This window comes from Vipera berus (assembly GCF_964194415.1).
Source record: "Vipera berus genome assembly, chromosome: 7".
NCBI classification, from domain to species: Eukaryota; Metazoa; Chordata; class Lepidosauria; order Squamata; family Viperidae; genus Vipera; species Vipera berus.
Window position 1 is genome coordinate 45,007,730 of NC_138209.1, and position 72,089 is coordinate 45,079,818.

General features: G+C 37.9%; 1 protein-coding gene across 1 annotated transcript; it reads right to left on the reverse strand.

Annotated features, from left to right (window-relative positions):
• Positions 1–30,442: 30,442 nt before the first annotated feature.
• On the reverse strand, positions 30,443–55,019 carry LOC308671069 (uncharacterized protein). Its single transcript, XM_081333035.1, has 2 exons — positions 54,521–55,019; positions 30,443–30,591 (listed from the first exon to the last, which is right to left on the reverse strand). The coding sequence occupies exons 1-2, from the start codon at positions 54,943–54,945 to the stop codon at positions 30,573–30,575; spliced, it is 444 nt and encodes a 147-aa protein (XP_081189161.1). The 5' UTR covers positions 54,946–55,019; the 3' UTR covers positions 30,443–30,572.
• Positions 55,020–72,089: the final 17,070 nt, after the last annotated feature.

Here is a 72,089-nt window from a genome sequence, read left to right on the forward strand (position 1 = left end):
GGCTCTTTTCTTGTCTGCCTGTGTCTTGTGTGCTAATCTAGCCTCTGTTAATGCTTTTCTGACAATAGGCCAGGTGTATTGTGACTGAGCAATCCATTCCTTTAGTTCTGGAATTACCGGTTCTTTTGGAGTTAGATCAGGTATGGGGTTGAAGCTCTGGCCTGTGGCTACTTGAAAAGGAGTGTAACCTGTGCTGGAGTGAATTGCGTTGTTATATGCCACTTCTGCAAAAGGCAGCAGGTCTGTCCAATTGTTCTGCTGAAAATGTACATAACATCTTAAATATTGCTCAAGTACAGAGTTAGCCCTTTCCGCTTGCCCGTTACCCTGAGGATGATGACTAGATGTCAGTCCTTGGGTAGTTCCTAACAGAGATAAAAATTCCTTCCAGAATGCTGAGGTAAATTGCACACCCCTGTCAGATATGATGTGTTGTGGTGCCCCATGCAATCTGTAAATATGTTGTACAAAAAGTTTTGCTAATGCTTTTGCAGTTGGAATTTTTGGGCAAGGTATGAAATGGACTTGCTTAGAGAACAGATCAGTAACAGTCCAGATAACGGTGTTTCCGTTGCTTTCTGGTAGTTCCACAATAAAATCCATGGCTATTTCTTTCCATGGGGCTGAGGGATTCGCCACTGGTTGTAACAGTCCTGGCGATTTCCCTTGTAACCTCTTGGCCATTGCGCAAATTTGACAACTATCCACATAGCTTTCTATGTCCTTTTTCATAGATGGCCACCAAAATTGCCTTTTAGTTAAGTGTAAGGTTTTTACAAAGCCAAAGTGTCCTGCTGATTTTGTATCATGGCACAGTTGCATGAAATTGATTCTCTGTGTGGCCGGTATATATAGCTTCTCCCCCACCCATGGCAGTCCATCTTTAATTGTGCACACATGTTTATTTTTCTGGAACCATTCATCACTTTCCAAAGATTTCCTGAATTCTATTCCAGTTTGGCTATATACCTTCGGCTTCATTTTTTCTTGTGCCCTGGTGGTGACTGGTGCTGCCAGTTGTTGTTCCAGTACAAGTGGTTTAAAGTCAGTAACTCTTGTGCTGTTATATTGGGGCATGCGGGATAATGCATCTGCCAGGAAGTTCTTTCCCCCCGGTAAGTGTTTGAGAGTGAAATTGAATCGGTGAAAGTGTTGGGACCAGCGGGCTTGCTTAGGAGTGAGCTTCCTGGGCGTTTTTAGTGCTTCTAAATTTTTGTGGTCAGTCCAGACCTGGAAAGGTATTTTATTTCCTTCCAAAAATTGACGCCAAGTTAATAATGACCACCTTAATGAGAATGCTTCCTTCTCCCATATTGGCCATCGTTGTTCAGTTTCTGTAAGTTTCCTGGATGTATATGCGCATGGTTGCAACGCCCCCTCATCATTTTCCTGTAGTAATACGGCTCCGACTGCTACGTCACTCGCATCTGCCTGTATTACAAAAGGTTTGTTGGGATCTGGGTGTTTAAGTACAGGTTCCGCAGAAGAGTCTCTTTAGCCTCTCAAATGCTGCTTGGCATTCCATTGACCATTTTAGAGGCTGGCTGGGTTTCACGGGTGACCCCCCCTTCGTTTTCAACAAATTTGTGAGGGGCATGGCTATTTGGCCAAATGCGGGGATGAATTGGCGGTAGAAATTTGCAAACCCCAGGAAACTTTGCAATTGCTTCCGTGTGTGTGGGGGGGTGCCCACTCTAGTACTGCCCTGACCTTCTCTGGGTCCATTTCGATGCCCTCTGGGGATATGCGATATCCCAGGTAGTCGATTTTTTCCTGATGGAATTCACACTTCGATAATTTAGCATATAAATGGGCAGCTCGCAATTTCTTCAGGACTGCTCTGACTAGTTTGATATGTTCCTCTTTGGTTTCTGTGAAGATAAGGATGTCATCGAGGTAAACCAGGACCCCCTTATATAGGTGCTCTCTCAGTACGTCATTAATTAATTGCATAAAGACTGCGGGGGCCCCTTGCAGTCCGAATGGCAAAACTTTGAATTGATAGCACCCCATTGGGCAGTTGAATGCAGTTTTCCATTCGTCTCCTTCCTTAATCCTAATACGGTAGTATGCTTCCCTCAGGTCTAGTTTGGTAAAAATCTTTCCTTTTGATAGGTGGGATAGCATATCCTTCATTAGGGGAAGGGGGTACAGATTACATTCACTAATTGTATTTAGGTTCGGTAATCTACGCACAAGCGAAAAGACCCATCCTTCTTCTCCCTGAACAGAACCAGGGCGGCTACTTTGGGTTTGGCGGGCTCAATAAATCCTCTTTCTAAGTTTTTCTTTATGAATCTTTCCATTTCTGCCATTTCCCTTGGGCTCATGGCATACATCCTGGGTTTTGGGAGTTTTGCCCCAGGTTTGAATTCTATGGTGCAGTCTGTGGGGCGGTGGGGGGGAAGCTCATCTGCTCTTTCCTCACTGAAAACCTCAGCCAGGTCCCTGTGTTCCTCCGGTATCTCTGTTAGCCCCTTCTCTTCCCCCACTGCTGCTGTTTCCTCCCTCTGGGTTGGGGGGGTGTTTGGGGGTTTTACGTTTTCCTGTTCCCCTTTTAGGAAGTTGAGTTCTGCAGTCCTCCAGTTTATCCCGGGGTTCCATTTCTTCAGCCATTCCAGTCCTAAAATCATTGGGCATTCCATGCCTGGGGCCACTATAAACGTTATGTCTTCCTCATGGGACCCCAGGGACATGTGGAGTGGTAGAGTGGCTAGGGTAGCTGGTCCCCCCCTGCTATAGACCCGTCTAATTGACTGAAGGAGATTGGTTGTTTTAGCCTCCTCACTGGGATGCTCAGTTCCTCCACCAGCATTGGGCTGATGAGGTAGCAGATGCAGCCAGAGTCTATCAGAGCTTTTATTTCATTGGCTTTTGGTGCAGAGGAAGCTAATATAGTCACTGTCTTAAGTATGGGTGGAAGAGGTCCACTTACCAAAGGTTCTCCCTCTGAGCTATCTTCCGAGGTGTCCACTGCCCCTGCAGTGTAGGCCGGAGTCCAATCCCAGGTTTTGGCAGGAATTGTGGACTCTACAGCCTCTGTCCCCTTCATGGAAGATTCTTTTGGGTTGCCTTGAGACTTCCCCAGCTTTTTGGAAGATGGTGCCTCTGTTTTGCGTGGAGGGGCTTTCGAACGACATTCTGCAGCACAGTGGCCCTCTCTCCCGCAATTGAAACATCCCTTTGATTTTTTAGCCGTGGCCGGTGGGTTTTCCCCTCACGTGTTTGCTTGAGTGGCGGGCGGCCCCATGGTTTTCCTCTGCGTTGTCTCTTCAATAGGTCTATTTCCACTTCCTCTGCCAGGACATACCAGTCATCGAGATGGTAGGGGTCTCCCCGAGGCAGGCAAGCGTCATACAGGTCGTAGTTTAGACCGTCTTTGAAATGGCTGAGGAGGATGTCTTCTGGCCAGTTCAACTTGCTGGCGATGGCTCGGAATTCCTGGGTATATTCGGCCACTGTTCTCCTGCCCTGCCCCACCATCTTGATTCTCTCCCGGGCCTTCCGGTCAGCCAAAGGGTCCTCGAATCGTCGCCTCAAGGATGACATGAATCGGTTGAAGTCGTTGAGTTCTGGGGCGTTGGAGTCATGCAGGTTCACCACCCAGTCTGCAGCCGTCCCGTTCAGGGCAGATTGCACAATTCGGATGCGTGTTTTGTCACTGGGGATGTCCCGTCCGTACTCTTCCATGTAGCTGAGTTCTTGGGTTAAGAAAAATCCCAGTCGTGATGGCTCCCCCTTGAATTTTGCTTCCAGGGGTGGGAATCTTTGGCTGGATCGTTGTCTGCGCCGCAGAGTGTATCGCTCCTCATCTCGATCCCCGTCTGTGGGTCTGGGGGGTGTGTGTACCGCTGAGTCAGCGGCTCCTGTTCCATTGGACGGCCCTGGGGTTTCAGGTGTTGGATCCCTTCCGTTACCCCTCCAGTTGCGACCCCAGGTGTTGTGGTTTCCAGCTCTCTCCTCCCTTAGTGAGCTCAGGGTTGTTTTCATCAAGTCAATAGCTTTTTCCAGAATCCGCTCTTCCTCACTGGCATGCAGGGAGTTCTCCATCTCTTGTTTCCATTCCGGTTGGTGGTCGCTCCGTCTCAGGGTCACTTCTCTCGAAGCCTTTTCCCACTCACTTTTCCTTCCAATGCCCATCGACCACTGGGGTTTTCGTTCGTGCTGCTCCGCCGTTTCCTCCCAGGAGGAATATGATGCTTCAGCTTCCCAATGTTTCTGGGACTTCGGCTGGGAGGAAGGCTCCTTCTCCGTGGGGCTTCCTTCCCTTCTTGCTTCATCGTCAGACAACATATTTATTTGCAAAGTCCCCCGGTAAGGTTCTTCTTCCCGGGTTGACTTTCAGTGCAAGTCCTGTCTAATGTCAGGACCCACCCCAAACCACGTCTTAGGAAGACAAAACTCTTGGAGCCAAATCTTAGTCCAAAAGGAATCTTTACTATGACATGCTTGGTTGTAGGAGGCGAGACAGGACTTAATATTTCCACGAAGTAAACCCTTATAAAGAGTTCCTGGTTTAACCCCCCTTAATCCCCATTTGGTCAGTCCCCCATCCTTCCTCTCATATCATCCATCTCGTGGGAAAAAGGAAGTTAGGACCCTTTTGTTTATTGCTGTCTTCCGTGACAAAAGCCAGATGCTAGCCCCCCCCCTTTTGTTTCCCCAGTTCAAAAGGCTTCTCCTTTCCTTTGAAATGCCTATTGCCGGTTCAATACACATCTATCCTCTTCTCTTCAGGAGATGGCAGAATCCATGGGATAATGTTTGAAACATTCCATTTATGAATATGATATAAATGGATTCTGACAATATACCATATATAATGTCCTATATATAAGACTGACTTGAAGGAAGAAGGAATGAGGAGCAAAAGAGAACAAATGCCAGCAGAACCCCTTCTTAAAAAGAAAGGAATTTGGAATTTGGAAAGGAATTGAAATGTAAATAAAACTGGATGTCTCATTTCACTTCTGAAAGCCTATAATACCCTCTCTCCAAAAAAATGCCTTCACAGACTTTTACAACATGATCCTTAACATGCTGTTCAAACTTTGAACCTCCCTTCAGCCAACAGAAGTTGGCTGCACCAGATGCAAACAAAATATTGAATTAAGGAAGTTTTAATCAATCTACATATGTGTGTATGTGTGTGCATAAGAGACAAACAATAAGTATAATGGAGTATTAAAATAATAAGACCATAGTTTCTAAAATAAATCCTAATAAAATACCATTATAAGAAGTTCCATTCCTAAATAATGGTATGAAATATTGTATAAATGGTAGTCTACAACTGGACAAGTTGAGAGGTTACTTTGAGTGCCTGTCTTCAAGTAATAGCATTAAATAGAAATCACACTCTGTACTTGGAAATTTCTTCAAAATAGGATATATAAGGGGAACTATTTCAGTTCTCCCTTTTCTGAGACTCTGCAAATACCTATTCAGAGGTTATTGTACATAGTCATATACAATTTATAGGTAACCAATTATAGGGTCTTTTTAGTTTTGATGAGAAAAAATTGAGAAGGTGATAAGTTTCATCCTGCTTCTCCCTAACTTTGCACAACATCCTTGGCAGAGGACCAACATCCAATGCTTCTTACCTGCAGATACAGGCTATTCAAGTGCTGAAGATGCTTGAACTTGAGCCAGGTGAAATAATGAATCCACAGAACAAAAGAGGGACTGTGCTGCCAAAACAAACCCTTTTACCCTTTTAATGTCTTTTCTTTTCATACACATTCATCACTTTGGATGAGATTAACTGGAAAGCTTCACCTGATCATTCTTAAAAGAAACTTTTTTTTTACACATTGCTCAGTTGGCACGCTAGTGTGTTATATTAGTAGCTTATAGTTTACAGCACTGGAACACAAAAACCAGGCTGCAGGAACTGACAGCAAGATCTTTATATTTTTCTGTGTCTCGAAAGATAAGGGATGGCAAGGGTTTCTCAAATGGTGTTTAGAAAACAAATATTTATTTAATTTTATTTGCCAAATTTATATAGTCTCCTAATTTTTTAATTTTTTAAAATATTAAATAATACAGAGATATGATATACAGAGGAACAAAACTTATAATAAAAATTGAGTTAAAAATCTTATAGGAAACTATTTGTGGATGCATAGAGAGATGTCAAAAGAAAATGGAATATGGATGTAATCACCAAGAAGGTGCAATGTGCAGAAATGTTCATGGCAGGCAGGCAAAGATTCCATTTCAAAAATGGCAATGTGGAATGAATTTATCTGAGAATTGGAAGCCATTGCTTTGGGGCATTTCAGCATGGAGGTTTTGCTACATTTACTATATTTCTAGAACAAACACCTTGGAGCCAGACTATACTATCAATCCAAAGACGGTTGGAATTTTCATTATCCCTTCTGGGGAAAAATATTTTGCTGGATACATTTGGTCAATTTACTTTCCAACATTTTTCAAGTATTGCACTTTTGCACACTTATTGCCATTCAGTCCTCTATGACTTATTTCTAAGTAGTATTTCTGATTGCTGTACTGTGCTCTGCATTGGTTTGAATGGCAGCATATAGATACAACATTGAATGAATGGCTTTGAGATAAAATACATGAATCAAAGTCTGATAAAAAGAAAACGAGATGAAAGGAATGTTAAATCATGATCTGGATTCATGGAACTGTAGCAAATTATTATGTATAGTTAGGAGCAGGTGGCATGGAAGAGGCTTAGTAACCTAATTATAACTCTTCAGGCCAAGCAAAATGTATATGAGCTTTCAGTTTGTATTAAATTGGTATATTTGATGGGTGACAACTACCTGCTTGTACAAACAGCAAATGACATGCAAATCAAACTTACTTCTTAGGTTTTCACTTAGGTCCAAGCTACTAATCAAAAGAATTTGAGTCAAATCTTTTGAGAACTGTTTATTTGTATGTCAGGGAACAGATCTGTGCAATCACTGAGGTTGAGTAACTCAACTTGCATAGACGTTATCCAAATATTTCTGTGAATGTTTCTGGACTGGACTGGGCCTTTGTGAGCTAGATGTGGAAGTTTTACTAATTACATTGCTGTGAGAAAAACCAAAAGGAAGATACTACAAGTATTCAGAGTTCTTAACAAGAAATGCCTTGAACTAAATATTATATTCACACATAATGCTTAGCATGGATTTTTAAAACCAAAGTTAAATGAAAATCCGTAATAGCTTGGTTCAAAGATAATGCAAAGAAGCCATATTATGGTTCAGTGCAATGCATGAACACAATAATTTAAATACCTACTGACCATACTATTTCCTGACCCCACATTCCTTCAAAAATAATTCTTTATATTTTTTTGAATATCCTTTATGGGCATGTAAGATCAGTTTAGAAATAGTAAATTTTTCAAAGCGACCTTTCCCAAATATTATAGAATGGAAAGTAAAATTCAGATACAAAATATTAATTTGGTTGTCTACTTCTAGAGAAAGATCCTGGGGCACTGGGGAACTACCAGAGGACTGTAAAAGAGTTGGTATAGTTCCCATCTTCAAAAAAGGGGGAAAAATGGATTTAGGACACTACAGACCTATCAGCCTGACCTCAATACCTGGGGAGATTCTGGAAAAGATAATCAAACAATGAATCAGTGAACATCTAGAGACAAACAAAGTCATTACCAAACGTCAACATGGGTTTGTCAAAAATATATCACGCCAGACAAATCTTATTGCATTCTTTGACCAAATGACAAAATTAGTGGACCAGAGGAATGCTGTAGATATAATTTACTTGGACTTCAGTAAGGCCTTTAATAAAGTAGACCACAACCTACTACTTGATAAGATAGAAAAATGTAGGTTAGACAACATCATCACAAGTTGGATTCATAGCTGGCTGAACAGCCATACTCAGTATGTGGTCCTCAATGGAACTGCATCTACATGGAGGGAAGTGGGTAGTGGGGTGCCCAAGGGCTCTGTTATGGGCCCAGTGCTCTTCAACATCATCAATGATTTGGATGAGGGGATATATGGGGAATTCATCAAATTTATAGATGACACCAAGCTGGCAGGAATAGCCAGCACTCCAGAAGATAGGCTTAAGATACAGAAGGATCTTGACAGACTTGAACATTTGGTGCTATCTTACAAAATGAAATTCAATGGTGAAAAAAGTAAGGTTCTACATTTAGGCAAGAAAAATCAAATGCACATGTATAGTATAGGTGGTACCTGGCTCAATAGTAGTAACTGTGAGAGGGATCTTGCAGTTCTAATGGACAATCACTTAAATATGAGCCAGCAATGTGCTGCAACTGCCAAAAAAGACAACACAGTGCTAGGCTACAATTATAGAGGGATAGGATCAAGATCACATGAAGTGTTAATACCACTTTACAATGCCTTAGTAAGACCACATTTGGAATACTGCATCCAGTTTTGGTTACCACAATGTAAAAACGATGTTGAGACTCTAGAGAGAATACAGAGAAGAGCAACAAATATGATTAGGCTAAGGTAAAGGTAAAGGTAAATGTTCCCCCGCACATATGTGCTAGTTGTTTCCAACGCTAGGGGCCAGTGCTCATCTCCGTTTCAAAGCCGAAGTGCCAGCGCTTGTTCGAGGACATCTCCGTGGTCATGTGGCCAGCATGACTAGATGCCAATGGAGCACAGAACGCTGTTACCTTCCCACCGTAGTGGTCCCTATTTTTCTACTTGAATTTTTACGTGCTTTTGAACTGCTAGGTTGGCAGAAGCTGGGACGAGTAACAGGTGCTCACTCTGTTACATGGCACTCAGGATTCGACCCGCCAAACTGCCGACCTTCTGATCGACGATCTCAGCATCCTAACCCACTGAGCCACTGCATCCCTTCATGATTAGGCTACTGGAGGCTAAAACATACAACAAATGGTTGCTGGAATTGGGTATGTCTAGAATTCGGTATGTCTACTTTAATGAAGAGAAGGACAAGGGTTGACATGATAGCAGTGTTCCAATTATTCAGGGGTTGCCACAAGGAAGAGGGTGTCAAGCTATTCTCCAAAGCACCTGAAGGCAGGACAAGAAGCAATGGATGGAAACTAAACAAAGAGAGAAGCAACCTAGAACTAAGGAGAAATTTCCTGACAGTTAGAACAAGTAATCAGTGGAACAACCTGCCTCCAGAAGCTGTGAATGCTGCAACATTGGAATTTTTTAAGAAGAGACTGAATAACCATTTATCTGAAATGGTATATGGTTTCCTGCCTGAGCAGGGGGTTGGACTAGATGTCTCCCAAGGTCCCTTCCAACTTTTATTTTTATTTTATTTTTATTTATTATTATTATTATTATTATTATTATTATTATTATTATTGTTGTTGTTGTTGTTGTTGTTGTTGTTGTTGTTGTTGTTGTTATTATTATTATTATTATTGTTATTGTTATTATTATATATGAACTGGGAGCTGACAACTTATGTTTTTTGGGGGAAAGGCAAGCATGTTTACTTTGTATTTATTTATGAAGTAGAAAACCTGAATTATGAATCAATGTATATATTTGTATGGAGAACTGAACCAGGAATTTTGTTTGAGAAATATAATTTTGTTCTGATGTGATTGTGTCCATGTGTGTGGAAGGCACAGAGATTTGCAGAACATTACTTCTTTTAATTGTAGCAAAAAAAAATAAGCAAATAAACCAAAAAGAAAATAAATAAAACCCAGAAGTGGTATTCTTCACAATATAAAGAAAGAGATCTTTGATTAAAGGTGAAAATGTAATATCTGTTTCATGTAAACCTGAAAATGCTACATCTGTTTTTCTTGTACAGTATGCCAATGCCTTAACCTGAATAACATAAATCAGACAATATTATAGTAATGTGAAGTCTGTGAAATAGATTAATAGAGAGGACTTACTTTATATATATTTTTCTCTTTTGTGTTTTGATTTTTACACATAAATAAAATGTATTTAACAGAATTTAATATAAGTTAGTAAATGCCAAGTTATTGTTATTTACATAATAATGAGGCTGCTTTGTTCAAGAAACTAGATTTGTTTTGTAATTTGCAAACATTTGTGTTTTATTTTTCAAAAAAGGAAATGCATCCCTATTAGTATATAATATCAAGGTTCTGACTGACAAACCCAACAAAGTAGGCATAGCTGAGTCGATCCAATCTCTACTGCAAAACTTTATTGAGGAAATCATTTTGGCACAGATGAAAGGAAAACCAGCCCTGATTAACTGTCACCTAAATTGCTATATTACAAGTATAGAAACCTCCCACCCCTTCTTAGTGCAGGTCACATTATCCAATTATAAGTCAAACAATTATTATGAGAGAATGTCTTTAGTTCTCAGTAAACTAATCTCTTGGTTCTCACAGAGTGGTCTCTCATTATCAGAAATTTGCATTTCATCCTCCCCGTACCTCCCCCCAAGCTTGTAGGCAAGCTAAGAAGCAATAATGGATGAGATAGTATAGGCATTCTTCGAGGCTTGATGTATAGATCAAAACACTTTGTCATCTATATTTTTTTAAATTAAATAACTAAGTGATTTCTTTTGGAAGGGGGTGCAATGTCTTAGCATTTAAAGACACTGAGCTTGTCAGCTACTGTATGTAGCTGACTGCTTGGGTTCAAGACCCAAGTGCCACATGACCAGGTGAATTCCTGTTATGTGCCCCAGCTCCTTCCCACCTAGCGCCTGACCTATGGAACCGTTTACTGGTTGAGCTCCGGATGGCTCCCGACCTTCGCTCCTTCCGACGCGACCTAAAAACCTATCTGTTTGAGCAATCCGGTCTGGTCTGACGGGTTCTGTTGTAATTATTGTTTTAAGGTAACCTATCTTCTACATTAATGTTTTCAATATCTGTATTTGTGCATTTGATATTTATGTCACTGTTCACCACCCTGAGTCCTTAGGGAGAAGGGCGGTATACAAATCAAATCAAATAAATAGGAATGTAACAGTGTTGCCCATACCTCCGTGTATATTCATGCTGGCCACATGACCAAGGAAGTGTTTGCAGACAACGATAGCTCCCTCATCTAAGAAATTGAGATGAATACTGCCCCCTATAATCAGACATGACTAGACAGGGGAAACATTAGCCTTTTCTTTTGGAAATATAAATGCCAATATTAATATCAATATTCAGTGTAACAAAATAACATGTAGCTCAAAAGAAAGAGAGATGCAAGCTAAATTCATGAATAACTTCTGTAAGAGTGTATTTGAAAGCTTTATTATGAAAAAATAGACTCCTTCTGCAGAATGGTTGGCATTTCCTGGTCAGAAAAAAAAACGTGGAAGTGATTCCTAAGAAAAACTTAAATTACAGCACTTCTTTTCCCACTGGGTACATTGAATTGTCTCCATGTTCTAGATCACTATCATGAATAGAGATCCTTCTGATACTGGCCTAACTTTTTTTAAGTGAAAAAATGACTTTCTAGCTTAACAGAAAAACAGTTGGATAGCTATGTTGCAATAATTTATGTTTTGAAGTTCGTTATAGAAAACCGAATTTCATACAAATGTAGCAGAATGTTATTTAGCAAAGCAGAACATACAGGAATACAGACTATGCAGCAAAATCAATCTCTACCAGAATACTTTCTATTGCTCTTGTTTTCTCTATTTGTTATAAATTAGAGAGTAGAGTGAAACTACAGTATTATTCTGCTGTTCACCCAAATCCTCAGAATTACACATTTTCTAAGACAGATCCATGTAGTTATAACTTATTTTCATGAGGATGTTATTAAAGACATGGAATCTGATTTTGCACCCATTAGATAAAATCAATAAAACATGTCTTTCACAACTTAATCTGTTATTATTGAACCTTTCAATCTATTTAGATACAAAATGCATTTCTAATTAAATACAAACTCATTGAGAGAAAAGAAAACTAAGTGATACAATCTGAAATCAATTATGAAGGGAAGCTAAATAGGCATCCTACAGTATGCAAAGTTAGATGATTGAAATTCTATGGGATTTCAATGGCCTTGAATTTACCTCCTAATGCTGTGTTTCTCTATCTCAGCAACTTTAAAACATATGAATTTCAAGTCCCAGAATTCCCCAAGGAGTGTTCTGGGAGTTGAAATCCACACATGTTATAGTAGCTAAGGTTGAGAAACACTGTCCTAATGTAACTAGGATAGCTTTCATCCTCTGTCTTTAGGTCCCTTGAAATTACAGGACTAAATTATTAACTAATACATTAAGAGGAAATATTGTCACAAAATTCTTATACAGCTAACAGAGAAAATCAAAGCCAAGTCATTTTAAGTTACACACACCGCAGGGGTGTGTGTTGAGCCCGCTCTTGTACACGCTCTACACATATGACTGTGTTCCCTACTACCCCAGCAATAAGATCATTAAGTTTGCAGATGACACAACGGTGGTTAGTCTGATTACTGCTGGGGAAGGGGAGTCAGCTTATAGGAAGGAGGTTGAGTTGCTGACAGAGTGGTGTAGGGAAAATAATTTATTCCTCAATTAAAAAAAACCAAAAGAGATTATTGTGGACTTTAGGAAATGCAAATCGAACATTCATCCACTTATTATTGAAAGGAATTGTGTGGAACAGGTCTCGGTGCTTTGATTTCTGGGAATGGAGTTAAGAAATGATCTGATATGGGGAGCAAACACCAAAGTTGTAATGAAGAGAGCACAGCAGAGGTTATACTTCTTGAGAATTCTCAGGAAGCATAATCTCTCAAAGGACCTGTTGTTGGCATTCTACCACTGTACCATAGAGAGCGTGTTAACCTATGGTCTGTGTGTGTGGTTTGGGAGTTGTACAGTCAGGGAAAAAACAATGCTGTCCAGGGTCATAAAGACTGTGGAAAGAATAATTGGGTGTACTCTTCCTACTTTAGATCAAATCTGTCTCCAGGTGTTATAAGAAAGCTGTGGAGATTGTGCAGGATTGCACGCACCCCAGAAATGATCTCTTTCAGCTTCTGCCTTCTAGAAGGAGGTATAGGGTCATAAAGACCAGGACCAGCCGCTTGAGAAATAGTTTTTATCCAAAAGCGGTTTTGGCTTTGAATGCAGCAGAATGCAGTTTCTGAGGGAACTTTTGTATTTAGTTTTTAGAGTGTTAGAGTGTTTCTAGGGGTTAAATGTGTATATGTGGGGTGGGTGGTATGCTGATATGTATTTTGTTGTTTTTGTTGGGTTTTGTGGGGTTGATGTGGATTTTTCAATTTCATTGTTCTGTATGGGACAATGACAATAAAGATTATCGTATCGTATCATATCGTACTATAATCACTAATCTGAAAGCAAAGTGATTTTTAAAGAGATTGTCTAATTGTACTCTTTATCAAACACTTTTTAAAAACTGTTTTACATTTCATTAGTGCAATCATCATATCCTCCTGATGATCAGCAGAAGGCTAAATGTCTAGAGTGGTAAAGAAACTTACTTGTAACATTAAATTCATGAATAAACACAAAATTCATGCTTTCCTATTATATTTTACCAGATTAAATTGAATGTGAAAGCAATGTTTTTGTTGTTGTGTGTGTGTGGATTTAAAAAGAAAAGCTTTTTTTAGAGTTTTTCATAATGGACACTGCTTTTTCTCTACAGGGAAATTAACAGGATTAATTTTATTTTGTCTCCAAAAACAAAGAAGGAACATAGCACAGCACTTCTACACATAATGTCATTTGTCTTGGCTATGAGCTGCATTCTCTTGTGTTCATTTAAATGCATGAATTTTAATCATAACCAGTTTTTATTTATCCCTCCCTTCAATCTAGACTTTTTCAACCTGTGCCTTCCAGATGTGTTAGGTTATAATTCCCAAAATACCAGGCTTGTTATGAGAAAAGGCTCTACATCCTAAAAATAAGTACTGTGTCATTTTTATCCCTGCATTTCTCTCACACACATGCTATTCTTATTCAGTGTGCAAGAAAATAAATGACTTTTGAAATTGTCTTCAGAGCAGAAGAATTTGAGTGAAATTCTCACAGGATTCTTCTTTGCTAATGGATAATCAAAAGAGATAGATAGATAGATAGATAGATAGATAGATAGATAGATAGATAGATAGATAGATAGATAGATAGATAGATAGATAGATAGATAGATAGACAGATAGACAGACAGACAGACAGACAGACAGACAGACAGACAGACAGACAGACAGACAGACAGACAGACAGACAGATGACATATAGATGATAGATAAATGATATATAGATAGATTTTAACTGATCTAAAGTGCTAAATATATGAAAAATAGAATAAGCTTTGTGGAAAAAGAATAAACTGGCAACAAACTAATATCTCAAGTAACAATATCCAAAAACCACCAGGGATATATTTTCAACTTGTTATTGTGTTTACTTGGAGTCTGATCAGTGGTGTGTTTAGCTGTCTATGGTCTGCACTGATAGCCAGAAGCCTTCCAAGTTCTTAGTCAAAAGCTGTTTCTAGCTCTATTAAAAGCTATTTGAGGTTGAATCTGGAACTTTCTATAAGCAAAACATCTGTTCAACAAACGATTAACAGCATATCCACATAGATATGAATGCAAAATCTGGCTTCCATGCCTTTATAGTTCTTAGCTGGTTTATGGTTATCAGGTATAATTTCTAGCTAAATAGACGTATGTGAGGTCTCAAGCAAAATATAGGATCACGACTGTTAAATACCAATTGCAGTTATTAACCCTGAAACATACATTACACACTCCACACTCATTCACATTTATACATCAGTGTATCTTCGTGAGCCTTCCAACCTTATAGTCCTGCAAACATCTGTATCCTTGATACGGCATCTGCAGGTGCAGGCCTGCCTTCATTTGCTAAGGAAAAAGAGCAGTTGGCCCATTAACAATAATGACACACTGATTAACAGTGCAGCATACGGCTGAAAATCCATCCTCTGTCCTGTTGTGATCTTGTCTTGCAGAAGGTTGCATGTGTTCTGACTTGCTGGCAATAACAAGCATTTTCTACTCTTCATTTTCTTGAAGGTTGACTCAGCCTTCCATCCTTCCGAGGTAGGTAAAATGAGTACCCAGATTGTTGGGGGCAATAAGCTGACTTTGTAATAATGCTGCTTGAGATGGGGCCGAAAGCCCTAATAAGCAGGCATATACATAGAATGAAGGCTATTGCTAAGCACATTGATTTGTGCTTTAAATTGTAAGCCGCCCTGAGTCTTTGGAGAAGGGCGGGATATAAATGGGATTAAAATAAAAAAAAATAATAAAAAATAAAATTTTCAAAAAGCTTCCTCTCCAGACATTGTTACAACAAACCAACTTTCACAAGAGCCCAATCGTACTACTGCATAGTATAATAAGAAGTAAGTCCTGTTGCATTCAAAGCAACTGCTCCAAATCAGTATGCATAGGATAGCAGATGTACAATGCTATGAACATGCAAGCACAACCCAAAATCCTAGGGCAGAATTCCAATCCTTTTGTGTGGCCTCCAACCCTCCTGAGCTGTCTTGAAGTGTGATTTTGAATGCGGCTAAAATTATTATTAAATTATTAAATTATTAAAAACCTAGGGAGCAAAAAATATTATAATATGTAGGAAGCAATAATACCAGTTTAATGTTTCTTTCCCTAAAATTAATTAAAGTTATATCACATACTGTTTTGGTCTGGACTCAGTCATTCCAATGTTCTTGTTTTACTCATTTTGGGGATTATGAGCAAAAGAGGAAAACACCTAATGACTGGGAAAGAATATATATTAATTTGAATAGGTAATTCAGCATATTTTAATGAATTTAATGGAAGGAAGCTAATTTAATTTAATTTAAATTAATTTAATGTAATGGATGGAAACTAATCAAGGAGAGAAACAACCTAGAAACATTGAGAAATTTCCTAACAGTGAGAACAATCAACCAGTGGAACAACATGTCTTCACAATTTGTGGGTGCTCCATCACTGGAGGCTCAAGAGGTGACTGGACAGCCATTTATCTGGAATGATATAGGGCAGGGGTGTCAAACTGCCGGCCCGCAGGCCAGTTTCATCATACTGAAGCCGTGCCCACCCCATTGCCAGCAATGCAAAAAGAACCATGGTATAGGATCTCCTGTTTGGGCAGGGAGTCAGGCTAGAAGACTTCCAAGATCCCTTCCAACTCTGTTATTCTGAATTGTCTTTCTTTAAGCAACCATTACATGTTTAAAAAGTTCTTCCTCAAAGCCCTAGCTCACACAAGGTATTTAGGATATTCTATAGATATTATTCATATATAGATTCCATTTAGTGTAGTCCAAGGGCTTATGATTTATAGATTTGTGAAAAAAGTATTTGCCATTTTGAATGTTTGCCATAAATGTTATCAGAGCTTCATGCAGATCCTACTGATATAGAAAGGTATTTGAATAATACATTACATCAATATTTTAAACTGCTTGTTTCAGATCCATCTCGACACTTCTATGGGATTTAGATTTCTCAGCTTTGAACTTGTAAACTCTGATTTGACCATTCCAATTTTCTTTTATCCAGTCATGTAGATTTACTTGTATGTTTGATATCATGATTATTGACTGACCCATTTGGACGTCAGATGATGAACAGATAACCTGATTTTCTCTTGCAGAATTCTGTTAATAAACAAGAACTCAAGGCTTCATCACCAAGTCCTCTTGACTTCTAGAAACAAAGCATACCCAGGTTATGATCTAGGACCTCCATGGTTGGCTGTTAGTGCTATCTTATCACTGTGGAATGCAGTGTTTGGTTCCTGCCGAAAAGAAGAGTGACAAGAGGGTGAATACTTTTCAAAGAATTGGAGGTGAAAAGTAACCTGAATCCATTGCTAAATATCCTATTTATTTTCTGATTTTGGATGCTTAACTGGGATTGTTCTTGCTTAAATTGGTAGCCTCATTTGGATTATGCTCCCATGCACAGGTCGTAGCCACCACTTTAAAAATATCATTGTCCCTGCATGAAAACAGATTTATTTTTTAACCAAAGTAAGCATTAAAGCCAGTTGGTCTTGAGGAAAAAAAATCTTCTCACACACATGGAAAATAATAATAAAAAAAGAAAACTAAGTGGGTGAGAGAAAATATTAGGTTTCCTCCTTCCCACAAATGTTGGTCTTGATCCAAATGAAATCATTATGTGTTTACAGTTAAGTAAATAACATCACAAAGTTGAACAAAAAAGTCTGCATTTGCCTTATGGTCTGGTTTAGCACTTACTGCAAGTAAATCAGACAATGGAAGAAATTAATTAATTCCAGAGATTAATGAGATTAACTTTTGATTTTTTTTTCTATCTGTACTGTATCATGCACACTTTAACTATTAATCCAGTTGAAAACCCACTAATTAATCTTTGGTATTACAGAGATTAATGTTTGTTTTTGTATGCCTAACAGTATCATATACAGTTTGAACTATTAATACAGCTGCCAACATATTACACTTTGGCTTTAAAATAAAACTACCTTATCAGCATCAAAACAATTATAAAAGCAGGACATAGCTTGCCTACGATGAACTACCTAGTAAGATATAGTCTATTCATCCTTGTCCGTATTCCACATATGATTCATTAGTGCATGCCATGCACTTAATTATATTTTCAAACATGGCTAACCTGTTAAAATTCTGATAATATGTATTAACTTTTAAATGGATTTATAATTTTAAACTAGCTTTAGGTATTCAAATTATATGGTACGTACATCCTCTGAATTCATTCATCTACCAGTACACCTTTTTCTATCTACAAACATTGAGGCCACTACTGAAATACAAAATGATATTAAGTTCAGAAAATGTGTTCAGTCACTTAGATATTAGTTGATCAGCTAAAGAACATCAAGATAAATTTGATAAAAGTGAACTATTGTATATTCAATCAGTGAAAAAATAACTGCAACCTGCAATATTTTACTTTGGGTGAGATCAGCATTGATTGACTGATTGATTTGATTATGTGCCGTCAAACTGTGGTTGACCCTTAGCAACCACATAGATTGACCTTCTCCAGGATAATCAGCATTACTCTATTGTCATATTTCAGACTTAAAAGCTATAGTAAGAAGCACTAGTGGCCAGAAATGTGTCTTGTTTCAGAGGATACAACTAGCAATAACAATTTAAAAAAAGCAAGGAATTCTTACACTTCCCAAAACCAAGAACTTTGTTTGCTTAATGGAGAACAATGTAGCCTGGAAAATTAAATGTAATTGTTTAAACAAACATTGTATGTATCAGAGGTAATAGAAAACAAATTGTATTTCAAGGAATCGTTTCTGTAACATTGAACAGCTAATACATATAAAGGATGGATAGAAAATTTGTTTTTAACCAGCAGATTGACTCTGCTGGTTAAAGGATGCTGAATTTGCTTTACAATGAAAAAATAAAACACACAAAAATGATTGGAGGGATATATATTCTCATAACCAAGAAAAAGGGATGCACTGCAAAGCAAAAATGTATTTTCAATGCATAATTTTTCCCATAAAAATCTAAGCCTATTTTTTGGGCTATTAGGAAGTTCCTATTTCTCCTAAAGTCTATTAAGGGGTTCTAAATGACAAGGCATCTTATCATTTTCATTGGTCTCCTCTAAGGATGCTTCAATTTGTCAATGTTCTTTATAAAATACAGAACAATATTTTAGATGCAGACTGACTAATAACTCCTCTGTGACTCTGATAGATAGAAATTAATTCTAGATTCTTCAAAGCATTAAATATTGTGCCAGGAACTGGACCTATAATCAGGGTCTCTAACATAAATGGAACATTTATAAATATTGAATTAATACAGAATATTTTGCAATATACAAATTTATTCTTTCATCCAGATTGCTTAGTTATGCAAAAAATTGAAATAACTCAATATCATTCCACATTACGTAACAGTCTCTGTCTTGATTAAAAAGAAGCAAAAAAAATGTTTGTTTTAATTGATTTTTTTATTTTTTGCTTATTACATTATGGTCATCTAGTAAATATTCATCATGGGTGTATAATTATGATGTTTAAAGCACTAAAATGTTTGAAAGGCTTATTTCTGTTTTATAAGAACAGAAGAACAAATTAAATAATGTAAATAAATAGATTTAGAGTAAAGGTTTAGACAAGAGTCTCAGCACAGTGATAAAGGCACAAAATCCCATGTATAACTTGAGGAATTTTCAACTGAGGCTCCAGAGACCCTCTTTACAATTGAATATCACACAGTGTGTTATATTCAGATATTGCTATAATTAAGTTTTCACCACCTACTCAAACTTCATGACTCCTGAATAATGCATAATATAACTATGAATTGAGCAAATGTTTCATGAACACTTTATTCTGTAATGAATATATATAATAATCTTTTTTCTGAGAGAATTATGTTCCTATATTCCAGAAAGGAGTAATCTTTAATTTTAAGATGAGGATGGAGGATGACTCCAGAAATCAGAGAAATTGCAGCCAAAGCTGTGGTGGACATTGGCTCTGTTTTGATTAGACTCTGCTTACTCATGTCTGTTGCTATGGTTGTATCGTTAAAATAATGGTTAGATGTCTCCTGTAGAAAATTGTAAGAGAAAAATTAGCTTATCCATTCTTGGAATATATAATCATGGGTGAAACACAGTGGATTAGTCTTTAGGAACATGGAATTATTCAGTGTACAAAATTGTAGGATAGCACAAGCAATTTGGATTTGTATATATCTGAAGAAACCCAATAAATAAAAAGAGGAACAGAGAATAATAAGAATTAGACATACCTTTGCAATAAATGCAAATATTTACAAGAATTTTATGATAAATGGAAGTGCTTATGAAAAATAATCTTTCTTTGTTCCATCCTCCCTCCCTCCTTCCCCATAGCAGGAAGTATGGTTTTAGAAAGTAATTGTGATGATCAAACTTGAACAAATAATGGGAAAATTCCAAAGAACTTGATTTTGTACTCTCTTCATATTGCTCTGTTGTTACTGTTGTTTTAAGATGGTAACTTAAATAATAAAAATGTACTGATGGGCATTTTGGGAGCAATCAGCTTTGGTCATCTATAGGTAAAGGTAAAGGTTCCCCCGCACATGTGTGCTAGTCGTTTCCGACTCTAGGGGTCGGTGCTCATCTCCGTTTCAAAGCCGAAGAGCCAGCGCTTGTCCGAGGACGTCTCCGTGGTCATGTGGCTGGCATGACTAGACGCCAAAGATGCACGGAACGCTGTTACCTTCCCACCGTAGTGGTCCCTATTTTTCTACTTGCATTTTTACATGCTTTCGAACTGCTAGGTTGGCAGAAGCTGGGACGAGTAACAGGCGCTCACTCTGTTACGCGGCACTCGGGATTTGACCCACCAAACTGCCGACCTTCTGATCGACAAGCTCAGCGTCCTAACCCACTGAGCCACCGCGTCCCTTGGTCATCTATACCCAGGGCTTTTTTTCTCATAGAACGCTCAGAATGGAGTTCCGGCACCTTTTTTGGATGGAACCTTGTAGGGTAGGCAAGGCGGGTTGTATGACATGTGTGAGTTCCGGCACCTTTTTATTTTACAAAAAAAGCACTGTCTATACCCCAGCAGTTGAAAGAAACAGTAACACCAATCTTTGAAAACAAAGACATGGCAGTTTCATATTACAACCATCATATTAAAATAAAAAATTAAAAGTTCCATCTGATTCCTCTTACCTAAAAAAAGTAAATGATACAAAAGTGAATTTTTAGTGGAAAAAAATGTAGGATGCCTGTGATTCATTTCACTCAACAGCTCAGGAGTAACTAAAATTACTTTAAAAGCATAATTATAAAAATAAAAATTCAGGAAAGACATCTGATGCATCCTTTTATAAATGTTTTAAACATCTGAAATAGATCTGAGCTGAATATATACTGAAGATGATGTGTTAAAACTGTAGCGATTATAATGTTGTCCCTTCTATATGAATTATGACAGAATTTAAAACAACAGTTAGCATAATTGTCTAGAGGTACCTGGAAAGGGAACCACTATTTTCAGAAATTATAAAAAAAGAAGCATCTCTTTCTCCCTCTTTTTCTGTCTTTCATAGGCACACCCATTTATATCAATACAGAGGCATCTGTGTGTCTCTCAATCATACCATGTTAACTCTCTGGCATTTTAGGGTGAAATCTAAACAAACATGTTCAGAGATAATCCCTCATGATAAGCCAGTTATTCACAGATAACTGAATAGAAGAGAATTATAATAATAATAATAATAATAATAATTTTATTTGTATACCGCCCTTCTCCCGAAGGACGGTAAACAGGGCAAACATATAAAAGTACAAGAATACAAAAATTAAAAAAGAATTAAACAAGATGCCCAGGTTACAACAGTAGATTAAAATACATTTAAAACGACAATAAAACCCAAACCCATCCCCCATCAGGCCAGGCCGGCTTGTTCGAACAGATAAGTCTTCAGATCGCGTCGGAAGGAGCGAAGGTCGGGCGCCATCCGGAGCTCAACCGGCAAACGATTCCACAAATCTGGGGCGCCCTCTTCAGCACATATATACACAAAGAGAAATTGCCACTGAATTACCATAAAATAGGCCACTATCACATTTAGAAGAAATATTATGTAAAAATGGTAATGCCATTATGTAGATGTCAGCTGTCAATGGCTATATGGTCATTGTTTGGGGCAGATTATTGAAACATTAAAAGTGTATTTATTTCCATGAAATGGAGGCTACAATTGAACTCTCCTCTATGGCCTCACCAACCCACCCTCAGCATCAACTTTCTAGTTTTCATGAGCAAGTTAAAATTTCATTACATCATTTTTGGGCCAAGCTACAGAAGAATGGGCCAAAATGTGTGTTCCACCCTTTACAATCAGAATATCATTATATGATTTGTTCTATTTAATTTTTGTTATATGATTTGCCACTCAGAGTCATCTGGGAGTTTGGTTTCCTTGAAATGCCAGAAAGTAAATGAAATAAGTTTTTATGAAGAGACAAATACCCTTGGAGTCACAAATTAGAAAGCTGTAATGTAAATCAAGATCTGGATGAAATGATACTGTGCCAACAAAAAGCAGAGCAAGGGACTTCTGGTTTGCCTATGCACCCGACATGGACATCTGGAAGACAGCTCTCATCTTCCACATCCAGTTTCGCATCGCTGAGGGGCCCTAAAAGGGCCAAAGGGTCACCCTGGAGGGGTGACCAGCAAGAAGGGGCTTTTGCAGAAATGCGGGGGAGCCACAAACCTCCCCCATTAGTGCCTGCATTCCCTTTGAACTGGAGGATGAAAGACCGGCCATAGCAACATGGTTGGTTACTAGGCTGCAAACAGCCGAAGTCACACTTACCACCAGGCAACATTAAAGCAGTGTGGAAGATTCCTCTCTGATATTCCAATCTTCTTCCTTTCACCTAAATAAGCTGCTAAGTACTTTTCCCCTGTGGAGAGGGAGGGGGGAGTTTCAGCCCTCCCTTCAAGAGAGCGGCGATCTAGCCTCCAGGGGCGTTTAAAAAAAACATTGAAAAAAACGAATTGATCTCAATTAGAACTTTATAACTTGTGGACTAAGATCTTTTGACTATCTACTTCTTACCTCCTACTCTTATTTGAAAATTTGGCTTTGTTCTTCCAAAATAGAAGAAATAATTGAAAGAGATTTACAGATACCTCCCTAAAAGAAACAGAAAAGAAACTCTCTAAGCACTTGGGGGACACTCAGTGGTCAAACATGAAATTGAAATTGAAATTGCAATTTGATACTCTTTAAAAAAAACAGAGAGAGAAGAGATTTGGCTGACTCCTTAGAAAAACAAGATAAGACTAGCCTTCAACACCAGATGTGAGACTCCACCATGGAAGAAATGCAAAAACAAATCTATGCTATGATGAAAATATCCTACCAAACTTATCAGTTTCTGTCTACAGCCGGCGATGAAATAAGAGCTTTTGGGGAAAAACCAGAAAGCGTCTTGGAGAAGCAAACTCAAATTTTGTCTACAACTAATAATTTATTGGGACAGAACACAACAGAAAAAAAATGAACAATTAAATAAATTGATGGAAGAATTAACTACTCAACAAACACAGACATTTGAAGATAAAAATGAGAAACGAATGAAAGAAAAATTAAATAGTCCAGGAGAACTAAAATAATGAGAGGATTTGGTGTTTTCATCAGAACTCTCAACCCTTCAAAAAGGAAGAATGGAGGATCACTTCAATACGATATAGCAATACAAGAATTCTGTGATGACCCTGAAGCAAAGAAGCAAAAAATCATATGGCAAAGGAAAAAAGCAAGAATAAGTCTGAAAAAGAATGGACATATGTAAGAGGCCTGAAATGGAATACTAAAATAGATAGAATTGTACTTGTATAGTGAGAGATTGTTTTGATGAGTAGATTAAAATACTAGCTAATTAAGAAAAAAACCAAAAAATAAAAACAAACTCAGATGTTTGAATATTAACTGTTAAACTGAAATACTGAGCTGTTTAAATAAAATTGATTAAGATATATGTTAAGAGTGATATAATTAAGATATATCTTAAGAGTGATATATATGGCTTAGGCCTGGGATATTTACAGGACCGTCTGCTGCCAGGAACGACTTCCCATCGCCCTGTGCGCTCACACAGAGGGTCTCCTCAGGGTGCCGTCAGCCAGACAATGTCGGCTGGCGACCCCCAGGGGGAGGGCCTTCTCTGTTGGGGCACCTCCCCTTTGGAATCAGCTCCCCCGGGAACTTTGGATGGCCCCAGGTCTCCGGTCCTTTCGTTGTGACCTAAAGACATACCTTTTCCAACTGGCCGACCTGGACTGAAGACGGGGGTTTTAATTTTGTTTTAATTTTTATTGGTTTTTAGTGGGGCTTTGTAAATTTAATCTCTTTTAATATTTGTATTTATTGTTTTATTGTTGTTTTATTGTTGTTAGCCGCCCTGAGTCCTTCGGGAGATAGGGCAGCATATAAGTCCCATAATTAAATTAAATTAAATTAAATAATGTAATCAATATATGTGGATGTAGTGATATGAAAGATGAAAGGATGTATTAATGTTGAAATAGGAGAAATTTTTGGCTAATTTTTAATATATGGAAATTATAATGAAAACAAGAATATTATATTGTTTTATCAACTTGTTGATATGGAAATGAAATGGATAAGAAGTGTATCTATATTATCAGATATTAGAATTGTGTAAAGGGAAGGGAGGTCACCTAGAAATATAAAATTGAGAAACTTTCAAATGTTTAATTTTAATATTAATGCAAAATTAAAGATGGGAAAATATATAAGGTGTTTGATGTCTTAAAGATGGAATGTTAAAATATAAAATATATTAAAGTATTGATAAATGTAAGAAAACTACTTCATAACTGATGGATAAAAATAAGAAGTATGTTTATTTAGATAAGAGATAATATGTATCAAAGGAAAAAAAGAGAGGAAATTCTGGTTATAAAAAATTGGAGATTTGTAATAATATGTATTTGTACGAAATGGAACTATTGTAACCCAGACACCACGTTGCTTTTTAAAGATACTATTGTAATATTGGAAAATCAATAAAAAACTTATAAAAAAAGCAGAGCAAGGATTCGTCAAAAATAAATAATAAACAGAAATAGAAATGGCTTGGTTAATACCTAAAATAGGATAATATCCTAGTACCATATCTCCAACATGGCTAGACTACTGCAATGCTCTCTACATGGGGCTGCCCCTGAAGACCACTCGGAGGCTTCAGCTGGTGCAGAATGCAGCCGCGCAAGTTGTGATGGGAGTCTCCCGATACTCCCATGTAACACCTCTTCTCCGCGAGCTGCATTGGCTTCCAGTTGCCCTCCGGGTGAGATTCCGGGTGATGACCTATAAAGCCCTAAATGGCATGGGCCCGGATTATCTAAGGGAGCACCTGCTGCCAGCGTCAATTTCCCATCATCCTGTGCGCTCCCACAGGGAGGGCCTCCTCAGGGTACTGCCGGTCAAGGATTGCCGACGGGCGATCCACAGGGGGAGGGCGTTCTCTGTGGGCGCACCTGCCCTATGGAATCAACTGCCAACGAAACTCCGGACTGCCCCCGACCTTCGTTCATTTCACCGGGACCTAAAAACCTGGCTCTTTGAGCTATCTGGTCTGGACTGAGGGGTTTAATATTTTAAAATTGTGATTTAATTTTTGCGGCTAGACTTAATTTAATTTATTTTAATTTTATATTGGATTGTTTTTAAATTTTGCCTTGTAAACCACCCTGAGTCCTTTGGGAATAGGGCGGTATATAAACCAAATAAATAAAATAAAATAAATAAACAGTATTACAGTGGAAATGAAGTAGTTTGTATTATTTGAATTTTATTAACATAAAGGATGTTCAGCAATACCAGAGAGTCCGTTCCAGAGAAATGCTCCTATTCCCTTTTCTCTTTCTTGCTGTAAACTAGTGTTTCTCAATCACAATAACTCAAGATTTCCCATACTGACTGGGGAATTCTGGGAGTTGGTCCACCTATCTTAAACTTGTCAAGGCTAAGAAACTCCAATCTCAATAATAGGACAAAACCTAAACATAAGGAATACAAAAATCAGACATATTTTTCTGTTAGTGGAGTACATTTTTTCTGCAGATTCCCTTTGAAATGAAAGTCACATGTTAAAGAAGATAGTTAAATAAATAATAGACAGAACCAAAGTCAAGAGTGGATGTGATCCCATTTTCTTTCTAATTTTCCCATTTTCTTCTAACATTTCCCTTATTTTTTTCCTGACTATCATAACATGTTCTTAATACAAATCTAAACTGAAGACCCCACTTCATGGATTACTGCCTTGTCGTGGCGAAGGGGCTTGCGTAATTCAATGAAGCTATGAGCTATGCCGTGCAGGGCCACCCAAGACGGAAAGGTCATAGCAGAGAGTTCTGACAAAACGTGATCCACTGGAGAAGGAAATGGCAAACCACTCCAGTATCTTTGCCATGAAAACCCTATGGACAGTACCAAAATGCAAAACGATATGACGCTGGAAGATGAGCCCCTCAGGTCGGAAGGCGTCCAATATGCTACTGGGGAAGAGTAAGCAAATCTTCCTTAACTAATTGTATATAGGTCAAATATTTTTGTGAGAAGAGTCTTTTGAGTTGTTCAGTTTCTCTCAACAACTTTTTAGACTTTATATATGTCTTTCATGAGCCCTGGTGGTGCAGAGGTTAGAATGCAGTAACTGCCAGCAGTTTGATCCTGACAGGCTCAAAGTTGACTCAGCCTTCCATCCTTCCAAGGTCAGTAAACTGAGAAGCTGGATTGTTGGGGGCCATATGCTGACTCTGAAAAACCACTTAGAGAGGACTGTAAAGCACTGTGAAGTGGCATATAAGTCTAAGTGTTATTGATATATTTGTCAATATTAGGCCTGGTATCTTAGCCTGGTAAGTACAGTCTTTTGTGAATTGATTTGCGTGATCGCATTCATCACTCATTTAATGTAACGGATATATTAAGCATTGCTTTGAACCATGATATTGGTGGTATATAAATTTAATGAATAAATATTCCACACCAACAGAAGCTTTCCGACTCCCTTTAAATGTATGCTGCGAATAAGTTTATTTTGATTATTCTAACTTCATTTACTCTCAACCTTTGGACAGCAGAAACTTGTAGACTTTATGCAAATTATCAGCTCCTCTTTGCTCACAGAAAATAAGGTTATCTATCTTATCTCATCATTATGTCTCATGAAAGAAGCAGAGACTCACTCTGCTTTTCATTCAAGGAAGTTTTTTTAAAAAAAGAAAAATTATAATAAGCTGCCGCATCTTGAGCAAGTCTCTATTTTTTTTCTCTAAATTACAGTAGACATTCCAGCTTATAAACAAAACTGCACTCTGTTAATGACAGATTTCCTTTTTTTAAAGTTTGAATTTCCTTTTGAGGACAAGGAGGCAAAAGAAACTGTATAGCACACGTTCAGCCCAAATATAGTGTTTGCTAGCCATTTTGTATTCTGTTTAACCATAGATAATTTGTGCATTCCAGTGGTATTCTGCTCTAAAGAGAAGTTTCATTTCATTTCTGAGATCCTGTGTGATTATGGGTAATGTGAAACAAAACAGTAAAGAAATGTTGGAGAACATTTGGTATAAACAGTTTTATTCTTGCCTTTTAAAAAATGGAAAGGAATGATTAGCTTGAAATTTAGAAGTTAAAGAAAGAAAAGAGTCCCAGTAGATGAAGTTTTCACAATTTTTTCAGGATAGATGCCATAGCTTTGCAAGTGATAGATTTTTAGAGTTTATATATTTTTTAATCATAAGTTATTATATTAAAATGGTAGTTGCATCAGAAATTAGAAAACAACATGGATGTGTGGGCAAACTTTTACCAAATGTATATAGATCTTTTATCATTCATAAAAAACATATCTACTTGCTTTATGAAGGCAGAAGTACAAATATATAAAAAAATTCTGGTCACATAACATACTTAGTAAAGGGTAGAGTTACTTGTCATGTGAATAGCAAATTCAGTTAGTACTGAAACAAACAGAAAGATTAGTTTTAACTCCAAGCTACCCCAACAGTTATGTTAACCGCTTTCTCCAGCAAGCAATGGATGAGATGGTAACCTTCTCTTTCTACTGCTGTTCCAACACTGGAAGTTTTTATGAAAAGACTGGACAGCCATTTGTCTGAGCAGGGGGTTGGACTAGATGACCTCCAAGGTCCCTTCCAACTATTATTATTATTATTATTATTATTATTATTATTATTATTATTATTATTATTATTATTATTATTATTATTATTATTATTTGGATAGGAATATTCATATATAGGAATAGAAACTCCAGTGATAGCGTCTTAATCTTAGAATCAGATCAAGCTAGAGGGGACAGTTCTCTGCTGCTCATTTATTGATTGTACTTTTATTGGTCAATGACCTAAATAAAGTTCTCTTTGTCTTTCTACTGCTGTTCATATAAATAAGAACTTAAGTATTACGGTTATATGAAAAAGTTTAATTGACTAGAGAAAAATCCCTAGTCAAATTGTGTTCTTCAATGAATCCCAAAGGGTACACAAACTGACACAACATCTATAAGGAAGAAAGATGTGCACATCCTTCTGCAAATGTGGACAGCGATCTGTGATACATGGCCTGGGTCCGGGCTATTTGAGGGAACACCTGCTGCCGGCATCAAACGCCCTTTGCTCAGTGCGCTCCCACAGGGAGGGTCTGCTCAGGGTGCCGCCGGTGAGAGATTGTCGGCGGGTGACACCCAGGGATAGGGCCTTCTCAGTGGGAGCGCCTGCCCTCTGGAACCAGCTGCCGGTGGAGCTGAGGACTGCCCCCGACCTCCGATCATTCCGCTGGGGCCTGAAGACCTGGCTCTTCGAGCTCTCGGGCCCAGGCTGAGGAGAAAATTTTAACTGGGGTTTTTAAGTGTACAGGGTGAATTTAATATTTTTTAACTGGTTTTAACTTTTGTACGTTTTGATTTTTAATTCCCTGTAAACCGCCCTGAGTCCTCAGGGAAAGGGCGGTATATAAATATAATAAAAATAAAAAAATAAAAAAAATAAAATAAAAAATTTATGTATTTCAGCTGATTACAGAAAATAGCAACATATTGAACATGATGGATGCAAATATTCAGCTACTCCTTAGCAGAAAGAATTTAGACTTCTTCTTCTTCTTCTTCTTCTTCTTCTTCTTCTTCTTCTTCTTCTTCTTCTTCTTCTTCTTCTTCTTCTTCTTCTTTCTTCTTTCTTCTTTCTTCTTCCTTTCCTCCTCCTCCTCCTCCTCCTCCTTTCTCTTCTTCCTCCTCCTCCCTTTGTCTCAGTGTTGGCTCCTGGTGACTGGACAAGTTCCTGCAATTTTCTTGGCAAGTTTTTCCATTTCCTGCTTCCTAGAGCTAAAAGAAAAAAACTGGCCAAAAGTCATCCTGTTAGCTTTTGCGTTTAAGGAAGAACTAGAAATTATTACCTTCCCATGGCCTATTGTCTTTTTTTAAAAAAAAGTTTTACAATACATTTTGACTTTAATCCCCCCCTCCCCCACCCCCACCCAACCCTCCCTATCCCTTTCCCCCATTCCCTCCTCCCCCCCCCCGACTTCCCAGAGCTAAATACAGGGTATAAAATCAAAAAACAAACATAAGCACCCCTATGTTATCAGCAATAAACTATTAATTCTATCTCCCTCTAGCTCATGTAAAATGAATACAAACAATATTAATATTACAAATAAAGTAAAAAAGAAAAAGACGAAAACAGAAAAAGAGCTTTACTCAGAATAGATTTTCTTAATCCCAGTCCTTATTCATATTAATTTCAAAAAAAAGAAGAAAAAAAAACTTTCACCTACTATTTACATTCTCCAACCTTTCTCTAATTTCTAAACAAATTCTCAGTTACGCGCCAAAAGCGCCTATCTCTATTAACCTTAATAATCTCCAACCAAACTAAACCATAATCAAAAATAATTCTTGCATGTATCACGCCAAATGTCTCGCAGTTCCAAATCATCCTTGAGTTCAAATAAAAAGAGTAAAAAAAAAGGTTTAAGCAGTCTGTAAGACAACTTGTTGTTAATTAGGAGCTTGCATACCCATTCTTAGTTCAACACATACTTTTAGTCCATAACCCTAATATACTTTTCTAACAAGCAAATAACATCAATCTTAAATTGTGTTAAATATTAAAAAAAACTTTCTTTCTCCTCTATGATAAATTTAATCCATTAACATTCTAATTTAAAAATTTAATCAGCAATCTTAACGCCCCAAAGCTTTTGGAGCACGTCTGTCATGACCCCCAAAACTTCTTTGGACCGCGCCCCTCCCACAGCTTCACTGTAAGTACACTTTGGAGATTCCATAACTATCTGCTGGTCTTGCTCTTGCTCTCGTCTCGCTCTTCTTAGGGCGGCACGCGTCATCCTCTGGCCTCCTGCAACATCCGATGAAACTGTATCTTGATCCCCTCCAACACCATTGTCCTCTATCTGTCTGTCTGCAACATCTTGAAGCTTTCCCTCGCCGTATCCCTTTACAGCTTCCAAAAATGATAGGGGGGTTGCTTTTAACACATTGCTATAAAAATCACGTGCCTGGGCCACAGTAACCAGACGATGTCTTTTATCTTCATGCGTCACCACCAGTCCAACTGGAATCTCCCATCTAAACTTAATATCACATTTCTTAAGTTCCTGTACTAGAAATGCAAAATCTTTCCTTCTCCTTAAAATCTTCGGAGGAATCTCTTTTAAAACCAAGACTTCTTGCTCAGCCACTACCAGTTTAGTATCATAAGCAGCTTGAATGACTTCATCTCTAATTACTCTCTTTGTAAAATAGACCACCACATCTCTGGGTAACTTCCTTTGTCTTGCAATCCATGAATTTACACGAAAACGTTTGTCCATATTTCCCTCAATTTCAGATGCTGGCTGGCCCAATACCCCTTCCAGAGCCTCAGAAATCAGCTGCTTTAAATCTTCTTTACAGTTCTCCTTTAAACCCCTGATTCTAATAGCATACTGCATCTGATGATACTGAGCAAGGCTCAATTCTCCGTCCATTTTATCCCTTATATTTTCATTTTCTAATACCTTTGCTTCTAATATAGAGTTCTTTTGACTGAGATCCTTCACTTTTACATCCAGCTGTTGCACACATTCAGCTACAGATTCAATCATAGACAACATGTCCACCCTCATTGCTCTAAACTTCTCTTCCATCTTCTTCTCCAATTTCTCCATTTTCTCCTCCATTTTCTCCTCCAACTTTTTCAACTTTTCATCCATCATGTCAGACATCAATTGTGAATGCTTTCCAAGAGCATCTTGTAAATCCTTAAGCGTCAATGCCGGAGGAGGTGCAGGAGGAAGCAAAGCTTGCAATGAGGTCTGTTGCACCAGGGAAGACCCCGCACTCCGAAGAGCTTTAGAAGTTTTAGCCGCCATCTTCCCCCACTTTCACTTATTGCGCACTTTCACTTTAAAGCTATAAAATCCATTGAGCTAGAGAGTAAAGATAAGAGTCCACATCACCTTGACATCCTGTACCGCTCTGCCTGCATCTTGATAATCAAAAGTATTTCCTTTTGGCAGGGGTGGTTGCTAACGCCTGGCTCTGTTCCATAAATCCCGGAGCAGGGGCGCTGCACAGCTCGGAGCAACCCAGGCTTCAGGGGGGCTCAATCCTTCAGCCACCCAAACTCTCAGCTCAGGCGGCCCCGGAGAGCTCAACCCCTACCTGGGGCCTCACCCCCTCCTCTTCTCCCGAGGAGGGGGCTTCAAATCCATCTAAACAGCTGATCGGCGCTGTTTACGATGGAAAAACACAGCTGCGGAGCGGACAGCCCGAAGGCGGCTGTCTTTGGCGCCGCGTCACCACCGGAAGTCCTATTGTCTTTACTCTTGTACCAATCTCACTCTCCAGAAATCTAGTTCAGAAATATTCTTAGATTTCCTTGCATGCATTCTGGCCTGAATTATATTCACAGATTTACAGCAATAGAACATAGACTCATAGAGCTGGAAATAACATTGCAGGTCTTCTAGTCCAGGGGTGTCAAACTTAATTTCATTGAGGGCCGCATCAGCATTGTGGTTGCCCTCAAGGGGCCGGGTGGGTGTGGCCTGGGTGGGCGTGGCCTACTGGGTGGGCATGGCTAGAGTGTGTATGGCCTACTGGGTGGGCGTGGCCAGCTCTACATCGTTCGCATCAAGGGTGCCTATGGGGGCCTGGGCAGGAGAGGGACAGATCTGAGGGTCTCTGGCAGAAGGAGGGTCTCTGGGTCAGGGCCAAGGCAGTGGGGGCCGTTCCCTCACTGTTTCCAGGATGGCTTCGCGGGCCGCATGAAACCACTTCGTGGGCCGCATCCGGCCCCCGGGCCTTGTGTTTGACATGTCTGTTCTAGTCCAACCTCCTTCTCAAGGCACCTTATATGATTGCTGTCAAATGGTTGTCCAATATATTCTTGAAAACCTCCAGCAATGAAGCACCCACAACATTGGGAGGGAAGCTATTCCAATAATATTGATATAGGAGACTTGCCCTCTCAAATGTTTAACTTTCTTCCTTGGTTAATATATAGGTATGTACAGTGCTTTTTTTGTAAAAGAAAAAGGTGCCGGAACTCACACATGTCATACAACCCGCCTTGCCTTCCCTACAAGGTTCCATCCAAAAAAGGTGCCGGAACTCTGTTCTGAGCGTTCTATGAAAAAAAAAGCCCTGGGTATGTATGTGATATACTAATTATTTATTGCTGGAATATTTTACAAAACCTTAAAAGATAATAATCCATTTCCTCAATGCTTATTGTTTGGCAAGAGTTTGGTTTGTTTTCCAAATGCATCCTATGTGATTCCAGTAATACAGTTTCATTTTTTTTCTTCAAACTCTTTATTCCAAAATGTTTTGGGGTTAGCAAACTTTTCCTTTTGTGATGAGATTAGAGAAAAACTTTATTCTGACAAGTGTTTCATGAAAATCAATGCTGTATAAGCAATAATGCACCATGGGTTTACGGATAACAACTCTAGTGGGACACTTTTGTAGATCAGGTTCTAGGAAGATATAGCACATATTTTTCTGATAAAGGAGAATATTTGTAGCTTAGGGTTGAAATGAAGAGTCCTTTGTTCTCTCTGAGTTTTGTTGTTTTATTGCAGGTGTTTCATTACCTAAACTAGGTAACATCACCAATACTCTTCTTGTGTGCCTACAGGCAATTTTTCCCCATTTGCATGCTTTCTGAAGCATTTGGCATCCATATGTGGTACCAATAAAAGAGAATTTTGTAGCTCAGAATTGCAGTGAGGAGTTCTTAGTAATCTCTGAGCTTGGTTGATTTCCTGCAGATGTTTCGTTACTCAGCACTGATGATGTTACCTAGTTTGGGTAATGAAACATCTGCAAGAAAACAACCAAGCTCAAAAAGCACCAAGGAGCCCTCATATATTTTTCTTCGTTTTACATCTAATTCCCACTCTGAAAACCAATTGCTGACCAAAAATCCTGACAAACATTTGCTATGTAGTGAAAAATCTGAGGCAATTGAATGACCAAACAATAGCCACAACAAAGTTAAAATAGCAGAAGAATGATGATACTGTATAGCTAAAAGCTTGGCAAAGTGTCCTCGTTGATTGTGTCTTTTCATGAGAATTAGTTGGTTACACTGTTTGTGTGTTTTCTGAATGAAGAGGAAATAACCTGAAATGAAATAAAAATCTGTTACCTACCTCAGATAAAGAAATGCAATTTAGAATTCTTAGAGTGAATAACAAACTGCAGTTAACGTGAGAAATAAGCAAAGAGTCAAAGAGAACTAAATGGAGCAAAGTCATATGGGATCAGTAGGCATTGGAAGCTACTGAAATGAAAGACTTTACCTTAATTTATTTGTAATATTTGTGTATATTTGTAATATAAAAATGCCATTTGTAGCAATGTTTGTTAGTATTACAATAATCTAATCTAACTGTATTAAGTACTCCATCCCTGAAATGTATGTCTTCAAACAAATAAGTTAAGTTAAATTCTGTCTTATTTGCCGCAAACTATTTGCTACTTCACACAATAAATCTAACATAAAATACATTTATTTTTAAGGGTGTCTTTAATCTTACTTTCATATAAATCCCAGTTATTTCTCTTCTTTTATAAGTTCTCCAAGTGCATGTAAACTGTGCATAATGTTAATGTGTATGTTAAATGCTTGCATAAGCAGATAACCATGGGAATAGTTGCTTCCCTGGGTGATATAGATATAGATATAAATGCATAAACTACCTTGAATTGGCATATCTAAAATTAATAGGCACAATTTAGCTAAAATTAGGTCCTTTAAATAAAAAATCTACCCTTGCATATTCCAGCAATCAAGATCCATTTTGTCTTTGGACTTCTGCAAAATCTGTTCCTATCGAAGTTGACAGAAAAAATGATGTACCCAAAAAAACTATATACTTAGGTGACAAAGAATTAATATGAAACTTCTAATATTCTAGTGATGGCATTAACATGGAACTTCTAAAAAAAGTATTCTAGTGATGTCAGAGAATAGGTCCTTAATTCATTGTTTAAAATTGCATATTATCTGTAAATACATGTTAACTGTAGCCTAACCACCATTTTTTTAAAAGGTAGGTTAATTTGCCGAAGGTGTTCTTCACTGGTTTTGCACAAATAGTCATTGTTATAAATAAATTACTCTGAATGTGTTCCTCAGTGTATTTTTTCTTTTATCATGCCATACAGGAAATGCTGACTTTCTGGTCTACACTAAGATGGGTTAGAAAGGGGAATACTTTGCTTTGGTGGTTTATTTAATTTGTACATATCTTTAAATTATTTCTGAATGTGCCACATCATGAAACTCACATATTGAATTTATCTAAAAGAAAGGTTTTGGCTCTTTTGTGAATCTTCCAAGAACCTTCCTGAAATTATTTTTTCACAGTTGCAGTGATCTGAAAAGCATCTTATTTCTTTCTAGTTATAATTAATTTCCTATTATAAATTCTAAACTTGCTTTGTTTTCTTCAAAGGAAACATAGCATCACGAAAAACAGACTATTCCTATGCTTTATGCTGAAAAACATCAAACAAAACAGCTGAATGTCACAAAAGGAGTTAATTGTTCATTGTTCATTAAAAGGTCATTAGTTTGTATGACTGTTCTTAATTAATAAATACCAGTTAGAGGGCAACAATGCCCTTCTAGATTAAAGCAAAATGTTAAAGAGGTTTGTATTCAGGAACTTTATGAAACAGTAGCATCCTTTTTTTTTTTCCTTGAAGCAGTTCTATATTAAAGATTTTGAAGAAAAGACTAGAGCTTTGTCCTAGGCTTATTCAGCAGTTCTGGCTTCTGCTGTTCTGCTTTTTTCTTGATTTGCCTAAAAAGAATTCTCAATCATGTTTCCTCTCTGCTAGAATCATTCCTTCCAAACAATATGATAAATACATTGATCTGGAGTGGAATGTAACAGTTATAACAATTACAAAAGGAACGTATTGCGCAAGCGAGATGAGTGAACAAAGAACCATAAAGCTCAAATTAACTGATTTAGGCAACTACTCTGGAAAATTCTTGCTCTGTCACAATATAGATCACTCACACATTTCCATAAAGATGTTGAATAGAAATTTATCTCCAATATTTCTTGGGTGGCCAACATCACTGTAAGGAATTTCTATTTGGAACATAAACGATAGTTTTGGTACTTATGATATTCTTGTATCTATTGAGGCTTTCTTTAAGAGGGATCTTGCTCACTAAATGTGTTGCTAGGGGGTTGCATTTATGCTGAGTAAAACTGAAGATGGACAGTAATTTTTCTATTTCTCTAAGTACTATTGTCGCAAAGAAGGACAAGTGGAAATTAATCCTGTGCTGAGGCCATGTTTCATGGAATTGGCATGCAGGCAGCGAAAGGTTCAAAGAGAAGAATGTGGCATAGATTCAGATTATAAAATTCAAAATGTTTGATATGCTATTTTATGAGAATCTAATGGTTTGTCATAAACACCTTTAAGATTTTCATTGTTATTTGCTTTGTGACACAAGAGAGAATGTATGACTTGACTTTGAAACATCATTTTTAACAATGGCCTTTGCTGCTGGAAATATTGGCTAGTTATGTTGCTTTAAATCTGCATCTGAAAATTGGCAGCTCTTTCATAAGAAGCAGGGCCAAAATTCAACAAAAATAAGTAAACATATATTTAGAGTTAAACTGGGACACCTGATTGAGGTTTGGTGTGCCCAGAAATGTCTAAACCCCCAAAGGTCCATAAATAAAGTAAATATAAAATAAAAATCAATAATTAAAATGGGCTAAACTTTAAAGAAGAGTTTTCTCTTCCTGTGGTCATTTGTCTCATTATGGGTGGTCTGGTAATAAGGGCAGGAGGAAGTCGTTAGTAGCTAACATTTTATTTACATGTTCAGATTTCTTTACATGCTGTCAACAGTGTTTATGTTTTTGGAGTCTTTTAGGCTAAAACATATACTTTACTATTCCTTAACTACAGATATTGGTTACTTGTGTAACTATATTATAAATCTGTATATTCAACATGAAAGTAGCAACTGATGAAAAGTGAAGGAGAATGTATAAATTTGTCCCTCTAGTTTGTAATAAGCTATTTCTTTTACATGTTGGATATCCCTCTTCATTTAGAGGTTTGGAAAATTAAAACTTTCTGTATGGATGGAAGGGGGGGGAGAACAATCAACCATCCAGGATCTGGGTTGGTCAAGTTTTCAAATCATTATGTCTCCAACATGAGTCCAGTTTCACTAAACAAAAATCTGTCCTCAAAACCTCACTCATACAGTACACATGCAGTATTGCGCAAAAGTCCCAAAGGTGCTTTTTCAGGAAGCAACTGGACTTTCTTGGGGTTTTTTTGAAGACATTTTGCTTCTCATCCAAGAAGCTTCTTCAGCATCGACTGGATAGTGGAGAATGGAAGGATTTATATTCTCACTCTCAGTACTCAGTATTCAGTCGCTACTCAGGTGACCCTGAGGACACAGATAAACCTCCAGATGGGCTCAAGAACTCTCTAAATGAATGCAAATGACCAGCTGTCTGCAAGGAATATAAATCCTTCCATTCTCCACCATCCAGTCAGAGCTGAAGAAGCTTTGTGGATGAGAACCAAAATGTATTCAAAGAAAAACAAGAAAGTCCAGTTGCACCTTTGAGACAACCATGACTTGGATGACTGAGAATTTCCATAGATATTTACTGTGTAAAAGTGTTAGGCAGTTGTCCAAAAATGCTGTAAATTAAGAATGCTTCCAGAAATAGAAGTGTTAATACTTTATTTTTACAATTAACAAAATGGAAAGTAAATGAACAGAAGAGAAATCCAAATCCAATCAATATTTGCCGTGACCATCCTTTGCCTTCAAAACAGCACTTGCTGATACCACCTTTATACAGTATCTGACACTGATCTATCATCTACTTATTCAGTGTTGTTCAAAAGTCAGTGACAGTTGTACTGCATTAAGGGATGGGGAACAGACAGTTTGGATCTTAACTTGCTTTCGTTTGGCAACATCCAGGGAGATAGAGACTCTTTCTTCAGAAAGTTGACTTTGTATGTAGAAATTTTAACTTTGGAATTTTACCAGGCAAGAGGAAATAAAATAAAAATAAAATGGATTCTGTGTGTAAAAACAGCAGAACAATAAATTGGGGGCAATAGATTCTATGGTGCCTGTATCATGCTAGATATAGTCAAGCAGGTTCTGGAGTATGTTACTTATTTTAACTGAAATATATCTGACAATCTCACAGTGATATTGAAAAATAAAATTTGTACTCCCTTGTCCTCCTTTTCAATGAATCCATCTTTCTAATATTATTACTACATTGCTTGAATTGTCTATGGACATAACTTTAGAAAAGAAAATATCTCCAATCTCCAAGTGTGTTCTCTTTAATTTGCTCAAATGTATCTATAAAAAGAAGTCAGGGCAGTTGAATAATAGTGAATTTCCTTACTGCTCATTTCTTTGGAGACACATAGAGTAACTCCCACACAAAAAGCAAATTTGTCTGTTTATATATGGCTTTTCTAATGGTGAAGCAAAAATTCAAATCTATATTTAGCTCAAGCAAAGAAGATGCTGAATTCATGAGTATTTTGATTTTTAACACCTTTATATCACCTTTGAATTCATCATATACTGTATTCACAGGATTTATCTGTCTCTTATCTTGCTTATAAAAAAATCACAACTGAATTTTCTTGACATAAAATTAATGCTTAGGAAACATATGATTAATATCATAAGGACCATAATTTTGGGTTAAAGCTGACACTGCTATTCATCCCAAACACAGAAAGAATGAAAAGAAAAGCTAAGAGTTTCAGAGAAGTGACTCACTCTCCTGAAAGAACTGTAGTATCTTCTGATTACTGTTTAATTTCTAGCTTAGGCAAAAAATGAACAAACTTTAGTTCTTAGTGGAAGTATATATAAATTGTCCTATTGGGTCAGCCAAAGATCCTCCTTAGTCCAGCAGCTTGTTTCTTACAGTACAGGTAATCCTCAATTTATGATGGTAATTGGGATTGGAATAAAGTATCACCACATCACTCAGCAATACAATCCCTTCAGTCCTGGTTGCCACTATTAATTAAATCCCATAGTCAAGGATTAGGCAATACAATTTCCTGCCATCTTCCCACAACCAAAATCACTAGGCAGGTAAGTGGCTACTGTTGGATTAGGGAGTGATCAAAAGGTTATACAGAGGTGTGGGGAAGACATGGCAAGGGGATGTGGCATGGATTGGGATAAGTGAATAAGGCATGCAAGGGTACAGTGCATGCCAGGGAGGGTGTGTAAAGGTGCAGAAGGTGCATGAATGGCCAGTGTGACATCGGTATACTATAGAGGGACTGGAGCAGGGTGCTCAAGTAGGAGAAATTTACCCTAACAACTTGTAACTTTCTCTGCCAGCTTCTCCATTGACTTTCTGGAAAAACCAGAAGAGAAAATTGTAAACCGTGATCATTTGATCACAGGTGCTGAAACTGGTCATAAGGGCAAACTGGTTGCCAGATCACAATCACATAACCATGTAAGTTCTGTGATAGCCAAAATCTCAAAGATACTTTGTAATTACCATTCATTCAGCAACTTCAAATGGCTGGTGAACAAATAGTCATAATTTGAGGGCTGCCTATAAGCAACCAGATGTCTCAAGACTTCTTGCACACACAGGAGATAAGGGAACACAGTAGCATCTCCTGGCATTGTTCCCTTGCATTGGTATTTGAAAGCATGCTACCCCAGACTAGGATAACACCAAGACTAATAGCCCCTGATAGATCTGTCTTCCATGGATTTATCTAATAACTTTTTAAAGACTTGTAATAATTGGCTGCCACAAGTTATTAAGGTTAACCAGGGAAGACCATTGCTTCTATGGAAAAAGTAATTGTGGAAAAATGCCTAACTGTCACAGGTATGCAAAATGTAGTTCATATGGTTGCTTGAAATTATTATGTGGATTACTACTTTTCACTCAGAGTAACACATGCTATTGGTTAAAATATAATTGATTTCAGTATTTGGAGTTTCCTAGTTTATTGGTATTGATTGGGATCTCTAACTGCAATAAACAGTCAGAGAAAGAAATATTGAAGATTGAAATACCTTTTGTATGACAGTGGTCCAGGTTGTAGCTCTTCCTCCTGTCTCACAAGCTCACTTCTACATTACATTTCTACAATAGTTAAAGAAAAAATGGAAAATAGGAATTAACAATGTTCAGACTGCAGATATGTAAAGTGAGGGCCATTGTTGAATTACTGCTTTTAACTTTTTAATTTATTTTTTAAAAAATGGAAAGAGACACACTTAACTATCAATTAATAGTATCAGCAGATAGCCCAAATCTGCAAAGATGAAGTCAGGAAAACAAAGGTTCAGAATGAACAAAGACTTTCAACAGAAGTCAAAGATATTTTTTAAAAAAATCTTTCAACATATAAATAACAAGAAAAAGGTCAAGGAAACAGTAAATCTACTTAAGAAGATGGCAAGGAAGTAACAGGCAGTAGAGAGAAAGCAGAGCTGCTTAACTCATTCTTTGCATCAGTCTTCCCGCAAAATATATATATATATATAGCCCAACTATCAAAAACCTAACTGTAAAAGACAGACTAGAAATAAAAATTAAAATAACCAAGAAAATGGTTAGAGAACACCTATATAATATTGATGAATATAAATCACCAGGATCTCATGGTTTACATCCCAGAGTTCTGAAAGTGCTGGCAGATGTTATCTCAGAACCATTGTACCATATCTTTAAAAAAATCCTTGAACACCGTGGAATAACCTGAGGAATGGAGAAGAGCTGATGTGGTTCCCATCTTCAAAAAAGAAAAAAAAACAGGCCCAGGAAACTACAGACCAATTAGCCTAGCATCGATACCTGGGAAGATACGGAAAAGTTAATAAAAAAACAGATCTACAAATATCTAGAAACAGATAAAGTTATAACTAAAAGCCAGCATGGGTTTGTTAAAAACAGATCACGCCAAACCAATCTTATTTCATTCTTTAGCAAAGTGACTGAATCAGTAGACCAGAGAAATGCTATGGACATAGTATACTTAGACTTCAGAAAGGCATTCGACAAAGTAGACCACAACCTACTTCTTGGTAAGCAAGAAAAATGTGGAATAGACAACATCATCACCAGGTCCCTTCCAACTCTATTCTGGTTCATTGTTTTGGGGATGATTATGGAAGCAACTAATTTTGATGATGTCAGCAAACTCTTCAGGATGGTCAAAAATTAAGAGATAATGAAAACCTACAAAAAGCATCTTATGTAAATATTAGTCTAGGGTTTCAGGCACCAGACTAGAAAGTGGGAATCCATGAGTTCAAGTCCCATCTTAGCCATGAGAGCAGATGGTTGACTTTGGGCCAGTTACTATCTCTCAGACCAGGTCACCTGACAGGGTTGTTGTGGGAAAATAGAAGGACAAAGGTGTGACAGATATGTTACCTCCTTGAGTTTGTAAAAAAATAAATAAATGTGGGGAATAAATAGATAGATAGATAGATAGATAGATAGATAGATAGATAGATAGGGTTATAAAGACAAGTGAAGTTCAGTGAAAACAAATACCAAATGAGTCTAAAAAGTAACACATATTATAAAGACAAAAAATATCACCTGGTCCATTTTTAAGACCAATTCCACACTACAAATTTTTAGTGGAACACAAAACACAACTACCAATATTTTAACATCCTTTTAAAAAAATCTAAGTTAAATCTACACATGCCGTACAATTTCATTTCCTACATTTTATAAAATAAATTCTAAAGCTATATAACCCATAAAAGCGAGGGGGGAGGGGAGGAAAGAAGGCCAATCTAAATGATTGGAAGGATAAAAGAATTTCCTTAAGAGGAAAGAGTGGAGTGACTGATGCTAGAAAAAATGTAATCAGCATAAGCAAATGAATAAGCAACTATTAAATTATACAGATACTGCATTTTTGTTAGTTCCGTGATACAAGAAACTGAAAGAGCTGTTTGGTTTTGTTAGGGCTTGTTATAACTTTCATTATTTTCACTGAAGGAAGCTGCATGGAAGCATGTATGGTTTATCTAAGAGCTGTTAATATCTGTTTAAGATACCTTTCATCTGTACATTTTGAAGGAGGATGTTAGTCTATGGTAGCCAAAACATAAGAAGAGTAGATTAGAGCAGCTGGGACCCCCATCTTTACTTCTTTTTTTATTTTCATGCAAAAGACTTCAACTTATTCAATATTTATGCTTTTGTGATGTGTGCTGACTACAACAAACGTTGTTGATAGAGATTTCTCAGGTGCAGTGAATGGTATTTTTGCTTTGGAGGGATAGATTGCATTTTCAAGGCCTTTTTAAGACAGTGGTAGGTTCAAGCTTATAGAAAAAGAATGAATCAAAAGCCTGACCAATTTAATTATTTATGATGAAAGATTGGGGAAATTAATGAAGGATGCAGTGTGATGAGAGGATCTGAATGTGAGCATGCTATCATTTGGAAGGGTCAAGCGTAGCTCTTGGGGAAAATGTCCATGGAAGAAAGGAGAAGAAGTAAAAGAAACTGGAATCAAAGTAGAAAAACTGTTGAAAGAGAAAGTAAAAATTATTTATGAAAAATATTACAAAATAGATTAATCTTCCAGTAGCATAATGACAAGTGTGCATGAGGAAGAAGATTGTGAAAGCTGCTTGGCATGGAATGGGAAAAGATATGTTACAGAATGCTACAAAATTAGATGGTGTTATGCTAGTTGGAAGTATTGGATAGAATGTTTCATGGAATTGTTGGTGAAAAAATACACATAAGAGAAAGGTTCATGCAAAAAATTAGAATGGATATATAATATGCACAGATAGAAAAAGACAGTTACAAAGAATATAATAAAAAAGTAAAGAAAATATTGAGATTAAAAGAAATAGGCAAGGGCAGAGCAATTGTAAATAGTTTTGGAAATGGGGGGAAGTGAAAAGAAGTAGCCTTGTTTGTCAGCCCTTTGAGGTAGCCCAGGTCAAGAAATATACTTTAGGGAGTCCAGTAGTATTTTATTTTTGTAGGGACAGAGTAACTGAATTTGAACTTTCACTGACTTTTTAACAATAACAAGGTCAAAGTGGGACTGATCTGTTTGTCATGCTTTTTACTTGTCAAAGCAATACAGAGACAGCCACAAAAAATCCACAAAAATAATTAAAAATGAAAATCATCAAAACAAAACTATGAAAATACTCTTAAAAACATACTCTTAAAAAAACATAATCTTCAGGAGAGCTCTATTCATTTCCTAGAAATATAATTGGCTCTCCACCTATTTTTATTTAGTTTTATTTATTTGATTTTTAATCCCGGCTTTAGCATAATAAATAAATAAATGCAGCAAACCTACTTCTTGCTATGTTTCCTACAACAACAAAGTTGGGAGGTGTATTGGGCTGAAATATGAACATGACATATAAGAAATATGACTGTATCTCCAAGCTAGATAACAAAGCAACACAACTTCCTCAAAGCCAAAAGCGTATTAATTACTGATTTTTTCACACTTTGTATAAAACTGCTTACCTTAAAAAGGAATGGCATTATGGATATGCATGCATGTACGTAGACTGCATGCTAAACAAACACTTTCCCCCCCAAAAAAGTACATATTAACATCATTTTAACCCTATTACTGTATACTGAGATTTTGTTACTAAGAATAAAAGTATTCTACTAAGTGGATCATCTTTCAAGTGAAAGAGAGTTTTTACACATTTTGCACATTTCAGACACAAAGCTTAGATGTTATACATTCTCATTTTTAATTGAATTTATCGGAGAAGTTCCCCTGCCTCCTTTGTATCAATCCTCATTCAATGTGATGAAAGGAATTGGCTTTAAAAATTCCTTTAAAGGAGAATGAGAATGAATGTGATGTTCATTTAGTTGTCAAGTAATCTAGGAGTATGATTGAAGGTCCTATTTTTCACCGTAGCCAGAATACTGTAGACTCCTGACTCCATACTGCTATTATATTCCATATAGAAAGAGTTTGTGTAGCAATACTTCCTCTGAGACTTTTTCAATAGCAGTGTGATTCTGCCTGGTGCTCCTGGAAGATTTTCCCATCCCCTGGGAATATTGGAAAAACTTATTTATTCAATTTCTTTGCCGACAAAATTAGCGATAATTTTTGAAAATGGAAAGCTTTTTTGACTGTAATATTGTTTTTCATATACAGTATGTGGTAAAAGTACCAGTGTATGCCAAATGAAAAGAAATTCAAATATGCTGTAAATATTAAATCTTCTTTGTTCAGACAGTTACATCCTCTGGCCTACAGCAAATAATTAAAATTATAATGATGATGTTTTTATACAGAGCTAGAATGCTGTTGTGGTTTTTCATAACTTCATCAACCCACCCAAAAATCTTTACTTTGAATTTTACTCCTAAGGTAGTGATAATAATTTAAATATATTTAAAACCTAATAAAAAGATTAAGCACACTCCAGAAAGATTGAAAAATGAAAACTGATGTAAAAGAAATATACCACATCACTGAAATTCACATGCACAAGATTGGGAAAATACACTCTTCTGATGTGGACTTTTTATTTTATTGCTTATTTATGTCCACATTTATTATTTTTACAAATAACTCAGGGTGGTGAACACTTTCTCTCTCTCTCTCTCTTACACACAAACACACACGTACACACACACACACTATATAATATATGTGTGTTTGTGTGTGTGTGTGTATGTGTGTGTGAAGTGTTTGTTAAGTATTTAGAATACCTTGCTAGGCCCCAAACACAGGGCAAATCCTATTTCCTGTTTCAGCCTAACCCAAGGCCATCAACAGGCTGTAGTCACACAGTGACAGCTCATATTTGTGTAAATTTTTTGGATTGCTAACAAAGAATTAAAGGGAGACTGATATAGCTATTTCAAACTTATTTGTTCTCATCAGTCAGCCACACCCTTCTGAGATATATATAAAACAAGGAAAAATATTAGCCTTCCGTTTCACTCATCAGTATGGCTGATATCACTATTGTTACCTGATGGTGATTTATACAGTTCCTAAATACTGGTCTGGAGTGGTTTTTGGAGAAAACAAATGACAAAAATGTATTTCTATGTTTGTTTGTTTTTATAGCCATTCACCACTATTAATTGATATCTTAAATTCAAATGGGGAGGTAATATAATGAAATAAAGTGTAAGACAGGTTAGAATTTAAATGGGAGAGCACCAGGAAATTGCAAGTCTATAAATTCAAGCGGACTATTGAAAGACATGGCATAAGAGAGTACAGGTAGTCTCTGATTTACAATTGAGTCCAAAATTTCTGTTAGCAGCAATAGCAATAGTACTTAGACTTATATACCACTTCACAGTGCTTTACAGCCCTCTCTAAGTGGTTTACAACATCAGCACATTGCCCCCAGCAACCTGGATCCTCATTTTACTGACCTGAGAAGGATGGAAGGCTGAGTCAACCTTGACCTGGTCAGAATCAAACTCCTTGCAGTCAGCAGTGAATTAGCCTGCAATACTGCATTATAATCACTGCGCTACCATTGCTCATTGTTGCTAAGTGAAACATTTGTTAAGTGAGTTTTTCCCCATTTTACAACTTTTTTGCCACAGTTGTTAAATGAATCACTGCAATTGTTAAGTTAGTTAAACGGTTGTTAAGTGAATCTGGTTTCTCTATTGACTTTGCTTGTCAAAAGGTCGTAAAAGGGGATCACATGACTCCAGGACACTGAAACTTTCATAAACATGAATCATTTGCCAAGCATCTGAATTTTGATCATGTGGCCACAGAGATGCTGTAATGGTCGTAAGTGTGAAAAAGGTTCATAAGTCACTTTTTTCAGTGCAGTTGTAACTTCGAACAGTCACTAAATGAAGCATTGAAAGTCAACGACCACCTGTAATACAAATTATTTTGTATTGTTTCCCCCCAAAGCTGTCTGGAGGTGACCATGAAATCTTCAAGACACAATTTAAAAAATGGGTTAAATAATCAACTACTCATATTAGAGAAGTTCTGCGAGAAGTTTTGTTTCACCATAAATTGAGAATAAAGCATCAATTACAGTCCCAAGAATTCTTTGGCAAAAGTCATAAACTCATTAAAATCTAGAGTGAGCCTGGTAGTGTCAGCGTTACAAGGTAGACCAGGCCAGGAAATCAACTCCACAAGAAGATTAGAAATATACTTCATTGAGTTCTATAACAATAGGAAGTTGGCAGTCTGCCTGTGAATTTCTTTTCCTCCATCTTATAGTCCAGTTATTTAGGGAGAGGTCAACTCAAGTTTCTTCTTACTTAAGAGATGTTTCTACCCACTTTGTTTACATAATAGATTTTAAATATTTGCTTTAAGGCTATCTTCCTAGCATTCAACAGGGGTTGAGGATCCTTCTGCACCCAAAGTGACACATTCTGAGATGACTGCACTATTTTCCTACACAAGAAGCCACAACTATCATACGTGTCACTCTATGGTTCTTTTAATCATGTTAGTTTTAGGGATATGACCAGTTAGTGTGAGTCACTGACCTGCTACTAAAATTTAGGAAAGGAAATGCATTGGATGCAGATTTTTGTTGACCTTTGTGATTAAAACAGTGATTCATTCATTCATTTGTTCATCCATCTATCCAATATATTTCTACCCCTTGGCATTCAAAATGATTCTTGGTGGCTCACATAGAAATAATTTAAAACATTGTCTAGAATGTTATAGGGTCTTCTGCTTGAGAGGAGGTTGGACTAGAAGATCTTCAAGGTCTCTTCCAACCCTATTTTATTTTCCATGCTCTATATATGAAACACATTTAAAACAGTACTAGAACTTCATACATGACAATAATCACCCAAAACAACAAAAACCTAAAATGAGTACAAAAAAGCAGTAACAATGAAAAAATAGTGGCATCACAAAGGACTTTGATGAGCTTGGGCCAGCATTTCACAAGGATCACTAATGAGTACTAGCATAGTTGCTTAACCATGTAAAGCCAGAATTTCCAAAGAAATTAAATTGGACATACATATAAGAATCTGAATCATGTTCCTTCATTTAGAAGGATAAAGGTAGCTGCTAGCACTTTGCATAATTTTACTATCAATTTAAATATGGGTCATATTCCTAATGCTACTGCTGTTTTCACACCACATGTATTTTATTATACAGTACGTTTTATGAATAATCTACCTCTAAGCATATTTTAAGCTGCACTTTCCTAAATGCATAATTTATTTGAAATAGATAACTGTCTTTCCTTTGCTATTATTTTATTATGCTGGTTATTTGCTTTTTTGTTTAAATCAAGATTTTTTTTTCTTATTTTGCACTTTTACTCTGGCTACTATCTCTCTTTAGTACTTCATTGTAGTGGCTTAGATGCAATTACTGTATTTTCAGACTGTTCTTTGCTCTGATTTTATTAATGCCTAGCTCCATTATGGACTTACTGTGCATGGAAACTGTAAAACCTGCTAGTGGAATAAATTTAGATTTTCATTATTACAATAATCAGTATGATTATTTACAGGGTGTCATCAACATATATACAGACAGATAAAATACTGTAAAATAGACAAAAATCCCATACCCTTAATGTATAATGTATAATTAAGACTGGAATATAATACAAAACTATCAGTGAATAATGGCACCTACTTCTGAGTAAACATAATTACAATTTCATTAAAAAGTATATATCTTTGTTATGTCAAGAAAAGGGCCAATGGTTCAAACTTGGTTATATCAATTGGTATAATTCCATAAATAGAATCCCTTTGATTTGGTTATAGAATTTAAAAAATTACTACACTTCTTGCTCTTATCACACCCAAACATAGTTATAAACACATAGAATACATTTTGTCATGAGACTCAGAAAATTGAGCGACTTTTTAGAAAATATGTCTTTTTTAAAAAGCTTTAAGCAGATTAGCCACTGTGTTACACAAGATTAAATATTGAAGATGCAAATTTAAGATATTGAAGATTCAATAATATAGAGCAGGGATGTCAAACCCGCAATGTCATGTGAGGTGTCGTGACATATCATGACTTTTTTGCCATTACCGGCAATAGGGTGGGCGTGGTTTTGCTATGATGCATCCAGCCCACAGGCCGGCAGTTTAACACCCTGATATAGAGTTTGTCTGCAGAAGGATGAAAGGAAAGCTAGAAAGTATTGTTAGAAAACTTCATGAATAAAGATTATAAATTCATGATTAGATCCACATAATCACCTGGCAGAGATATTTTGTCTTTTGACTACTTGCATAATCTAGTATGCAAGCCACAATTCAAGCTCTGATTATACTTTCCCATTTTCACAAAAACAAGGATCTATTGTTAACTTATAAAAACATGCCAGAATTAGCTTTACTCCATAGTTTAACACCCTGGTCTGTTACCAATACTGAAAAATATTTTTCTTCAAGTTTGAGCAGAAAAAGAAATCATAATTTATTAGACTCTTTCTCAATGAGTTGTGTCTTGTGGAAATAAAGAAATAATCTGAGCATAGTCCATCTTGCTAAATCAAAATATGATAATCTAAACCAGCTCATGAAGGCTAAATATTTTTATTTGATTTCATGGAGTAGCTTTTCTTTGTCTCACTGAAGCCCTGAGATGAAGTGGTTTGTCTCACTGAGTCACTTTGTAATACTTTCAATTAGTATCTTCAAAGTAACCTTCTATAACCTTCATTTGACTGAATGCAAAAAAGTAGTGTCTTCTACACAGAAAAGTCTTATCCAATTCCTGGACAATTCCTGCAAGCACCAAGGAAGTTTAGCCAGAGCAAAACACCCATCCTAAATAGCAGGTCTGCACAAAAGGTGATGCAGTTTTCCTATTGTTTATGGATCTAGGATGTTTAATTTCTGAACAAAAAGTTTCTATAATGCATATTCAATTTGGAAATTGAGGACAGCTTCATAAATATGCCACACAGAAATGCTCTTCAATAAACAAGCAAACATTGACTTTTCCACTACGTTTGTGCAATTTAATACATAACATAGATCCTGATTGTTGGCTTAATTATGAACTTGGATACATGAACCTTAAGGTCTAATTATAAAGAGATATTGCAGTTATGCTTTTGGATGTTGGCATACTGGATGTGATTGTACAGAGTAGCACCAAGGGAGGTGCAGCTCCATAAACAGAAGGCAGCTTTAGATTCATGCTAGTTGAAAAGAAAGTCTCCCATTTCTTTAACATCTTTGTTACAAAGCCACTGGAGTCATAGCATGAGCCTGGTTTTGAATCAACAACATAAACTGAAAATCTGACAAAATGGGCCTTAACCTCTAATACTTACAGTTACCTAAAGTAATACTTTGGATTCTGAACTAATTTCCAGAATTTGTTTTTGAATCACTTGGTGTAACTTTTTACAATACCAAACTGATATGTTCAGCCAAAGTTATAATTTGGAAAATTTTGGAAAGCCTTACATATTTATTTATTTATTTATTTTAATTGATGTGAAAAATGATTTCTTACCAATAAAATACTGCTCTTCAGTTCTATATCTTACAGAGATCATTTATCATTTTTTTTTTAAAAAAAGAGGAATGGGAAAAGGCTACACTCAGTGGTGGGAATCAAATAAGTGAACAACCGGTTCTCTATGTAGTTGCCGCGTCCGGAAGTTCATTCTGGGCCTGGGCAACAAAAAGCTAGATACCGGTTCTGCCAAATTGGTACAAACTGGCTGAATCCCACCACTGGCTATGCTAGATAAACAGGGATTCCCCTTTGCTTTATGAACAGAAGTGTTATTATATGAAAACAGCAAGAAGAAAACTTTGAACAAAAGACAGAGGAACTAGAGATCAAATTGCCAACATATGCTGGATCATGGAGAAAGCTAGGGAATTCCGAAAAACATCTACTTCTGCTTCATTGACTATGCTAAAGCATTTGATTGTGTGGATCACAACAAACTGTGGCAAGTTCTTAAAGATATGGGAGTACCAGACCATCTTATTTGTCTCCTGAGAAACCTATATGCGGGTCAAGAAGCAACAGTGAGAACTGGACACAGAACCACTGATTGGTTCAAAATTGGGAAAGGAGTCAGGCAAGGCTGTATACTGTCGCCTTGCCTATTTAACTTATATGCAGAGCACATCATGAGAAAGGCAGGGCTAGATGAATCAAAAGTTGGAATTAAGATTGCCAGAAGAAATATCAACAACCTAAGATATGCAGATGATACTACTCTAATGGCAGAAAGTGAAGAAGAACTAAAGAGCCTCTTGTTGCGGGTAAAGTAGGAGAGTGCAAAAGTTGGGTTGAAATTTAACTTTAAGAAAACCAAGATCATGGCATCCGGCCCTCTCAATTCCTGGCAAATAGATGGGGAAGAAATGGAGATAGGGACAGATTTTATTTTCCTGGGCTCCAAGATCACTGCAGATGGGGATTGTAGCCAAGAAATTAAAAGATGCTTGCTCCTGGGGAGGAAAGCCATGGCAAATCTAGACAGTACACTAAAAAGCAAAGACATCACCCTGTCAACAAAAGTGCGTATAGTCAAGGCTATGGTCTTCCCAGTTGCAATGTATGGCAGTGAATGTTGGACCATAAGAAAGGCTGAGCGCCAAAGAATTGAGGCCTTTGAACTATGGTGCTGGAGAAGACTCCTGCAAGTCCCTTGGACTGCAAGGTGATCAAACCGGTCAGACCTAGAGGAGATCAACCCTGACTGCTCTTTAGAAGGCCAGATCCTGAAGTTGAAACTCAAATACTTTGGCCACCTAATGAGAAGTAAGGACTCACTGGAGAAGAGCCTAATGCTGGGAAAGATTGAGGGCAATAGAAGAAGGGGACAACAGAGAATGAGGTGGGTAGATGGAGTCACTGAAGCAGTAGGCATGAGTTTAAAGGGACTCCAGAAGATGGTAGAGGACAGGAAGGCCTGGAGGAACATTGTCCATGGGGTCGTGATGGGTCGGACACGACTTCGCAGCTAACAACAACAATATATATATATATATATATATATATATATATATATATATATATATATATATATATATATATATGTAGATCTAGAGTCTCGGGTTTCTTCCCGCGTTCCTTTCATCTTCAGAAAGAACGCGGGAAGAAACCCAAGACTCTAGATCTACACATACAGACACCCGCGAGAATCTACGAAAACATATATATATATATATATACACACATATACACATATACATATACATATACATATACATATACATATACATATATACATATACATATACATATACATATACATATACATGGAAATATAAATAACAGAATTTGGAAAAGGCAAACAAATATATCTTTGTTTGGGAAGGTCGGAAAATAATGAATGCTCAGGAAATGACAGAAACAATTAATGCTTTATTTGTTCATTATCACCCTAGAGAGTAATTGTGGTCCAATGACTCACCGAATCCAGGATGTAAAACGGAAGGTAAAGGAATGAACTTATACTAGAATAGTTCAAGCACCTGTGATTAACAAATCAGATAACAACCTGATAAAAAGAAGACATTTCTTTGTTTAAGGATGCTATAAAAGATACTGAATAGAACATTAGATTAGATTACTCAGATTGCATCTGAATTTATGTATCTCCTGAATTCCTAAATAGGAAAGTTGGAAACTGTTGGATTTATAATTCAAGTAGAACTATCTCTAATTCTCTGTATTGATAAGATTGCTTATATAACAAAATAGCAAGCCAGTATCTGATACACAGAGATCCAGAAGATTTGTAAGATGGAAAAAAGAAAGTATAATAATTACTCTAATTTCAGAGGATGAGCCATTTTTAGCAATCCAGCCAAAAGTTCTTAAGCTTTTACAGGCATTTAATCTTTGAATAGCCTTCATCTATAATAGTCTATGTATGTATAGTTATGCAAAACCTTTTTTTCTAATGTTGTTTAATATAACCAGGTCACTTGTTTAAAAGTATTATGATTAAATTATTTAATGCTGTTGTGGTTTTTCATAACTTTATCAACCCACCCAAAAATCTTTACTTTAAATTATTAGCCTGTTACTTCAGTAGCTTTGTATAGATACTACAAATTGTAATCCACTACACCCTGAAAATGCACTGAAATAGCTGAAAGAATGATGCTTCTACATAATCCCAAATTAAGTTTCACCATGATTCTACTGAAACACTGAATATACCGGCAAAGTCTTTACTGATTATTTTTACCCTCAGATTTTTCTCCTAGTTTCGGAGCTTAGAAGTACAGTTAGATGCTTCTCCAGGTTAGTGTTTTCAAAACGATGTGAATCATATTCTAAATGCATTAAAGGGCCTGTCAAGCTCCACAATTCTCATTTCATTAGAAATATAATATGAAACAACATGGCTGTATTCTCTATGGATTTGTATGCCACTTGATGTTAGTGATTACTACATGTTCCCCCTTACTCCCAAAGTTGCTAGCTATATATATATATTCATAAGGCAGATTTTTTTAAAATTAAGATTTTGTAGTGAGATACATCACACTACGCAAAACAGATGTGCTTGTATAAAAGTGCAGAGATCTGTGGACTGACATATTACTGGTCATGATTTGAATCCTCCCTAGTAACACATTCTCTCTACTTTATGAGGAATGCTACCATATGCACCATAGTAAGCCAGCTAGGATAATCACTTAAACATTAACATCACAAAACAGAGAACATGCAAAAAGGTAATTTTCACAATCTGCATCATTGCTATACCAAATGTGGTATATCTGATATATCTAATATAGAGATAATTATTACAGCTTAAAGAGGACTATCACAGATCTTAGCATAATAGGGAAAACATAACAAATGATCTGTAGTGGCTACTCCATCTACCACACCAGTCCAAATGTCAAAATTAATGAGGAAGTTTGAAATCTTTCTTTTTTTATAACTTTAAATAAATGAGCAAGATTGGGCAAGCTCTTCATTCAGACATTGAACAATAACAGAACAATATATATGACCACTTTAAAAAGCAGAACATACAACCATTTTAAATCCAATATGGTGACAAGGAAATTCTACATATATGTTTTGATTCTTTTCTGCAGATGTGATCACTTCCTACATTAGATTCAGCTATAGAAGAAGATCTGGGTATGCTCACTATGATTTTAATTTTCATCTTTCCTTCTATTGCCAATTATAGATATGCTGTAGACCAGGGGTGTCAAATTGCTAGCCAGCGGGCTGGACGCGTCATCCGGAAGCCGTGCCCACCCCATTGCCGGCAATGGCAAAACTCTCCCAATACATTGTGCGATGTCACGTGATGTTGCATGTTTAACATGTCTGCTGTAGACTGGCAAACATGAGTGTCATGGTTCTGACAGATTAATCTCTTCAAAAGAACTTCGAGGCATTGTTTTCCTTAAAGAATCTTTTATTCGAAAAACAAAGTATCGGCACTACATAGTAGAAGCGAAAAATTGACTTCCCCTCCCCTGGGCACAAAGTAGAAAAGCACAATTCCCTCCTCCAGTTAACAGTCATAAATCACATTCCCCAATTAGCTTGAAGCGCAGGCTTTCTCCCCAGCTCTCCAGCCCGCCAAATCTTTATCAACTCTGTGCACAATAACATTGGATTCCCACGGCTCAGTTATTATTGTTATGACTAGCTGGACTGTCATCCACATCCCCTCTCCCAGCAACAACTAACTCTAAAAGTGAAAGAGAAAAGATGACTACATTCCCATCTGTTGTCAAAGCAAGAACATCTGATGTTACCAGCATTGACAATGAGTTCTGCTTCCATCATATATTGTTTGATACTGGTTTGGGTGGCTTATAACACTTTAGTTTGCTGGACTATTTCATTATCATAAATGATTGAAGACTAAGTAAATAAGGTCTCTTTTTTTATTTAAAAAGTTTTACAATACATTTTGACTTTAATCCCCCCTCCCCCACCCCTATCCAACCCTCCCTATCCCTCTCCCCCATTCCCTCCTCCCCCCCGACTTCCCAGAGCTAAATACAGGGTATAAAATCGAAAAACAAACGTAAACACCCCTATGTTATCAACAATAAACTATAAATTCTATCTCCCTCTAGCTCATATAAAATGAATACAAACAATATTAATATTACAAATAAAGTAAAAAAGAAAAAGAGGAAAACAGAAAAAGAACTTTACTCAAAATAAATTTTCTTAATCCCAGTCCTTATTCATATTAATTTCAAAAAAAAGAAAAAAAACTTTCACCTGCTATTTGCATTCTCCCACCTTTCTCTAATTTCCAAACAAATTCTCAGTTACACGCCAAAAGCGCCTATCTCTGTTAACCTTAATAATCTCCGACCAAACTAAACTATGATCAAAAATAGTTCTTGCATGTATCACGCCAAATGTCTCGCCGTTCCAAATCATCCTTGAGTTCAAATAAAAAGAATATAAAAAGAAGGTTTAGGCAGTCTCTAAGACAACTTGTTGTTAATTAGGAGCTTGCGTACCCATTCTTAGTTCAACACATACTTTAAGTCCATAACCCTAATATACTTTTCTAGCAAGCAAATAACATCAATCTTAAATTGTGTAAAATATTAAAAAAAAAACTTTCTTTCTCCTCTATAATAATTTTACTCCATTGACATTCTAATTTAAAAATTTAATCAGCAATCTTAACACCCCAAAACTTTTGGAGCACATCTGTCATGACCCCCAAAACTTCTTTAGACCGCTCCCCTCCCAGATCTTCACTGTAAGCACGTTTTGGAGATTCCATAACTTTCTGCTGGTCTTGCTCTTGCTCTCGTCTCACTCTTCTTAGGGCGGCACGCGTCATCTTCTGGCCTCCTGCAGCAACCGATGAGACTGTGACTTGATCCCCTCCAACACCATTGTCCTCTGTCTGTCTATCTGCAACATCTTGAAACTTTCCCACACCGTATCCTTTTGCAGCTTCCAAAAAAAATAAGGGGGTTGCTTTTAACACATTACTATAAAAATCACGTGCCTGAGCCACAGTAACCAAACGATGTTTTTTACCTTCATACGTCGCCACCAATCCAACTGGAATCTCCCATCTAAACTTAATATCACGTTTCTTAAGTTCCTGTACTAGAAATGCAAAATCTTTCCTTCTCCTTAGGATCTTCGGAGGGATCTCTTTTAAAACCAAAACTTCTTGCTCAGCCACTACCAATTTAGTATCATAAGCAGCTTGAATAACTTCATCTCTAATTACTCTCTTTGTAAAATAGACCACCACATCTCTGGGTAACTTCCTCTGTCTTCCAATCCATGAATTTACACGAAAAACTTTGTCCATATTTCCCTCAATTTCAGATGCTGGCTGGCCCAGTACCCCTTCCAGAGCCTCAGAAATCAGCTGCTTTAAATCTTCTTTACCATTCTCCTTTAAACCCCTGATTCTAATAGCATACTGCATCTGATGATACTGAACAAGGCTCAATTCTCCGTCCATTTTATCCCTTATATTTTCATTTTCTAATACCTTTGCTTCTAATATAGAGTTCTTTTGACTGAGATCCTCCACTTTTACATCCAGCTGTTGCACACATTCAGCTACGGATTCAACCATAGACAAGATGTCCACCCTCATTGCTCTCAACTTCTCTTCCATCTTCTTCTCCAATTTCTCCATTTTCTCCTCCATTTTCTCCTCCAGCTTTTTCAACTTTTCATCCATCATATCAGACATCAATTGTGCATGCTTTCCAAGAGCATCTTGTAAATCCTTAAGCGTCAATACCGGGGGAGATGCAGGAGGAAGCAAAGCTTGCAATGAGGTCTCCTGCACCAGGGAAGACCCCGCATTCCGAAGAGCTTTAGAAGTTTTAGCCGCCATCTTCCCCCACTTTCACTTATTACGCACTTTCACTTTAAAGCTATAAAATCCATTGAGCTAGAGAGTAAAAATAAAGAGTCCACTTCACCTTGACCTCCTGTACCGCTCTGCCTGCGTCTTGATAATCAAAAGTATTTCCTTTTGGCAGGGGTGGTTGCTAACGCCTGGCTCTGCTCCAAAAATCCCGGAGCAGAGGCGCTGTGCAGCTCGGAGCAACCCAGGCTTCGGGGGGGCTCATCCTTCAGCCGCCCAAGCTCTCAGCTCCAGCGGCCCCGGAGAGCTCAACCCCTACCTGGGGCCTCACCCCCTCCTCTTCTCCCGAGGAGGGGGCTTCAAATCCATCTAAACAGCTGATCGGCGCTGTTTACGATGGAAAAACACAGCTGCGGAGCGGGCAGCCCGAAAACGGCTGTCTTCGGCGTCGCGTCGCCACCGGAAGTCAATAAGGTCTCTTTTAACTAAGACGAATTTCCTGATGACTTTGTGTACACATACATGAGGTTTTCTTTGCAAAAATATGGAAATGCTTTGCACGTGTTTTGGTCTTCTCAAACAATCTACAGCCTACAGCATTGGTAATTTTTTTGGCCTGTCAGCCAAGTATATAACATGTTTCAAACTTGCTTAGAACATCTGTATGTATAATGCATTTACTGTAGACCTAGAATACTTTTAACCTAGCTTAAACTTCATAAAATATGTGTAGCTAAACCTGCAGCACGATCAAGACAAACCAGAAGTCCCAGAATCCTATGTATTTCACAATAGATTTTCATGTCAATTGTTTCAAAGATGGAATAGTCAGTTCTAATTATACACACACACACACCCAAAAAAATCCCATGTAATGAATCAAACTCCATAAAATTCCAGTCTTTCATTTTCATGCTCCAGGAAACTGCAAATGACAGAAACATAGCACCTATATTTTTTTTAAAAAGTATGGATTTTAAATCAAATACCATAGCAAAGAGAAAAAGGATTACCATATAATCACAATGACTATCACAATCAGGTTACAATTTGTAGATGTCCTAATAATTACATTGGGATAGATGGCTATGTCATGAGAATAGGGTCTCTGGGTTTTAACAGGGCAGTGAAAGACTGGCTGGAGAGATTGAGGAAATAGAACCAAGGTAGGTTTGAGTCTTAACAGCTAATGTAACAGCTCAGGTTGTTAAAAGTTTGGGAAACACTGTAGAATCTGTTTAAGAAAGCTGAGATTGGCTACAAAAAGTCTATCTATGGGAAGATGTTATACGGAAGCACTTATGGTATGGTCTGGGTGAAGGAATCATTTACAGAAGGTAAAAATGGCACTTTATTCTAAAAGCTGGAAGTATTACTCTCTTTCACACAGAGAAGCTTATGTTCATTTTCCAAAGAGCTGAATGATTACATACACTAATAGACACAATTTTTTTCAATTAAAGAATGGAATAGAGAAATGTGTCCTTGAGAAAGAAGGCATATTTAATGCTAAAGGAGAGTCCAGCAAAAACTGAATTGTATGTTGTTGCTATTTCTGAATCTGTTTCTAATCTGGGAATTGAATCAGAACAAATTACCTGCTGGAGTCGGAATGGAATATTTAGGCACTGACTGGAATAACCATGTCCAGTTATTTGGGAGCCTCAGATATAGCCCTCCTAGCAGATTGGATGGGCTCTGTGCAGTCCTACTATATATGAATGTCTGTGTTGGATAAAGCAGACCTCAGTTCTGTGATTTCCCTGTTTTCAGTCTGTACTAAAATATCTATTCATCCTCATTTAGTGTCTGTGGGGTTATAATGGTCTTAATTACTCAGCTGGAGTCCATTACCCAAGTATCTTCTGACAATATATTTTCCTCTGCAATTATGAATATATTTAGCTATTAATTCTGAGTATTTTTCATCTGCCTTGAGGATATCTATCTAGCTGCAATTTAGTGTTTCTTTTCCTCTATTTATGACAACATATACAGAGATAAATATATCTCTGTCTTTATAAAGGATATAACGTGTGTAGATAAGTGCATGTAAGTTAGTATATGCTCAATATACATTTAAACATTCAGTAAACTTTGCTGTTTTCAAAATTATGCTTTCCATATTATTTCAAGTTCCTTGCTTTTTAATCTGTTTGTTCCTAAACCAGGGGTGTCAAACTGCTGGCCCAGAAGCTGCACCCACCCCATTGCTGGCAATGGCAAAACTGTCCCGATACATTGCACGTCACGTGAGTTTGACATGTCTGTCCTAAACCTTCTATTTCAAGAATACTAATCCTTGCCCACTAGTGAATGTAATCTAATTACTTATGCATTTATCCTTTTCCCGATGCTCTCCTTAGAATTCCCTTTTAATATTTGTTGTGCATACATTTTTAAAAAAAATTATGTCTGTGTATGTGTGTGCATGTATATATATGTGTGTGTAATGAATGACCCACACAACTGCACAAAAGACATAATCTTTACTAATATTTACTGTTGGCAGCATTTGTTTTAGAAGTATTTAACTTACACTTGTCATGTTGACATTTATTCTTTTTAATGTTACAGATCTTTGTATTTATAAAGCAAACAGAGACAGCTGGCAAAATGACAAATGTGAAACTTCTACCAAAGTAACAGGAAAAACTCAGAGGGATATCAGAGGGCTTCCACTAAACTTCCCTGTGTTTGTTTGAACTGTTCGTGGCTTTGCCCTGACCTTCAATTAAAACATTCTGAAAAGAGCTTTATCTACTAAAAATAAGTTTAAACAAAATTTTATTTGTTGGTTATTTGTGACATTTTAATTGATTAAGCTACAGTTATCCCTTAGTTACTTATCTATGAATTGGTCTTATTAAAATAATACCAGTTGGCTTAGTTCTAAATTTGGTTTTATTAAACTGTCAGAGCTTGATATTTAGGAAAGACCCTCAACTTCATTTGTAGAGAAAGGTATAATTTTACTAAAGCCAAATGGTTACAGTATAGGAAAAGCCAGATATAAAAGTTCCCATGCCAAGTCAAATATTTTTCCCTTCTCCTGGCCCCTCCCCCTTGGTCATCTTGCCATTGTCCAATAAAGTTAAAAATAGTTGTTTGTAACATATTTGGCACCTCTTTGGTGGGTGTTTGCTTTCCATTCTCATGCCTTTGTCCTTGGATCACTCAACTGTGGTTGGCATTTTTGGTTCCTGTCATCCCCCTCCCCAGTATCCTCCCTCTCTTCTCTAAACACATATTTTATGGCAGGCTGCCATCAAAGCAATGCAGGGGCAAAGCGGCATGATGGCAGACCTGACATAAAATAATACCAGTTAATTGAGTTATAAATAGACAAATATAGAACTGAATTGTTGGATTCATGTTATTTGAGCTGGTATAAAAATCTCACCTTTTTGGATAAATCTATTGAATATAGATTGGCTTTTGGGGGATTCATTTTAACTTTGTATGCCATTGTTTAGAAATATATTTTGAATATACAGTACATTGATTTTGTAAGAATATTGTCCACTAAAATATATATTTATAAAAAGGCAGTCAATGTTTTATAGTTGGAGAAAACAGAACAATGGTCCATGGTCCAATGACCTGCACTAGCTTTCACTATATTTTCCAGGACTTTCATATGTAATAAATCACTAAAGAGCTAATTCTGTTTCATATTGCATATGAAGGGAGGACATCTGAAATGGGGGCATTATGTAGTTTTTCTGGGAGTACTATATATAAAACAAACAAACAAACCAGCTCCTTATAAGTTATTTAAAGGTATAACTTCCAAAGGTTTTTCATATAGAGCAGAAAAACCTTTGCTGAATGTATCATTGGAAAACAAAGGCCTTTTGAACTTAGTTTTGAACTGATGATTACTGGGAGATGTCCACATTTTTTTCTTGTCAACACAATATAAATGTCTTCCATTGCCTTTTTCTTGGATGCTTGTTTCAATCTCCCAGTTTTCAAGCCTGTTATTTTCTAATGGTCCCTATCCAAGGACTAATCATGTTGTACTCTGCTTAGCTTTCTGAGAACAGTCAATTATTGATTTGTTTTTATTTATTTGTATCCCACCTTATTTTTGCACACCACCAAAGGCAGTAAATTTATCCAACACAATGTCAAGGTTCTGATCAATAAGACCAAATAAATCAAAACTTCGAGCCAGGAAAGTTCCTCAAAGAACACATTTATTGGATACATAATATTGACATGTTCAAAAGTGAAACCAGATCTAAACAGATCTTTCCTTCCAAGAATCGAAGTATTACAATGTAACAACTTCCATCCCTCTATTCATACTACCCAACTGAACACCTTTACAGGCTTCCTGCATTTATGTTCCTCCTCCTTCCCCCCAGCATGGAAATGAGCTTGGTTCCCACAAGAGTTGCTCATGTTTAGATTACTAGAAATTACCATCTTCCCCCTCCCCTTCTTGTGGCAACCTAGAATGAAAAAAATGGCTGCAGTCATGTTTGTTGTAGAGTTGACAGTTGGACTCTGCTAAGGAGAAAGCAAGTTCTGTGGAAGAAGGAAGAAGCATAAGTTAGGTTTTTGAGGATGTTTATCATAGAATTTCTGTATTAATTTTTCTGCTTTCACATCCCCAACTTTCACCCAAATAGCTTAGGGTAAAGGATATCTTTTCCATTGCACTAGGTACTGCAATTTCCCTTTATACAATCTGGAATCAATAATGCATTTTATTTCATAATGAATCTCACCCTCCACCATAATGGGCCCTGGAGCTTTTTTCGGAATTGGCCTCAATGTAGTTTCTGAGACTGGCTTTAACAAACTGCAGTGGAAAACAGGGTGAACTTTTCCTAACAGCCATGGGCGCTTTAATTCAATTGTGACAGGATTAATAATTCTGACTATGGGAAAAGGACCAAGTAACTTAGGTCCCAATTTCTTACTAGATAGCTTCAGCCTCAGGTATTTAGTAGATAGGTAGACTTTCTCTCCTACATGAAATGGTCTCTGGGGAGATTGCCACTTATCAGCTTGCTCCTTGTATACTTTGGCAGCTTGGGACAAAACTTGCTTAATGTTTACCCAAACACTCTGTAGGGATGTCACCCACTGACTTAGAATCTGTGAGGAGGGGGGCTCCTGGCATAAAACAAAGTCCCTGCAAGTGGCTGAAATGGAGTCAGACTGGTGCTACTATGAATGGTATTATGGTAAACTACCTCAGCAAAAGGTAGTAGGTCTGCCCAATTAGTCTATTGATAGTTCACATAACATCTAAGGTACTGTTCCACCATTGCTTTCATATGTTCAGTCAATGCATTCATACTCAGATGAAAAGCAGAAGAGAGTCCTTGGGTCAACCCAATCAGTTTTACAAACTCCCTCCAGAACTTGGCGGTGAATTGAACTCCCCTGTCCGATATAATCCATTTTGTCACTCCATGGAGTCGGTAAATATGTTTCAAAAATAGCTTGGCAACCTTCTGGGCAGAACGGAGTCCTGGGCGACCAATAAAGTGATCCTGTTTCAAAAAAAGTTCTATGACAGTCCAAATTACAGTATTTCCATTGCTTTTGGGCAACTCTACAATAAAATCCATTGCTATTTCTTCCCAGGGATGGGAACAGTCTGCCACTTGCTACAATGGACCAGGTGGTTTTCCAGGTAATATTTTTCATGGCAGCACAAGATACACAACTCTTCACATAACTGTCAATTTCTTTCTTCATCCCTGGCCACCAGAACTGTCTCCTCACTGAATGTAGTTTTCAGGAATCCAAAGTGACCAGCTTGTTTAGCATCATGTCTCTGATGGGGGGCTTGGATTCTTAAAGCACTGGGAAGGTATAACTTAGAACCCTTCCAGGCCAATCTATCTTGATAGGTCACTGAACCAGGGGTCTGATTTCAGTTTGTCTTTGAGTTTCTGAGTCAAGTGACTGTCATGCTCATTAGATTGTCCCTGGGTTTAACGCCTAGTGGTTACTTGAGAGGCTTTTTACAGTAAGGAAATAATTGCATTAATTACCTCCTTGTGGCAGCTTTTGTACTGTGGCATTCTGCAAAGCGCATAAGCCAGGAAGTTCTTTACTCCCAGAATGTACTTTAAGTTGAAGTTAAAATGGTTGAAGTATTGTGCCCATTGGACTTGTTTTGAAGATAATCTGTGTGAGGTTTTTAGTGCCTCTAAGTTTTTATGATCAGTCCATACTTCAAAAGGAATTTTGCTCCCCTCTAAAAAGTGCTGCCATGTGAGCAATGCCCATCTCACTGCAAAAGCTTCCTTCTCCCACACTGCCTATCACCTTTCTGTGTCTGTAAGTTTCTTTGAGGTGTAGGGTGGTAGGTCCTCTTTGTCATTTCTTTGTAGGAGCATGGCACCTACAGCAACATCACTGGCATCAGCCTGGAAGATGAATTGCTTTTCAGAGTTGGGGTCTTTGAGGATCAGTTCCTCCACAACTATTCAGTGATCAGTAAAGCTATTATGGCAAAGGAAGGAATGAACTGCCGGTAAAAGTTTGTGAAACCCAAACCCCAACTTTGTAGCTGTTTTGAGTTTTCAGAGGCTCCCATTCCATCACAGCCTTGACTTTGGCAGCGTCTATTTCCAACCCCCTCATTGGAAATCTGGTACCCTAAATAGGTACCAGAAGACTAGAAGAATTCACATTTCGATGGGTTAGTGTAGAGGTTTGCCTTTAAAAGTTTCTTGAGCACCTCTCAGACTAACTTCACATGCTCCTCCATGGTTTCTGTGTAAATGAGGATGTCATCAAGGTAGACTAACACCCCTTTGTAAAGATGATCACGCAACACTTGATTGATCTGCTGCATGAATACAGCAGGGGGGCCTTGAAGGCCAAAAAGCATCACTTTAAATTGGAAACTTCCTAGGGGGCAATTGAAAGCAGTCTTCCATTTGTCTCCCTCCCTGATTCTCACTCAACAATAAGCCTCTCTCGGGTTCCAGTTTGCGCACATGGGACTTTCAGACGTGCAGGAAGAGCTCTCTCCCTGCCGTCCGATCCTTCTTCATTGGAGGACCCTGAAAAGGGTCGAAAGTTGCCCTGGAGGGGCGACCACTGCAAGAAGGCCCTCCCTGTGATTGAGGAAGGGCGGCAGCTCTCTGCTTGAATCCGGAACAGCTCCTTTGGCCTGAAGAAGAAGAGATCGGCCATCAAGATGGTCGATCATTAAGCCATTCCCTGTCGAAAGCCAAAAGCACCATATAGCACAATGAAGCAATCTGAAGGACCGGGTGAGACCTTACCTTTCTTATCCCCCTAACTGCCTTCCTGTGGGACTTTTCCAAAAATTTCCTACCCCTTTTTTTGAAAAACGGCATTTGTATACTTGGGGAATAACATTTTAAGCCTTAAAGCTTTGAAGAAAAAAGAAAAAGAAAAAACCAACTAATCAAGCAAAGAAATTAAGCAATCTTATAGCTACTTATTAAAAAGCTCCTATTTTTGGTGGGGATCTACTACCCTATTTTCTGTTTAAGATGTGAGTTGAGGAAAAAAGAATGGACTAATTATACAAAAGCTTTATATTAATTTGGGGGGGGAAAGAACTTCACAACTTATTCTATATGTTATTCTTGACATCTTGTGGCTAAACTTGGAATAGCAAGTAAACCTTTTGCTTATTGTGAGAGCTGAATGAATAACAGAGATGTCCTTGACACTATCTTCAAAAATAAGTGTGGGAACACTGGCACTGAAAACAACTTTTAGGAACATTGGAGGTGGAAAATTATTGACTCCTATTAAAATAGCTTCCATGGAAGACTTAGCTGTAAACACCAACAAAATGGATGACTATATCCCACCACTTAATTACAAACTGATATTGGACACAATCTTGGCAATAACTGAGCAAATTAAAGCCAAACTGCATGATAAACCTGACAATTCAAAGCTACCAAATCAAACTTTGACCTTAAATGATGAACTGACAATCCAAAAACAAATAAAAGTGGAAACTAACATCAAAATAAGAGACTTTAAAGAGCAACAAATGCAGCCTACAAAACCTACAACTCAAAAAACAACAACACCCAAAGAAAGCAACATTAAGAGTGAAAATATCAAAGGCCTTCAAATACAGTACGTTGAGGATTCAGCTAATCAAAGGATAACAACATCAGCTACTACTTTCTACCTAAGCCAAATGGAAATGGAAGAAGAAAAAGACCAGACTGAATTAATGACAATTATATTACATCAAACATCAAAAACTGACCTATTAAAGCAATATTTCAATGATTATAAAGGGGCACCTGCTTTGCAAAACTGTCGTTTGGATGGTCTCCTTGGATTCAAATAAGAGGTGGAGGAAGAAAGGGAGACACATTTAAGAATTTAAAGGCACTAAGATGGAAGCCTGATTGGCACAAAAGGAAGGTGAGAGTTAGATTTTAAAAAATAGAATTGTCTCTTTGTTGGGATTTGTAAGGACAGAGCTTAAAAAAAATCTCTTTTGATGGACTAAGGGGAATCTTTAAAAAATATATAAACTGATTTTATGTTTAAGTTTAAAGGAAAACAAAATTAAGCTTCTAGAAGATAATTTTCAACTATACTATAGAATCTAGAATCTTATAACATAAGATAGTATTTTAATAATTGTTGAACGGTTAAGACAAAAAATATTTTTCTAATAATTGGTGATTTGTTAAGATGAAAACTAGACTTTACTGGTAAAACATAAGAATGTTTTGTAATGAACAATGTAAGCTTTGTAGACAAGAGAATTATTTTTTATTGAAATAGGGAATTGTGGGTTACCCAAAAATTAAGCTTTCTTTTGTATATTATAGGCTACTCTAGAGTATTTTATTGCAATTAGGTAAAACTTAAAAACAGGATATTGATATGTATTAGTGAAAATATATTGAAAATTCTGTTAATGGACTAGGTCACAACTACAAATGTATTAACTTGATTATTTTGACTATGTGATAACTAAGGGAACCAGAGAGGGAATCCTTATTGATGCAACCTGAACTATTTACAAACAACTGGTTGTTACTTTGACTACCCAACCACTGTACTGCTTCACAAATACATGTATATGTAAATATTAAAAAAATCAATAAAACTTGTATAAAAATAATAATAATAAGCCTCTCTTAAGTCCAGCTTGGTAAAGATTTTCCCTCTTGCGAGTTGGGCTAACATGTCCTTCATCATAGGAAGAGGGTACATATTATCCATGCTAATAGCGTTCAATCCTTTAAAATCCATGCATACTCTCTAAGACCCATCTTTCTTCTCCTTGACTAGCACAGAGGCGACCCCTCATGATTTGGCTGTTTTGATGAAACTCGTGGCCACATTCTTGTCTATGTACTCCCTTAATTCATTCATCTCTCTGGAGGTCATGGAATACATCTTAGGTTTTGGGAGTTTAGCCCCTAGAAGTATTTCAATTGCACAATTGATAGTTTAGTGAGGGGGAAGTATGTCACAGTCCTCTTAGCTAAAAGCTCTCAGTAGGTCCAGGTATTCCATCAGAATGAATTGAATTCCAGGTGTCTGATCTTTGGTGTCTTTTAACAACTCTATCAATTCCCCTCCCCTCTCAGTGTCTGTTATCCTCTTGATTTGGCTGGTCTTGGAAGGTGGGATGGGCCCTGTTGCTAACCTTAGGTTCTCCCCCATTGACCCACCAAATAGTGGGGCATCACTTGTCAAACCACACTAATCCCAGAATCATGGTCTCAGTCATTTTTGGGATAACTACAAAATGGATGACTTCCCAGTGTTGTCCCATCTCTAAATGGATCGGCTCAGTTACATGTGTGACAGGGGAACCTCCCATTAAAGATCCATCTGCCTGCTCAAATCTCATTGCTACAGGCAATAGCTTGGCATGAATTCCTAGCTTGGGAGACTGATCAAGAACCTTGTGCAACCGAGTCTATTAGGACATTGAAGTCAGTCTGTACCCCAGTCTTTGGCACTATAAGCTTGGCGGCAATGGCAAAAGGTGGGATGGGTCAACTTACCATCAGGTCACCCTCACTGTTGTTGTCACTGTCATAGGGCATCGGCAGTTGAAGGTGCTCAGCCAGAGCTCCCTCTCTCCCCTGGGTAGGAGGGGGAAACTTGATGGCTTAGTCATGGTGCACCCAGTTCAGTCTCTCTTGCTCTTTCCATGGCATCTTTTTCAGCTTGGTGATGATGACAGGTGCACTTCTACCCTGGTGTGCAGGAGCCAGGAAATCAGCAGACAGATGGCCCTGTTTGCCACATCTGAAGAATTTTATGGGAGTTCTGGTAGGCACTCAAGTGACACTGGTTGCTGGAGCAGCTGATGGTCATCGCCCAACTTGATGCTTTTCCTGGCCATGTTGTGATGTCGATTTGGTGGCACTGGGTCTTCTGTGGGGGACAGCTCAATGTCCAGGGTCACAGCCATGTGATACCACTCACAGAATTGATTGGGAATTTCCTGGTAAGTACAGGATCTAGCCCCTTCTTGAAATACTGGATCAGTGATCATTCTGGCCACTGTCTGATCCTGCTGGCAATTTTTCAGACTTCCCAGACATATTCTTTAGCTGGACATCCCCTCTGTTTCAGGCTATGGATCTCTATTTCAGCTTGTAGTGCTTGGGACTCATCTTTGAACTGGGCTGTCAGCTGGCCCATAAATAGGTTTATATCCCACAGCTCTGGTGCTTGTTCATCATGCAGACTGGTTACCTATTCCACCGCTTCTCCTTCTAGGTTTGCTGCTACCACATCCACCATCCCAGAATTGTTAGTGTATGCAGGAGTGTAGTGATTCCAGAGAGCCCACACCTGGTTCAAGAAGAAAGGCAACTTCTCTGGATCTCCATCAAACTTGGGCTTGATGGGAGGTAGATGCACTGTCTGCTGGCCCCAGCATATGGGGGGTGTAAAGTATGTAACCGGTACTGCGGCAGCAGCTGAGCCACTGTCTGGAATCCCCTCAGCTGAGGTCCAGGGCTTGCAGTCCTCCAATCTCTCCTGGGACTTCACCTGGTCAGTGAATTCGATGATGAGGCTGATCTGGGTCTCAGTGAAGCAGCCCAGGCCATTGTGATTGGGCTTGGATTCTGATAAGGGGGAGGGAGTGTTGGTGACACCCTGGCTTCTTGCCCAGCTGAAATCAAGTATCAGGCGACTGGGGCCACATTCTTTACCTCAAGGCGGTTGAACTTTTCCTTCAACTTCTTAACCGAGTGGCTATGGATTGCCATCAGGTACCTCCATTCTCCAGATTTGTCCCATCCTGCCAGTCTCTTCATCTTCCTTGGCACAGGTGACAGAAGACTGTCTGACAAAATCAGCAGGAAATCAGCTTCAGCAGCTTTGGGAGTATTCCTATGCTGGGGGTTTGCTTCAGCCCGACTGAGGTCCTTGAGGGTTAAAAGTCCCTCTTGCTGCCCCAATTTCTCTGGCTTGGTCACTAGGTCTTCGGCCGAGCTCCTGCCACCAGTCCTCCACTCCTGAGCAGTAACATGTGTCCCAACAGCTAAAGTCACACCGAGGCTAGTGGTTGGTTTCTCTTTCTTCTCCATTCTGGATTCTTCCCTGAGTCTTTGCCATCCTCCCAAAGGCATTGGGTAGGTGACTGGGGCTCAGGATCCTGTAGAAACAGACTTTAGGCAGAGGTCCCCAACCTCAGGTCCATGGACTGGCACTGGTCCACAGCATGCCAGCAACCAGGCCACACAAACAAGTGAAGCCTCATCTGAGGGATGCAGGCAGCACACAAAACCACACCCCCTCCGGTCCATGGAAAAAACTTTCACCATGGAACCAGTCCCTTGTGCCCAAAAGATCAGGGACTGCTGCTTTAGGAGATCTGGTTTAATGTCAATGTTCCAATGTTTATTGGATAAATAATAGCAACACGTTCAAAAGTGAAAACAGATCTAAACTTTCCCTCCAAGAATTAAAGTATTACAATGTAACACTTCCTACCTTTCTATTCATATTACCCAATTGAACACTTGGAGGCTTTCTGTCTTAACAATCCTCCTTCTTCCTCCCCTCCCCCTGGCATGGAAATGACCTTGGTTCCTACAAGAGTTGCTTATGTTTAGATTACTAGAAATACCATCTTCCCCCTCCCCCCCTTCTTGTGGCAACCTAGAATGAAAAAAAATGACTGCAGCCAGGTTCATTGTAGAGTTGTCACATACCTTCCTCCTCCTGTTTTCCCCATAACAACAACCCTGTGAGGTGAGTTGAGCTGAGAGAGAGTGCCTGGCCCAAAGTCACCCAAGCTGGCTTTCATGGCTAAGGCAGGTCTTGAACTCATGGTGTCCCCTTTCTAGCCTGGTGCTTTAACCAATAGACCAAACTGGCTTTTTGCCACTAGTTATAACTAATCCAATGTACAAGCATATAAGCTCAGTGGACCCTAGAGGAATAGTGTTATACCATTATGAATATTAACTGTTAACACATTTGTATATGTGAACATATGTGAACACATCCACGTCTAACCTTTCATTGATGGCCCTCTAGGAATGCCAACAAATACGTTGAATTTCATGGTCCAATATATTGGTTCACAAATTCACAAAATTACTTGAGGATGAAGATAGCAAGCGATACAAAAAATCTCTCTTTTCACCATCTTGTAGACATGCAAATAACCCAGGTATGTCTTATGAACAACAGGTGCAGAATCTTCCAGTTACAAACTCATTTGGTAGAGGCAGCTGACTAATAAATCTGAAAGATATTTCATATTTGGTTTTAGTCTTACAGCCTGATAATCTATTTTTCAAGAGTGAAAGCCAGAATACTTATTTAGTGTATGCTGGGCATACCTTATTTGTCAAAATTTGTTAGGTTTTTGTATTATGAAAAGTTGTTAGTAATGCCATCCATTTAAAATATATAAATCAACCCCCAAAGCAATCAACATTTTATCATTTTTTCTATTCTTAACATTATTTATAATCACAGTTTTCTTTATTGTTAGAATTACAGTATATGTTACATTTTATTCAGAATCTCAAACTAGCATAGATAATGTTTGTCCTCACAATGACCTTGTGGGATAAATTAATCTGAGAGTGACTGGCCCAAGGTTACCTAGTGGTTTAGGATGGGCTTCAGTCCAGATCCCCCAAGTACTAATTTAGCCACATTGCTCTAGAGATATTTTCTTAAGAAGGATGTTGGTATGTTTAAGAATAATGTTCACTGAGGTGGAAACCCTTCACATTCCAGATGTTGCCAAAGTAGAATTCAGTTCAACAGTTTAACCTAATCAACAGCCAATAGAGAGAGATGTGTTCTCCCTTACATACATAAGTCCATCCTTGCCTTATTATGTTAACTGGTGACCATTTACAGGTTAATACTGATTTCAGGAATGTAATTAACTGTAGATAGTAACAATTAATAGCTGATAGAAAATGTCCAAATCTTGCTTTCAGCCCTGAGAATTCCCCTGCCTCACTGTCAGTCTCTGCCCTCACAGCTCCCATCTTCTATGAACTTAACTCAAGGACACAATTTTAATCTGCTTTTTCCAACTAACTTTCTTGCACCCAAGATAGCCATTTCCATCTTGCTAAAGCAACAGGCAAACGTTGTATTGATATTCATTTTGCCCAACAATTCTGTTCTTACATATCCAGTTGGCAGGGTGGATAGACCATATTTTCTTCCTGCTGAGGTGAAAAGGCATCTGCTCATTGCATTAGGAGAAAAAGACTTTGCGTTTGTGACCGTTACAGTGTGGGTATATATGTGCTGGTATATATGTGCAGGTGTATATGTTCATGGATGAACCCAATCCACAATCAGCCATCATACATAATCTTTGCAGCCAAATACTTGCCCATCCTGACCTAGCACTTGAATCTATCATCAATTAATTTTTTTCTAAATTTTCTATTTTTTCCTGAGATAATTTTAATAATTGAAAAAGGGATACGATATTCCAATTTTTTTCTATTATGCTTATTCAAAGAAAGCTAAAGATGATCTACAATTGAGAGGTATGGCTAACAGCCAGGATGACAGAATAAGATTGCAGTCTCAACTGGATATTTTGGAAGACCAGACTCAGAGGAAGAAGATATCCTTTAACAGAGAAAAATTTAAGATTACATTTATGGGGATAAAATGCACCACATATATAAGGTGGGAGATTCATGGATTGGAAAATCTACATCTGATGAAAACTTGGGTGTGGTCCTTGACTACAAGCTGAACATGAGTCAGTTGGTAGAAGGGCTATTAGAGTTCTGGCCTGCATTCGAAAGCATTGTATCTAAGATGCAGGAAGTAGTCATTCTTGTCTACTTAACAATGACCATATCTGGAATACTGTGTAGGATTCTGGACACTTTAGTTCCAAGAGGACATTGATGTCCTGTTTCAGGCTTCAAAACTAATACACATGAACAGAGATACACAATTGCTAGATGAAAATAGCAATTTACTCAAGACTGGACAAATAAAAGGAGACAAGGAAAGTAATGTAAATTCAAAGCACCTTGGAAAGAAAGTTTGCTTGATTGGTTTTACGTTCAAACAGGAGCATACAGAGAGTACCGTATTTTCCAGCGTATAAGACGACTGGGCGTATAAGACGACCCCCTACTTTTACTGTTAAATTATAGGGTTTGGGCTATACTCGCCATATAAGACTACCCCACTGCATACAAAGTCTGCTAGGATTGGGTGGGTCAGCTCTCCCTCCCTCCCTGCCTGCCCAGCCCTCCCTGTCTCCAAGACGCAATTTTTTTAAAAAAAAATCCCATTTATATCCTGCCCTTCTCCAAAGACTCAGGGCAGCTTACAATCTAAAGCACAAATCAATGTGCTTAGCAACGTACAAAGTACACTTCCGGCATCCAGAGCCTGCCTGCGTTTCTTTAACCTCCACATGCTTCCGACTCTCGACAACTTCAGCGTTGTAAACCTTGCTGTTGTTAGTATCCTGGGTGACTCTTCTCCAAACCCCCTCTACCCCAACCCAGGTGAAAACGCTAACATGCTCCCAGTGTGTGCCTATCCCTCTCCAACCAACTGCCCCCCCTCATCTCTATCTGGCTCCAGCGGGCTCCTCCACACGTCTCAGGGCCGCCCTCCAGCAGTCCCCGGCTCCGGTCCATCTGACACTGACGGAAAACAGCTGGCCCTTGCCTCCAGCGCGCAGGCTATAGCATGCAGTCCCGGCACAGGTCCGTCGGCAGGCAAGGGAACAGCTAGCATGTTTTGTAGTGCCCAGGCTCCCTGTATGGCAAGGCAGACTGGGCTGTCCTCCTGAGTGCCTGCGGGGTCCTCAGCAAAGCCCTGCGATGCAGGCATGTGCAAACACCATGAAGCAGCTGGTCGTCGGGTTTGCAGAGCCAAGAACCGGCAATCAGCTGATAGTCGGGCTTGCTGATTACGGGCGACCTTCTCCCTTGTTTGTCGGAGCACCGGGTCATGGAGTGAGCTGTGTGCAGGTGAAGCAGGGCTTGTTTTTGGAACGAGACCCCCTGTGTAGTGTTGGGCCCGCAGGGCTCGACAACAGACAGCAATTTTATGATTCTCTCCCCCTTCCTCCCCCCTATCAATGAGCTGCCGAGGTTGCCTGCGTGTGTGTATGTGTGGAAGGGTGTTGCCTCTGGTTTTTCCTGTAACATCGGACAATAAAACCACCCCTAACACCCGGCATATAAGATGACCCCTGACTTTTGAGAAGGTTTTCATGGGTTAAAAAGTCGTCTTATACGCCGGAAAATACGGTAGTCAAACATCCAGTTTGAAATTCAACGAGCCATGTCAGCTTTGTCAAACTCTCCAAGATCAGGGTTTTACAAGGAGGATTCACAGGAATGACACACGAGAGCAGGAAATCAGGCAGTACTTTCCTACCAGAAACAAGGGTCAAGGTGGCTTCTTAAATCAGGCTGCAGGCAGCTATCTTCCATTAAGAGAGAGTTGCTTGACAAGAAGCCTCTTTAAGTTCTCCCCTCTGCTATACTTGCTGAGTTCAAAGGCTTGAGGGCTGTGCCTCATAATCTGACTGCTACAGCTGTTCTGATAGTACCTGTGTTGATCAGCCTCAGGTGGTTTCTTGAGGGGGGGTCTCCTTAAGTTAATACTTCAAAGGTTCAGCTGGAGCAGCTTCTTCAGAGTCAGGGTCTCAGTCTTAGGCCCTGGTAGATATCAGGCATTCAAGGTAGGCCAAATTTGGTTATGAAAGATATGCAAGTAATACTACTTTTATTATAAGATTTATAATAACAAGAATCTTGCATGTCTGAATCCACTTCTCCCCTCCCTTCCTTATGTGCATGAGAAACTTAATCAAATTAAATTTCTGTCTGGATTTATTGTTCTCTTGGTTGTAGGTCTTCTTTCTGTTTCTTATGTCTTTTGCCCATGACATCAGTATGGATGGGGTAAGAAAAAAGATGAAGGGACTGGAGAACATCCAAATGAGGACAGGATGTGAAGGAAATTGACATCAGTGTGAAGAAGAGGTTAGGCAAAACTTGAAAGCTTTTGTCAAGTACTACAGGGAAGATGGTTCTCAATTGTTTTCCATGCCACAGAAACTAAGTTGAGAATTTATTTATACTTCAGTGCCATCCAACTCCAGTCCACTCTGGGTGGTTCACAGCATAAAAAAGCAACATGCAATCCAGTTAAGATAAACAATGAACAAGATGGCAAATATGGTCAACAACATACTGTATACTATATACCAAATGGGCATAAATTGCTGCTACCTCAATGACATTAACTATACAGTTATAAAACTAACTTTTCTGACAGACATTTTCAATAGTAACACAATTTCCATGTGGAAGTTTTACATTCTTTACCTCTGGAGGCTTTTAAGCAGAAGCCACCTCTCATGCGTAGGTTCTCATTTTGTATTAAAATGATCCATGTGCTTCAGTTTTCTTCTACCTCAACTGAAATGGCAAAAATTCCAATTTGCCATTTGCAATTTGTAGATCCACAGGACATGAGGAATAGTCATTTCTCATTCCCACAATCAAGGAACTTTCTAGGGTTTTTGTTTTTGTTTGGGTTTTTTTTTGTAACCTTACCAACAAATCCAGTTTTAAACTTTCTAGCTTTATCCACCCTACTAAAAACTGCCTTGTCTGGTTTTACTGTTAGATACGTTCATGTGCCAGTATGGATATGAACAGCCAAATCTGTTCTTT

Bases quoted from the DNA above. Each gene is read 5' to 3' on its own strand.
- LOC308671069 (XM_081333035.1), bottom strand. From the start codon at position 54,945: ATGGCGGCTAAAACTTCTAAAGCTCTTCGGAATGCGGGGTCTTCCCTG.